This window comes from Urtica dioica, chromosome 2 (assembly GCF_054948205.1).
Source record: "Urtica dioica subsp. dioica isolate 48M chromosome 2, U.dioica_male_clone48M_v1_H2, whole genome shotgun sequence".
NCBI classification, from domain to species: domain Eukaryota; kingdom Viridiplantae; phylum Streptophyta; class Magnoliopsida; order Rosales; family Urticaceae; genus Urtica; species Urtica dioica.
The window spans coordinates 46,046,012-46,117,918 of NC_142757.1; the positions used below are offsets into that span (position 1 = coordinate 46,046,012).

At 36.3% G+C, this 71,907-nt stretch overlaps 5 protein-coding genes, 1 long non-coding RNA gene and 3 pseudogenes across 6 annotated transcripts; 2 read left to right on the top strand and 7 right to left on the bottom strand.

Moving 5' to 3' along the window:
- Positions 1-6,203: 6,203 nt before the first annotated feature.
- LOC149405002 (uncharacterized) lies at positions 6,204-10,155 on the top strand. Its single transcript, XM_089607745.1, has 14 exons — positions 6,204-6,452; positions 6,546-6,848; positions 6,951-6,971; positions 7,081-7,370; positions 7,473-7,581; positions 7,669-8,262; positions 8,387-8,521; positions 8,610-8,771; positions 8,898-8,918; positions 9,019-9,226; positions 9,327-9,408; positions 9,514-9,622; positions 9,731-9,844; positions 9,931-10,155. Exons 1-14 carry the CDS (start codon positions 6,204-6,206, stop codon positions 10,153-10,155), a joined length of 2,622 nt encoding a protein of 873 aa, XP_089463871.1.
- Positions 10,156-10,914: 759 nt separating this feature from the next.
- LOC149405003 (NAD(P)-binding Rossmann-fold superfamily protein) lies at positions 10,915-13,868 on the bottom strand. Its single transcript, XM_089601968.1, has 7 exons — positions 13,626-13,868; positions 13,093-13,186; positions 12,909-12,997; positions 12,726-12,781; positions 12,107-12,253; positions 11,446-11,571; positions 10,915-11,361 (listed from the first exon to the last, which is right to left on the bottom strand). Exons 1-7 carry the CDS (start codon positions 13,757-13,759, stop codon positions 11,081-11,083), a joined length of 927 nt encoding a protein of 308 aa, XP_089458094.1. The 5' UTR covers positions 13,760-13,868; the 3' UTR covers positions 10,915-11,080.
- A 3,079-nt stretch (positions 13,869-16,947) lies between these two features.
- ATDAD1 (Defender against death (DAD family) protein) lies at positions 16,948-18,904 on the top strand. Its single transcript, XM_089607298.1, has 5 exons — positions 16,948-17,132; positions 17,217-17,264; positions 17,858-17,945; positions 18,046-18,089; positions 18,613-18,904. Exons 1-5 carry the CDS (start codon positions 17,049-17,051, stop codon positions 18,694-18,696), a joined length of 348 nt encoding a protein of 115 aa, XP_089463424.1. The 5' UTR covers positions 16,948-17,048; the 3' UTR covers positions 18,697-18,904.
- Positions 18,905-19,546: 642 nt separating this feature from the next.
- LOC149405005 (ATG8-interacting protein 2-like) lies at positions 19,547-22,626 on the bottom strand. Its single transcript, XM_089606745.1, has 3 exons — positions 22,461-22,626; positions 20,763-21,553; positions 19,547-20,178 (listed from the first exon to the last, which is right to left on the bottom strand). The coding sequence occupies exons 2-3, from the start codon at positions 21,516-21,518 to the stop codon at positions 20,074-20,076; spliced, it is 861 nt and encodes a 286-aa protein (XP_089462871.1). The 5' UTR covers positions 21,519-21,553; positions 22,461-22,626; the 3' UTR covers positions 19,547-20,073.
- Positions 22,627-27,811: 5,185 nt separating this feature from the next.
- On the bottom strand, positions 27,812-28,900 carry LOC149405006 (uncharacterized). Its single transcript, XM_089607746.1, has 3 exons — positions 28,889-28,900; positions 28,200-28,847; positions 27,812-28,114 (listed from the first exon to the last, which is right to left on the bottom strand). The coding sequence occupies exons 1-3, from the start codon at positions 28,898-28,900 to the stop codon at positions 27,812-27,814; spliced, it is 963 nt and encodes a 320-aa protein (XP_089463872.1).
- Positions 28,901-28,989: 89 nt separating this feature from the next.
- On the bottom strand, positions 28,990-29,713 carry LOC149405007 (uncharacterized). Its single transcript, XR_016294092.1, has 3 exons — positions 29,603-29,713; positions 29,116-29,196; positions 28,990-29,036 (listed from the first exon to the last, which is right to left on the bottom strand). It is a non-coding gene; the product is annotated as an uncharacterized LOC149405007 (long non-coding RNA).
- A 6,421-nt stretch (positions 29,714-36,134) lies between these two features.
- Positions 36,135-37,050, bottom strand: LOC149405008 (germin-like protein pseudogene; annotated as a pseudogene).
- Positions 37,051-41,466: 4,416 nt separating this feature from the next.
- LOC149405009 (germin-like protein pseudogene) lies at positions 41,467-43,607 on the bottom strand (annotated as a pseudogene).
- A 1,344-nt stretch (positions 43,608-44,951) lies between these two features.
- Positions 44,952-45,865, bottom strand: LOC149405010 (germin-like protein pseudogene; annotated as a pseudogene).
- Positions 45,866-71,907: the final 26,042 nt, after the last annotated feature.

A 71,907-nucleotide genomic window follows, 5' to 3' on the forward strand; every position in this document is an offset into this window, starting at 1 on the left:
CTAGTTTGATAGTTAGAGTCCTTACAGTGTATTTTATCGTCGATGTAAATGTTCATCACACAATTAATGAGAATCAATTAGAGAAAGGATTTCTTTTCCTAAATCCAAACCGAATCTAAAATCTTATGTAGGTAAAGTTGTTACATAAACTCGCAATACTTCACCGTCTGAAGATCTGGCCGGATAAAATAAATATCATTGAACTATACTCTAGTGTATGATTGCAGACAGTTGAGTCATTTGCATCTAATCCTAGTCATAAATAAAGCTAGATGCTGGAAAACTTTACTGCTCTCTCAGGCCGGCCAAACCATCTTTTTTCAAGCTCAGATTCGAGCTATTAGTATCTATGCCATGAGTCTCTTAATTGGGCCATCAAAAGTAAAGATTATAGTAAATAGTATGCTGTATAATATCAAGAGTTTGGTGGAGATCAAGATAACATAGGCAAAAAATATCCATTGTACTATTGCCAATATGGCCACAAAGAACTCTTAGAAAAAGTAGCACGATTAAGACTCTTCTCTTCTATGCATGTCAATCACGAGACAAAGTATAATCTTTTTCAAACTATTTAACTAAACGTCTTGATACAAATTTCATTATAAACCTGTTATTTGTTTTTTATGGTTAGCTAATCTCTCAAACTTTTGCTTTGCTTTAATAATATTTCCTTCATATTCGTACCACATTATTGACATTCATTAGTGTAATATTTAGTGTTTATATATGCGTGTGCGCATGTGTATTTAGTGATATAATTCTTAATTTTATACATTAATATAAAATAAATCAAAAATATAAATTACGATATTTTATTTATAACAAGTGATATTCTATATTACGTGCTTGATATTGCTCAAAAAAAAAAATATATATATATATTATGTGCTTGATAATTGCAGTTATAATATGTAAGGGTACAGTAATCAGGACTTATAAAAGTTTATGCAAAAAAGATACAATATTATATCCCGGAGTGCAACTTTTAAGATAAAGAAGTTTAAATGAAAATAAATCAATTTAAATGTAAAGTTTGCGAAAAAAAAGTTTTCTATGTTAAAGCTTAAAGGTTATTTTTGTAATTTTTTTATTTAATGTCAATTAGTGTAATTGATAATGTGTTGTATAATTCAATATTCAGAGTACTGAAAAAAAAAAAAAAAAAAAAACGCATGTTTGTAGCTTTATTATGTAAAAAAAAAACTAAAAAATAAATAAAAAATTCAAGATATACAACCTTAAAAACAAACGCGTTAACGGCAACTGATTTAGAATAATATTAATACGTAAAGGTAAATCTGTTTGCATATACACGAGGCACCTAGAGAAACCAAACAATTGAAACTTCATATAAGTGTGATTTAGTAAGTCATAGAATACCAAAATGCAGTACTATAGAACTTTAGCAACTGCAGTTAGGCTGGTTACCATAAATAATACTAAGACTAAGGTATACATATATGTGTCACATTCTAGCTTTCGGAAATTACGAACTAGTCAGTGTCAGATTTTCATTGAGTATAGGGTTGGTAAAGGAATTTTTTTATGTATTATGATAAAGAAGAAAATTAAAGTAGTACGTTGGTCATTTAAGAGCATCTCACTTAAGATCTTCATGCGCTCTCTCTATATATAGACTATCTTTCACGATTTCAACAATATACTTTCAAATCTTACCTGTAAAAGAGTAAAGAGAATTACTGGCACAAAAGTGTATTTTCACAATGGGTTCTAAGAAGGCTAGTCATCAGAGTCTGGTTCTTGTATTGCTCATTCTCTTAATCAATTTCAGTTGCAATGCTAGAAAGCTTGGGGTTTTATCCGGATCAGGATTCCTGAATTCTGGGCTTGTAGGACCCGTCCCTGGTTCTACCACTGGTTCTGTTGGTGTCTCTACTCCTCTAATCAGTGTTGGTGGGAATGTTGAAGGTAGCTTGGGAGGCGCCGTATCTGGAGTTGTTCCCCAACCAGGAGGAGTTGTATCAAGACTTAATCCTCTAGCTGAAGGAGTCGTGTTTGGGCCTGTTTCCCCGATCGGAGGAACAGTTTCTAAGCTTTTTCCTCCGCTTAGAGGAGTCGTATATGGGTCAGGAGGGGTTTCTATTCCCGGAGTTAGTGCTAGTGGTAGTGTTGGAGGCATGTTGGGAGGAGCCGCATCAAGAGTTGTTCCTCTTGTTGAAGGAGTCGTACCCAGGCTTGCTCCACCAGCTAGAGGAGTCATAATTGGATTTGTTCCATCAATAAGCTTACAAGACCGTGTTCCCCCAATTTCTGTGATCGGGACCGCGAGTGGATCGGGCGGAGTTTCTACACTTGGTCTTAATGCTGGTACTAATGTTGGAGGTGGCTTGGGAGGAGTCGTGAATGGGCTTGTTCCCCCAGCTGGAAGAGTCGTAGCGGGGATTGCTCCCCCAGTTGGAGGAGTTGTAGCTGGTCTCGTTCCTCCAAATGGAGGAGCCTTACCTGGTCTTGTTTCACCAGTGGGTTTACAGGACCGTGTTCCCCCAATTTCTGCGACTGGGACAGCGAGTGGATCGGGAGGGATTTCTACTCCGGGGCTCAATGCTGGTACTAATGTTGGAGGTGGCTTGGGAGGAGTCGTGAATGGGCTTGTTCCCCCAGCTGGAAGAGTCGTAGCGGGGATTGCTCCCCCAGTTGGAGGAGTTGTAGCTGGTCTCGTTCCTCCAAATGGAGGAGCCTTACCTGGTCTTGTTTCACCAGTGGGTTTACAGGACCGTGTTCCCCCAATTTCTGCGATCGGGACCGCGAGTGGATCGGGCGGAGTTTCTACTCCGGGGCTCAATGCTGGTACTAATGTTGGAGGTAGCTTGGGAGGAGTCGTGAATGGGCTTGTTCCCCCAGCTGGAAGAGTCGTAGCGGGGATTGCTCCCCCAGTTGGAGGAGTTGTAGCTGGTCTCGTTCCTCCAAATGGAGGAGCCTTACCTGGTCTTGTTTCACCAGTGGGTTTACAGGACCGTGTTCCCCCAATTTCTGCGACTGGGACAGCGAGTGGATCGGGAGGGATTTCTACTCCGGGGCTCAATGCTGGTACTAATGTTGGAGGTGGCTTGGGAGGAGTCGTGAATGGGCTTGTTCCCCCAGCTGGAAGAGTCGTAGCGGGGATTGCTCCCCCAGTTGGAGGAGTTGTAGCTGGTCTCGTTCCTCCAAATGGAGGAGCCTTACCTGGTCTTGTTTCACCAGTGGGTTTACAGGACCGTGTTCCCCCAATTTCTGCGACTGGGACAGCGAGTGGATCGGGAGGGATTTCTACTCCGGGGCTCAATGCTGGTACTAATGTTGGAGGTGGCTTGGGAGGAGTCGTGAATGGACTTGTTCCCCCAGCTGGAAGAGTCGTAGCGGGGATTGCTCCCCCAGTTGGAGGAGTTGTAGCTGGTCTCGTTCCTCCAAATGGAGGAGCCTTACCTGGTCTTGTTTCACCAGTGGGTTTACAGGACCGTGTTCCCCCAATTTCTGCGATCGGGACCGCGAGTGGATCGGGCGGAGTTTCTACTCCGGGGCTCAATGCTGGTACTAATGTTGGAGGTAGCTTGGGAGGAGTCGTGAATGGGCTTGTTCCCCCAGCTGGAAGAGTCGTAGCGGGGATTGCTCCCCCAGTTGGAGGAGTTGTAGCTGGTCTCGTTCCTCCAAATGGAGGAGCCTTACCTGGTCTTGTTTCACCAGTGGGTTTACAGGACCGTGTTCCCCCAATTTCTGCGACTGGGACAGCGAGTGGATCGGGAGGGATTTCTACTCCGGGGCTCAATGCTGGTACTAATGTTGGAGGTGGCTTGGGAGGAGTCGTGAATGGGCTTGTTCCCCCAGCTGGAAGAGTCGTAGCGGGGATTGCTCCCCCAGTTGGAGGAGTTGTAGCTGGTCTCGTTCCTCCAAATGGAGGAGCCTTACCTGGTCTTGTTTCACCAGTGGGTTTACAGGACCGTGTTCCCCCAATTTCTGCGACTGGGACAGCGAGTGGATCGGGAGGGATTTCTACTCCGGGGCTCAATGCTGATATTAATGCTGGGGGTGGCTTGGGAGGAGTTGTGAATGGACTTGTTCCCCCAATAGGAAGAGTCGGAGCAGGGATTGCTCCCCCAATTGGAGATGGAGGAGGGATCTCTACTCCGAAATTCGATACTTGTGATAAAATTGGAAATAGCGTGAGTGGTAACAATTAAAGTTCAAGTATGTTGGCACGCTGATCATGGAGCTGGAGTACCTTTGGCACGCTATATATATACTACTTTAATGATACTCCGGCTTTAACTATATACTTATATTAATATATATATATATATATATATATATAATAAGATAAATACGGCATGATTGGTCAAAGTTAATTACATCGCATTTGTGGACGTACTTTTGTATTGCTACGCATGATGTTCCTCACTTGGTCGCTAGTCCAAGTGGTCATGAATCTATATATATTCTGATATTCATATTATATATATATATATATGATACATGTATTAGTGTACTATCTATTGTAAGTCTCCGTTGAATATTATATACCTGAATATGTTGCAGTTGCCTAAAGTATATACGCTTATGTGGTATAACAGCACGACTGAGACGAGCCAGGCTTTTCATCACTCCCAATCATCATTTCTTTTACTCTGTCAAGGGATGCCTACGACTGTTTTTAATAAAATAATAAGTAAAAATATCAATATTTTTCCCATTTCAAAATCTCTTTAAGAGATTATAAAGAGGAAAGAATTTTCACAAAACAAACATTTAAAATAGGATGATCTATTGTATGTTCGATGTTGTGTTTTAAAAACTTATTACAAGAATATGTTTAACATTTTTATCACAGAAAAAAAAAAAAAAAAAAAAAAAAAAAAAAAACTTTTTCAAGTCGTAAATAATCATTTTTCTTAACGTTTAGTCTTAAAAATTTAAATATATAAGAATTGAAATACCACTACTGATGCCGTACCGGTACTCAAATTTTACTTGTATCCCGAGAGATATCAATGATTTACCGGAGTATCCAGTAAGGATAAGAGTAAACTGTACCGATGAAGTTACCGTTACCGATGTGGCAAACCGACAAATACCGGATTTACCGAGAGGTATCCAGTGAACAAACAAATACAAATATATATATATATATATATATATATATATATTACTAATAATATTAAGATAAACTAAAAAATATTAACACTAAATTAAATTTTTCATTCATTATTATTTGTTAGTGTTAAATGTTAGACTATAGAGATGATGCTTCTACTTGTGACCGGAATGACCATGAGAGGTTATGATGTCTCGTACTAGAACAAAAAAGAGCTTTAGATGAAAAAAATTCGCGCCTATTTTTCGTATTAGACACGATATGAGTTGCGTCTAAAAGTCCGTTCCTAAAAAATATCTATTAGGTACACATCTGCCATATTATCGAGTACCACCAAGATATTGAAATCGGATCATAATTGTACATTATATTCTAAAGCAATAGATCGTAGTCATGCAACAACAAGTACATCAAGGGTTAAAACATTCACCACTTTTACATATATATATATATATATATATATATATATATATGTATATATATATATATATATGTATATATATACCTGTATACGTAAATATATATATATATGTTAAAATGATAATTCAGGATATTACACGAGTAAATAATATAAATAAATGGGTGAAACTGATCTTCTTCTTTTATCTTGTGTTTTTTAATTACGTAACGAATATTTCTTCCAATATATTTGTGAATAAATAGATAAATAAGTCATAGACATAGCGAGACTTTTTGAATATTGAATGAGAATGTGGCATGGACGTAATTTACCCTACATATATATATTTTTTTATAAACTGATCAAAATTATTGAATCAGCGCGTTACATATGTCGTATGTTATGTAGTCATATAAATCCTACTTGAAGTCACAATATAAATGGATCGCTATTATCCGATATCTGGGTTCCGCACTTGTGTAGTGAATATATATATTATAATACTCGAACTCGTAGAATCCTACTTCAAGTGGGAAATCTAATGGAAAACTCGACCTCCCCAAGGAATTGCTTAATATTCGAAGTCGTACAATCCTACTTCTTCTTTTCTCGTAGCGCTATATATATGAGTAACACAACGAGCTAATTTTAGGGTTTATTAATTCAAGCTATCAATACTAAGTATTCTCTTTCAATCGGCTACGTACGATCACGATGGCTTATTTCAGTGGATTCTTGGCGATTTTCTTGGTGGCTCTTCTGGCTTTGGCTAACATTAGTCAAGGTGGTTACGATCATCACCCCGATGATCATGTTCGCAGCAATTACTTCCAAGATCGCTTCTTGGCTAGGGCTTTCGGTTTCAAGAGAAGTCTGAAACAGAACGATGCGAGCTTGAGTAGTCCTAAGATCGTAAGCGTTGACGATTTCGGGGCTAAAGGAAACGGCACAGATGGAACTCAGGTACGTCGTACTTGCATTAATCGCACGTGTTTAATTATTAACTGGCTTGTAAAGAGAAAGTCGTAGTAACTACGTATTCATACACATACATAGGGTTTTGCGAGAGCGTGGGACGAGGCGTGTTCGTCGCAGGGTTCGGTGAGCTTGGTGGTGCCGAGAAACACGTATCTCCTCAAGCCCATCACTTTCAAGGGTCCTTGCAAGTCCGATCGAATTAGGGTTGAGATCAACGGAGTGGTGAGAGCTCACGGGGACATGTCCGGTTACATCGATGATAATCAACGGCGTTGGATTGTGTTTGACGGAGTTCAACATCTCACCGTCGAAGGCGGCGGAACAATCAACGGCTGGGGTAGCGCTTGGTGGAATCGCTCATGCAAAGTTCACAAGACTCGAGTACGTATAAATTATATTTATTTATAGTAATTTCAATGACTACATGCATGTATTCTTCAATAATAATGATTAATATGTTTTCTGTATGCTTGTTTATTGCAGCCTTGCCCGCGTGCACCTACGGTACGTTTATCATACCAACTATATATTAAGAGCAATTAATTAATGTCATATTATAATTGGTTAACTATATAGTTATTGATCACCTCGCTTTACATATATATGTTATTAGGCTATGACATTCCACAAGTGTGAGGATTTGGTGGTGAGGAATGTGAGGTCAGTGAATCCGCAAGGAGTGCATATGTCAATCCACAGCTGCAACAACGTGACTGTCTCCGGCGTCACAGTCACCGCTCCGGGGAACAGCCCCAACACCGACGGAATCAATGTCAGAGGAACCACCAATCTCGTCATCTCCGATTCCGTCATCGCAACCGGAGACGATTGCATTGCTCTCAACCACGGCACAAGCAACGTAAGAATTTCCGGCATCACTTGTGGGCCCGGCCACGGAATCAGGTAATAATTAATTTGATCATAGCATTGGATACATATAATAGGGGACTCAAACCATTAATTAATTAATTGAACTCAAATAAAAATAATGTATGTTTTTGTTAGTATTGGGAGCTTGGGCAAACAGAACTCGGAAGAGCATGTATCGGATGTCGTCGTGGACGGAGCCACCCTTTCCGGGACAACTAACGGACTCAGAATCAAGACTTGGCAGGTACGTAACAAATTATCTAACACAGTATGAAATTAATTAGTCAATTGACAATCAACAATAAGTTAATTAAAAGTTAACAATGCGCAGGGAGGGTCAGGAAGCGCGAGTGGGATAAAGTTCATGAACATCAGAATGGAGAATGTGCAAAACCCAATGTTGATTGACCAATTCTACTTCTGCGAAACTCATAAGTGTCAAACACAGAGCTCTGCGGTGCAAGTTGAGGATGTGTTATACCAAAACATCACAGGCACCAGCGCTTCTCCGGTGGCCGTCAACTTCGACTGCAGCGATGCCCTCAAATGCCGACGAATCGTTCTTCAAGACGTCAATCTCCGATACCATCACACTCACACTCACAGCCACAAAGACGACAATGACAATGTCCGAGCTTCCTGCAGAAACATACAGCTCACCGAAATCGGACCCGTAACTCCTCTTTGCCCTAACAATCCCGACGTCACAAGGTCAACCACCACCACTACCAATTATACCAATTCCACTCCTCCGATTCAAACTCCGTCTCCGGCGACTCCGACTCCAAATCCGTCTCCGGCAGCTTCTCATAGAACTCCATCTCCGGCGAATCCTCGCCCAGCTGCTCCGGAGCCTCCTCGCCGGAATGTTATCAACGTCGACGATTTTGGAGCGAAAGGGAACGGAAACAACGATGATACTGATGTAAGAACACGCAAACCCTAGATCTTAGAAATTAATAGTAGGCTATATTGACTACTTACAGTAGAATAATAAGCTCTTGACACGTCATTCTTAAGTCTCCTCTCATGCGTTATTCTTTGATCAGGCATTTAACAAGGCTTGGAAGCAAGCTTGTTCATCCAATAATCAAGAAGAGACCATCCTAGTGGTGCCTCACAAGACTTATCTCGTTAAGCCTATCAGATTTAACGGTCCGTGCAAATCCAAAATTACAATTCAGGTATAATATCACAATATAGACATGAAACCTTTTTTTTTCATACTATATTATAAAATGTAAAATAATTTTAATTAATTAATATTTTCAGATTCTTGGGAGAATAGAAGCATCGGAGAAGCGGTTAGACTATCCAGATAGACATTGGCTGTGGTTCGACGGAGTCAACGATCTGGTGGTCGAAGGCGACGGAACCATCGACGGCAACGGAGAAGTTTGGTGGAGAGAGACTTGCAAATGGAACAAATCACGGGTAAATAACTAATTAGCTTCTAATGAAAAAAAAAAATCAATTTTTACCAATTTTGTAACTATATTTGTACACAACAAACTTGATAAGTACTAACTAAGTCTCTCTTTTGTTTTTGGTTGTTTGCAGCCTTGCACAGAAGCTCCAACAGTAAGTATTTATGTAATTTCTAATTGAAAATCAGATATTAGTTGCAATGAAAATACATGTAATTAACGTATTAGTTATATTGATATATTTTTTTTACTAGGCTCTAAGTTTTCAAAGATGCCAGCGCTTGGAAGTGAAAGATCTGACCATAAAGAACTCACAACAAATTCAAGTCCTTTTTGTGAAGTGTGTTGACGTCAAAGCTCACAATCTAACCGTGAGCGCTCCCGGAAATAGCCCAAACACCGACGGAATTCATATCACTCACTCCCAAAATGTCGACATCTCAAACAGCAACATAGCAACAGGTTAAATATATATTCTATTTCTACATATTTTTAGTGCTTGTTTGCTTAAAAAATTCTCCATCTAAATTGGTTCATATTGATGTTACATTGTTTTATGTAGGCGATGATTGCATTTCCATTGTGAGTGGATCTAGAGGAATAAGTGCTTCGGATATTAGATGCGGACCGGGTCATGGCATCAGGTAAATTTTATTTACTTATTATGATACCAATTTTAATAGATACAATAAAAAATAAAAATGGATTTTTTATTTTAATGATATTCTTAAAAAATATTTGTTCAACAGTATTGGTAGCTTAGGAGGTGGGAACGCGGAAGCACACGTGTCTGATGTGACCGTTACAAGAGCCAGATTCTTCGGAAGCACGAATGGAGTTAGAATCAAGACTTGGCAGGTACGTAACACAAATACTAATGATTTTTTAAATTAAAAAAAAAAAATTAATTTCAATATTCTCATATGTTTTTTTTTCTTCTTCTACTACTCTGGTGACATTATTCAGGGAGGTTCCGGCAATGTGAGCAACGTCAGATTCATGGATCTGGAAATGCATAACGTTCGCAACCCGATCATCATTGATCAGAATTACTGCATTGAAAAAGCTTGCCACCAAGAGGTGATTATTTAATAATTAATAAACATCTTTATCATTTTTTCTTCCTTTCAAAGTAAAAACTTCTTTCTAACATATTTATATTTTAGGAATCGGCGGTTCAAGTGAAGAACGTTGTGTACCGGAATATAAGAGGCACCGTGGACAGAGAGGCAGCCATAATTTTGGACTGTAGCGAGAGACACAGATGCGAAGGGATTGTGTTGCAAGACATCGATTTGAGGACGAAACAAAACGGACATCACACACGGGCCCTCTGTAACAACGTCGATTTCGCCGATGTTCGAAATGTTTCCCCGGCGTGTCCTAATTAGCTTATACATTTTATATTGATCTTATTATAGGATATATATATACATTATAGGTTAAACTCGTACATGTAGTTCTTTTTCTTTGCTATTTTATGAAAACGATTATCTTAGTTCAGATTGTGGATTAATGAATGAAAGTATGAAACTAGAAGTGTGAATCAATGCATAAAAAAAATAATTTCTCATCTCACTGGCGAATGTTTTAGTTTATGCTGGTAATAGTGATATTTCATATTTCTTAAAAATTTATTTTTATGTATATATATCACTTGTGAGCTGAGAGTGAAGCTTTGATTCGACAGATATGGCTATGTTTGGTAAGCAACTCAAAAACTGTTTTTTAGTTTTTGAGTTGAAAAAATTGAAAACAAAAATTGAAAACATGTTTGGTAAAGTGTTTTTGGAAAAAAATTTCAAAAAATTTTGAAGTTGTTTTGGAAAAAAGTAAAGAAAACTGAAAACAAATAAAAGGTGTTTTTGAAAATGTTTTTCTTCTCTTCTCTCCTCTTTCTCCTCATCTTCTCTTTTTCATTCTTTCAAAAACAAAAATGAAAACTATACCAAACACTTTTTTCACTTTTTTCACTTTCTCAAAAACAAAAATGAAAACTGTACCAAACAACTTTTTGAAAACAACTACAAAACAGTTTTTCAATACAACTACAAAAATTAGAAAACAAAAAACAAAAAACTTTTTGAGTTAACTACCAAACACAACCAAAAGGTTTAAGTTCTTTATTTATTCTTCAGTGGCTAATTTTGTCCAACCTTTTCGTGTCAATGGTTTTATAAATGGATCCAAATTCTAATGAATGAAAAAAAAAATAATAATAATAAGGTGATAAGGTCCATATTTTATACCCAACGTTTATTCACAAATATCCATATGATATTTATTTGTATGTATATATATATCATATTTCCTATTCTACACCCTTACTCTGTCTGCAGCTTCCTTGATTTGGTCGATGGTGTAAACTCCGAAGAAATCGTCGTCGGCGACGGCGTTGATGACGGCGAGTGCCACGTCATCGACACTGACCGGAGGAGCGAGAAGAAGGTCTGATGCCGGGAGAGAGCTGAGAGGCTTCGTGAAGCTCTCGGCTGCTCGGAGAACTCTCTCCAACGGCTGTCCCACCAAATCCAATGGAATCTCAAACCCTTCCACTTTCCTTTTCCCGTATATGAATCCCGGCCTCAGCACAACACCTGTTTCGGTTCACTTGTATGTAAGCGATATTACGGATTGGGACATTTGAAGAGAGGGGAAAAGAAATGCGAGTGCAAATTTACCCGAGTTGGGATATTTGGAGAGGACTTCTGATTCTGCTTTCCTCTTCCCGGTGAAGTATCCGGATGAAAGTAAGAACGATGGAAGATTGTAGTCGTGCACCGATATCAATATGAATTTTGGAATCCCTGTTGAAATATGACATAAAAAAATTAAATAAATAGAATCGCTGTGAAGTGTTTCTGGTGAATATCGCTTATAAGCATTTCGTGAAAATAGATAACTGATAAATATGGCTCTCTTTTATACTTTTATGCATTCTGGGGATCGAATATGTAAACGGCACTGAATGAAGCTCCACCGTTCATTTTTGTTTAAAAAAAGAAAAAAAAAAAAAATATATATATATATATATATATATATATATATATTTGTTTCGAGACAAAAACACAATGTATTCTTGAGACACAATGTCCGAATATTTTACATTCACCTTCGACCTTTGGAGGGTCGACGTGTTACAAGGTCAACTGAGAGAGAACATCTTGTAATACTAAAGTGCGCGCATACACACAAACATGCATATATATATATATATATATATATATATATATATATATATATATATATATATATATATATATTTTTTTAAGGCAGTTTTGCTGCAGTGGGGATTGAACCCACGACCTCCACACTGAATAATTATATATTATAGAGACTAACCATAATCCTTGGCGGCGTTGACAGCAACAACATTGGCTTCACCGTTGATTCTTTGCATTTGTTCATCGTTGCCGAAACCACCAATAGTTGAAACCACGGTGGTCGCCCCAGGAAGTACTTCGTCCCAGTTTAAGTAGAAAACATCTCCTGTATAAAATTATGTTATTGTAGGAACAATCATTTGTATGCAAACACAGCCTAGAGCATTCATACCCCAAAAAAAAAAAGAAAAAAAAAAAGAAAAAAAAAAAGAAGATATACTCTGTTCGGCGATGGAGTTAAGAAGCCAATAAGACCGAGAGTCCATTGCTCTTGTCAAACTTTTAATTCGTGTTCACATGAAGAAGAAAAAGATATTCTTTTGTGCGACTTCCCTATTTTATTAAAGCCAGTGACAAAAACATGTTTATACTTTTGTGGCACAGATTGCACTAGTATTCTCGAGATGGTCTAACCAATTAATTTCAAGCCAATTAAAAAAAAAATACTAATTTCATTTCGCATAAAGAAAAAACTAATGAGAAATAAAACTAAATTAGCATCCACGCGGATAGTATGTTAATAATAGAGTTCTCGAATAAATACATAACTTATTTGACCACACACAGAACAAACATACCTGGAACCCAAGTGACTTGATCAACCCACGAATCTTGATACGTTGGACGACCCGACCTGCGAATCAAAAGAACCTTTTTTTTAACATTTCAGACACTAAAATCTTATAGTAATTAATAAGATACGAGACTAAGCCAATTCTCAACTATTAATAAACAATAAAATAAAATGAAATTCGATTCACCTGCTAACGCTAACGACCTCAATGCCTTTGGATACCGCAGCCTTGCAAATAGCAGAGCCAACGAACCCAGTGCCTCCTAAAACCACAATCTACTCGAAAAAAAGAAACAAGTTTGTAAATCGCATAAACACGAACAGAGCTTTTCATTTTCGTCCATAGTAGAATGCAATAAAGTCTCACATACCCTTTCTGATCTAACATTGGCTACAACATCTATTGTGGTGGAATTAGAGTCAGTTTTTACTCCTCCTTCTGAATAACTACATTTAATCCCCAACCTGCTTGAGGAAATGCTAAAACTGGGTCAAAATTCAGTTTTAACCTTAGAATTGAACCGCAAACACTAATTGATAGGATAAGCAAAATTCATAACAGAATCTTAAATAGTTTTTTATTTATTATTTTTTATTAGATTTAGCGACTCAAATGAAGAGCAACTTATATCTAGCAACAACACTCAAGAACAGAAAACCAATTAAACCAAATAAAATCAAATAAATAGCTATGCTATGAATTCCTGACATATTTTAATATCAGAGATGCTTAAACGTTAGTGATACTGAAGCAAGCTTCGGAATGTAAACACTATCCAAGCAAAAGGAAGAGAAACCATTTACCTAGATTCTCCATACCGAAAAAAAAAATAGAAAAGTATACGAGAAAATAAAAGGCTAGAAACCAAATCCGACATATTAAAATAATGTAAAAAGTTTGGACCTGTGAGGGTGAGAGAGAAAGATAGAAGAAGAGCGATTGTGAAGAATTGAAGGGACGCGAGAAGGAAAGGAAGCTCTGTGGAGAGATGAAGACTGTACGGAAATGGTGGCAGGGACGGCCAACAAAGACGCCATTTTTGGGACCAAAATCGAGAGCTGAGAATCTGAATTTTGGAGAACCCACTTCTCTCGTTGTCGCTGTGGCTGAGAATTCTATTTGTTTTTCCGGTGCCTAAATATTTTTTTTTTTAGATAGACGGGGTTTTAAAACAACAAAAACAAATAATAATTCAAAACTAATTTACATTTTATAAGTTATAACTAGTCATTTTAATATAAAATAAAATAAAAATAGCTAAAACAATTAAAAAAAAAAAGAAAAAAAAATTGTACAAAATAGCCATTTGAAACTTATTGATTACCAAAATAGCTAAAGTTTCAACTTTTTGGCAAAGTAGCCAAATTTACGTCTTTCAAAAAAATTAATCTTGGGGTAAAAAAAAATTTAAAACTAAATTACTGCACATTTTTTATATTTCACTAAATTAAGACAAGGGCAGTGTAGCAAAATAGCCAAAATGAAACTATGAAATTTGTTTTTAGCTAACGTTTTACAACTTTTAGGGAAATAACCAACAGGTTTATGTGGCAATAATTAAGGTCTGATTTGCCCTTATTTATTAACAAATTCGTCATTTTCTCTCTCCTACTTTTTTCCTACATTTTTTTTTACATAAAACTTCAAAAAACCATATCTATTTCATATGAACTCGAAATTGAGTTATTCCAAATCCTAAAGATTCGTGACGCCGAGATCTTCAAAAATAGATCCATTGTATTTGATGAAAAATCATGTTTAATATCATAGATGTAGAAAAATCACATTACTACCTTAAATATGGAAATAACTTAAATTTTTTGAAATTGTCAAAAAATAAATGAAAACGTAAATATGATATATTAAACATAATTTTTCATCAAACACAATGGGTCTATTTTTGAAGATCTTGATGCCACAAATTTGTAGGATCTGAAATAACTCAATTTTCGAGTTCGTATGAGAAAGATACGGATTTTTAAAATTTTGATGCAAAAAAAATTATTTGAAAAAAATAGGAGAGAGAAAGTGACGAATTTGTTAATAAATAAGGACAAATCAGACCTTAATTATTGTCACATAAGTCATTTGGCTATATCCCTAAAAATTATCAAACGTAGGCTAGATCCAAAATCACATGTTTAAAGTGGCCTACTTAGTTACAAATCGCTTAAGACAAACCTTAGCTATTTTGCAAATTCATAACTTTAAATTGTCTATTTAGCTACATCACCCTTAAAAAAAAGTAAATTCTTATCTTGTTTTGAAAAAGAGAATTTAAAAATATATAAATATAAAAACAAAATCAGGCAACTAGTAAAATATTGGGCGTGATAACTATTTAGTTATTACAAAACTATAGTCAACATTTGATTTATATTGGATTAAATAAACAGTTCACAATTATAAACTAATTAACAAAAATTAAAGAGATAAAAAATAAATATAATAAAACACAACAAGAAATAACTCTTCATGTTAAATATTATGAAAATTCCTAAAAATTTGGAAATATATATTGAGATCTTCATTGACGATCTGACTGACCAATAGTGTTTCATTGTGGCGATCAAATTCCGCGTCATAATCTCACAAATTTATTCAGGATGCGTTTCTGTAACAAATCTACCAACATTTACATAATACAAATATACTGACATTAACACAAATTTACATAGATGTTAACACAAAGTAAACACAATACTTTTCTTAACATTTTGAAGCGAGGGCAGAGGGCCGTAGGACGTTGACAAAGGGTCGTTGGACGCTGGCAGAGTTCGACGACTGCTGAGAATGTCTCGATGATGATGGAGTCAGAGTGAGTGAGTGAGAGAAAAAAAACGAGTCAGTGATAGAGAGAGACTTAGTGTTCTTAATTGGATCTGACTTTGTGGTCGAGGGAGAGCGACATCGAGCCGTGGATATGACTTTGTGATCGAGGACGAGCGACGACGAGTCATCCACGAGCATGAACTCGACGATGGCGACGAATTGTACGAGGAGTATGGCGGCTGAGAGGAGTACGGCGTCAAGTCATGGACCAAGAGTAAGAGGTGAAACCTAGGTGCAGAGAGAGAGAGAGAGAGAGAGAGAGAGAGAGAGAGAGAGAGAGATCTATAGATATAATTATTTTATTAAACGTAATCAGAATTTGATCTACAGATATACCAATAATTTTTTTTTCTTATTTCATAAATAGATATAATTATTCAAATAAACGTTTAAAAAATGATAAAATCGGAAGTAAATATTTGATTTAACTGCCACATCATCGTATATGACTATTTAAACAAAAACTCAAAACGTTAACTATTTAGCAATTTTAATGTTTCACATGACTTAATCCATGTAACTTAATATTAAAATTTAGAGTTATTAAACACATTATTATTCGATATCTTCACCGTATCATTGTTTTTTATACATTTGATCTTCGTATCATTTTCTCCAAAATTTACAACAACAACACGTCTAATCTTCCATTAAAATAAATAAATATTGGTGCTAAGCAAATAAATAATAAAATATTTAAAATAATTAAATAATTACTCTCTATAAAATCATCGTTCAATTATTATTCATATTAAAATTATTGTATAGTTTATGTTTAGGTATTCGGTGCATAGGTCTCATCTTAATTTAAGTTTATTCATTAGATAAGTTACTTATACTAGAGTTTAAAGGGACCAGGCTCATCTCTCTCCAAATTAAATTAGAAAAATTATAAAAATAGTATTTTTAAATTGAATTTTTTGTAAAATAGTAGTTGTTTTAAATTTTTTAAGAAAATAGTATTATTTTTAAATCTACAAATAACTATATGAGCTTATTTGTCTTCCTACTTAAAAGTAGAAACATAAGCAATAAATAAATTAAATATGATCTAAAACAATAAACAATTTTTAATTTGCTTTCAATAAAAAATTATTTATAACTTAAAAAATGTTATTTTACAAGAAAAATATATACGATATCCACCCATAAAGAAGGAACAATTAAGTTAGTGGACCAATAATCTTCTATTTTTTTTAAATAGAAAAAATTTTATTTTGTTAAAAAAATAGTTCATCAAATCAAAATTAATTTAATTAACTTCGGATTTGATAGATCATATTTTTAATACATTTTTAAAAAAATAAAAATTAGCTAATGTTAACAAATTCTTCAATAAAAAAAAAAAAAATAGAAGTTGGAAGGGGAAAGACACTACAATGACAATATTGTCCCCTGAAACTATATGAAGCGAAGACCGACTAAAAAAAGGGTCTCTGTGTAGTGTGCTGAGCTTTCTTCAATTTTCGATCTCGAAGAAGAAGAAGAACCACCATGGCCAGATCAACGAGCAAGGACGCTCAAGCTCTCTTCCAATCTCTCCGCTCGGCCTACGCTGCCACGCCTACTAATCTTAAGGTCTGTCTCTGTTTCTCTTCCTCTTTCTCTGATGGTCAATGTCCTGTTTCCTGGCTGACATTTCCTTTTTTAATTTCCATTCAGATCATCGATCTCTACGTGTTGTTCGCTGTTCTCACAGCTTGTATTCAGGTATTCTTCGATTTCTCTTATTTTACTCTGCGTTCGCAGGTCAAAATCTTGGATTTGATTCTTCGAAAGAAATGGGACCAATTGTGTTAATTTAAGCTCGGTATATGAGTCCACGGGATTCGAATTTTAGTTTGGTGTGGCTGATCTGCGATGAGACTGACTATTTCTAAGATATAGAGATTCCTGGATCTTGTTTTCCTTTATTTTTTTGGCCTAGCGTGTCTGTGGGACTGTTTGATACAGTCTTTGATTGGATTTTCAACTTAGGGTTTCGAATTATCTGGCATTACCGAAATTTGTGTCTGATTATGAAAATGCTGAAATTCTATTACGTTATTTGTGCTAGTTGAAGAATTTAATTGTTGGGTGTTTTATTTTTGTGTTATTCTGATTTCTATATATGTGCTATAATTTCATTTCTCGGTTGAAAGATGTTAATCTAGCTCCGTTTTAAACATCCCTATTGTTATTTCTAATCGATCATATTTCCTCAAGGATCGTTAGAAAGAGTTGAATTTTCAGAAGTGTTGGGTTTCTAACTTGATATGGGCATTGACAATCATTGTTCTCGGTGAAAATTTGGCTTTAAACAGGTTGTTTATATGGCTCTTGTCGGGTCCTTCCCATTCAACTCCTTTCTTTCTGGTGTGCTCTCGTGCATCGGGACGGCTGTCCTTGCTGGTAAGCAGATTTTGTGTCTGTTTAATGTAATATTCTATTACATTTTCTGGTAGAATGGAGCGCAGAAATGACTTTGAGTGGTTGTTTTATTTGTTTGTAGTTTGTCTTCGCATCCAAGTGAATAAAGAGAACAAGGATTTCAAGGTAAATTGTGATTACTCTTTTAACTGTAATTTTTTTTTTATCCGTGAATAGTAGGATCTACAAATTACACGCAGGCTTGTTTTTGTTTTATAATGTATTGCATTTTTTTTACTTGTGCGTGATGTTGGTTTTTAGTTCTTTAGTTGATGATTCTTGGATTTTTTTATTTCTCGGCATTGTTGTAGAAATGGTATATTTTCTTTAGAAAACTAGTGTAAGAAGTGACCGAATAAAGAAAACGGGATTTTCCATCAAGCCTGACTCTATCTACTGATTTTGGTATGTACCAAATAGTTTAGTGACAACCCTAGTCCGGATTATAGTCCCACTTATAGTTTGTTCATTTGTATAAAGATAAACTGAAAATGAAAATAGTCCACACTCTTTTTAGTTAGTCCTAGCATCTATGTTTTATGTTATTAGTTTGAAAATAGGGAAGATAGTATTTAGCTTTAAATTGTGTGTTTCACTGCACCACATCAAAAGGTTTGATAGCTCGTGTTTTGCTCCGTATGTTGTGCAGGATTTAGCACCAGAAAGAGCTTTTGCAGATTTTGTTCTCTGCAACTTGGTGCTTCATTTGGTTATAATCAATTTCCTTGGTTAAGATGCTTCATTAGCAATTACTATTTTCTGCTCTAGAATTATGAAAATTAGACAACTATTATGTTATACTCCTTCAATGCACCGAACCCAACATTACACCTTGTGGTGCTCGGTTTTCAGATGGAAACTAAATTTTTGCTTGGCACTTTTGCGTTGATGCATTTAATTTTAAATATATTACAAGAGCTAAACACTTAGTTAACTTATTACTGACTGTAAAATGTAAACTCATTATCAACTACGGAACCATTTACTTCAGTAGATTTAATCGCTAAACTTCATGTTGGAAGTTTCCAATTTGATTATAGTTATTAGTTTAATTTAATTGAATCCACCGTGGAAAGGCAAACTCCATAAATCTTAGTGGAAATCACTGTTTTTTTTTTGTTTTTTTTTTTTTTTATAACTTAGTGTAAGTATAGTGTCTAAAGTTTTTATCATGAAAAATACTGTTAAGTTGTAAACAAGTTTACACTTTTTTTTTTGACAATTTATTTATTGTTTTGGGTTATATTAAAATTTGTTTATTGTTCATAGTTTCAAAATCATCTCAAAAAATTATTTACAACTTAAGAAAATACTATTTTTTGGAAAAAAAATTAAAACTGACATTAGTTTGTAAATATTACACTTTAAAAACATTATTCCTATAATTTTGTCAACCTGCAGAATAGGTTTTTGGGACACTTAATTGTTCTGACAAATCTGGATTTTAGTCGAACTTAAAATTTTAAATAATCTAAATAACTGAAAAATTGCTCTACATTGCAAACAAAGGTTATGAAAGAATATGTATACACAAGCCCGCGGGCGCATATATATATATATATATATATATACACACACACGTATAACAAAACTACAGACGAGACCAAAACAAACCATCAAACAAATATGGTACACAGTGCCCTTGAAAGAGACGTATTAGAACCCTGTAGCAAAAGATGCTAATACAATACAAGTGAACCAGAGTCCCTAGAACTGAATATTTCAGTTTTGGTTCATACTTCATAGAGCACGACTCTGTAGTGGTAACGTAACCATGGACCTTGTTCCAAATTCCAGTACATTTCCTCAAATGCCCATTAATTTTTTACATGTAAAAAGACACAAGTAGCAAAGAAATCTATACATACGACCAAGTTCATGGAAAAGTAACCAAACCAGATGACAGATCACAGTGTCAAGCTTTAAATATGTTTTTTTTAAGGCGACAGAGGAAAATAGAGAGGCAATACAACCACAACCACACTTCAGCAAATCACCACCTTAATATCTCTCTTCTTCCCTCTATCCTCTTCACATTTTTCGTCATTATCTCAAGTTTCTCTTGCAAAACAGGGCCTCCGCCGAAAACGGGACCCTGTTGTCATTTTTCTTAGTTGTCCCTCGCTGTACCGACTCCAATGAAAGACCCGCGACGCTGACCTCCCACGATAACATCCTTCAGCCGAGATATGGGACCGAATATCCTGCCCGTCTTCTGCCAATTATGGAAAAAAAAATGAGAGTTTAGTGAACCATAACGCGATTAAAGCATCCTAATATAGAAGAAAAGGGTACGGACAATCTTCATCTCCTTGAACCATAATATCAGGGCAAGTGTTGATGTTGATCAAGTTTTGATTTGTGATTATCTGGCTAACAAACACTCTTGAATGCCTTGTACTTGACTGGTAAAATACGTTTTATCTATTCCAAATCTGGCAGCAACATATAGAGATTGAGCAGTGTAGATAAATCATCTTCAAATGATAGCAAGAACAAAACTGGTGATGACTTTGACAAAGCGGCGATAGAGAGACCAGACTACAGTTCTAACTAGCAAAAAAATTGCAAATCAACGATCCATTTTGTTTACCAGTACATAAACAAGTCTACCAAATCTTGTACTAGTTTTTTCCTTAAAAAAAAAAAAAAAATATCACGTCCTAACTCATTTCCGATTCCATAAAAACATATAGGGCTATCCAATGACACCTTACCAACAAACACAACTAGAAAAGCAAACGTTACGCCACCAATTCCTTTGCATCTACAAAAAGGAGAAAAATACCAAAAACCCACCTCGTTACCAAGCTTCATCTGCCATTTGAGGTGCAGGGTTTGCCATCTTTCTTGCTGCCATTGATGCCCGAGAATTACAAGGCCCATAACAGCTGCTGCGACGATCACAGACCAAAAAGCATTCGCTTCTCTGGCGTGAGAATACAGCGACACAGCTCGTCGTTTCCACCACGCTCCACATGGAAGTCCATGCTCGTTGTCCTTAGAAGCTCTCGGAGATCCCGTGATTTCCCCGTCATCGAAATCTTGCTCCGATGGTCCGATAAATTCACGAAGAGCGGTCTCCTCTTCGTATGGTGTTGAACTACCAAGGCTTGCCCTGTCAGGGAAAGAGGTATACTTGGCTGCGCTATACACATTTTGATCTTCGATCAAATCCTGCAAATTTGTTCTACCCTTCTCGCCCGAAAACTGAATATCCGGGAAATCATCCGAGACGTTCAGTCCTTTTAAGTTCAAATTTTCATCATCCTTTCCGCTAGATCGACCCTCTTCTTCGGCAGCGAATTCAGTGGCTGCATTTTCAGATTCCAAAGGCAGATTCTCGTGCTGGCTTGGGGGAAAGGCAAAGTGGCTTGACATGAACAAGGCACGGGAAGTTTCACCTTCTTCAGGAACTATGTTGGTCTTGCCATCATCGGTCAATTCAGCCTCTCTTGGACCAGGCGCGGCAACGTACGCTGATTCCGTTAGTGACACAACTTCCCATTCGTTTCCACGAGAATTGCTTTCCCCTCCTTCACCATTGTCTGTCATTCTTCGGGACTTCCAAGCTCTCTAAATTTTGCAAACTGTCAAGTGAAATAAAAAAGAGAGAATATCAATTAAACATAAATCTTGAGCACCAACGTGCACATACTAGTCTGCGATAATATGATATACAGTGTATTTTTACAAGATACATGAATGTAAGAATTCATATGCACACACGCATCGCAACGTGTTGTCGGGTTCTAAGTCAAAGAAATTAGCAAGTCCTGATTTAGAAGATTGTTAATTCGTTTGTTTTATTGCTTATTCATCCTAAACTAATAACAGTATCTTGTTAATCTTATTACCGAATAGAACTTATTATTCTAGCAGTGTGATCGATGCGTTCTTTCTATTTTGCTATATAATTTACAATGGAAATTATTTAAAAATTAAATAATAGAGCCTCTACAATTAAACAGATCGGAATCCTCCACTTCAAAAATCATGTAAGAACATATCAACCACTCACTCCACAGAGCCAACAATATGATTTGTTTGTAACTAAAAGTGTAATTTAAGGACAATCAACATCTAACCTCAAATATAAATTTCGAAACGTAAAGAAGCTAATTTTCATATTGGTGTTTTGTTTTGTCAAACATACTATAAAATATATAACAAGCAAATTGGGAATATAAAAACAAATTATGACAAAAAAGCGATAATTAAAACATTCAACCCCAAAATAAAATAAAAAATAAAAAAAACAAAAACTAGGACCGCGAGCTTTGATCCTAAATTCCCAAGTAATCTCATATACCAGGAAGAAATATAAAAATCAAAGCGAATCGAAAACAAGAAAAAAGAAGAACATCAAATCCATCACAGTTATATGTAAAAGCGCTGACTTAAAAACCGCCATGTAATCCAATCATAAGCCGGTCAAGAAAAAAAGAAAAAAAAAACTCAACAAGCAAGGAATCAACAACGAATAAAATCACTCACAGGTTATGGAAACGCGCGAGATCTACGGGATCGCTTCGAGATCGAAGATTGAAAAGAAAAGAAAAGAAGAAGAAGAAGAAGAAGAAAACGTAACAAATAAACCTGTAAATAGAGGAAATGAAATTCGTCGAAGAAATTTTGTGAAGGATGACAAAACTGCCTATAACCGGTGAAACAAAACTTGTGCGAAGCTTTATTACCGGCTAATGTTTTTTTGGCGGTTTGTAGATGAACTCGTTTATCTGCGTGCGCGGAGTCGAAGAGGGAATAACTCACTGCGACGGGGTGCATCGCTGTTTTCGTAGACACGTGAGTCTCTGGTGTTTTTCTTCTCTTTTGTGAAGTAATCATTTTGAACCTTTTTTATTTTCCAAAATAGAAGGGAAATTATGACGACGAATTATTAACACTAAAATGATTGTATTATCATGGGATTTAGACACGGTATGTTTTCAATTAATATCATATTTTCATGTTTTTAAAATATGATTTTGTTTGTTTGTTTTTGTTTTAGAATTGTACAAGCATTTCACTAGAATAAGGGCAAATTTTCATTGATACACGTGAATAAATTTTTTTTAAACACAAGACAGATCAAGATTGGAATGATTCTAACGTCAGTGTAGGTATTTGCTCGTTTTGTACATAATTCTAACATCGCGAATGACATAGAACACATTAAGAGTCGAGCATTATTTGACTTTTTCGAAAAGTTCAATATGTTATAAAAAGTTGACTTTTTACAATTGGACAAAAGAGTTGTAAAAAGTGGAGATTTTATAACGATTTTTTTATCTCGTTGTAGAATCTCCAATTTGTAGTAGTGTGTTGTCTTTGTTCTGCTTTGAATAGTAGACATATTAGCAACATTCACTATCTCGATTTAAATTTTAAGTTAAATTTTGTCTATACAAGTCAAAGATTAAAAGACCGTTATCGATCATATATCGTTGGTTTGGTTTTACTGAGATATCTATTATCGATAGAGATATCAACATATATTTTATAGATATTTCAAATACAAGTACTGGCGTACCAATAAAAAATTTACGGAGATAACAGTTATCGACGGAGATACCGACGGATATCCTATAAAATGATATATATATATATATACATATTTTTTTTCAAAATAAAAATCATAACATATTAATTCTATTCTTTAAATGATATTAATGTTCTTCGTATTTAAGTTCTTACAAATTTTTTCTTCTTTATGAGAATGAGACTTGATCTGGAACTATTATGCATAATGACATGTGTACTAAAATTAGTAGACATATTCTGTAATAATTTAAATTTTTTTTATTAAAAATGTAAAATTCATAAAAATTGAACGAAATTTTACCTAATTTTAACTATTCGACTCACGAATTTTGTATAAATAATTGGACGATATTTTAAAACTCTAAGATATACTACATATATTATACTGAGACTCTTCAAAAACTTAGATATCGACTAAATATAGCTAGATGTCGTTTATATTTAAAACCTTACAAGCTGAGGAATAATCTTTTTACAATCATCAAACCGCGGTTGCTGAATCTATCCATCTATCTTTTTGGGCTTTTCGAAAGAGCCAAACCAGTACTCGAATCTTAGTGTGCTCTATATCATTTCTTATGTCAAGATTATCTCTTTGTCCCGTTAGAAAATAGGAATTTTTACAGCAATTTTTCTATCCATGATTTTGTTTTTACTGATTTTTTACAATGATACGACTGTTGCAGAAAGTCCATATTCTACGGAGGATTCTACAACGACACGGAATAGTTGTAGAAATCCTTCTACAATTATTTTTTTCGGTTGTAAAATTCAATTTTTGTAGTAGTGACTCAATTGCAACAAGAAGTACCAATAAGCAAAATCAACTTGAAAGCACAAAAGGGTAGACATAGATAAAAATAGAGACCGTTGGTTAAGAGATGGAGATACGGTAGCCACGAGAGTATCGACGGCGAATCTCACTGCAGTACCATCAATGACGACCAAGATCCCAATACTCTCGCCAACGGCTGTCACAATAATACCACCTCTAGTTGTCCATCGCCGCAGATCCCTTGAACCTCGTCGGTCATGAACAGGAACGACAAATAAACTATTATACATTATATTTTGACGAAGTCTAAGCAGCTTGTTAAGAGCTCAATTAAAAAATATCTCAAAAGATACGTTGAAATTATTAATTGAAAAATAAGGGCTCCGTAGCTATTTAGTCAATTTCAAACTTGATTTTAATGAACTAGTCAATTGTTCGTTTATTTTGTAAATTACGAATTTATCAAAATTAACATATAAAAATGCGAAGGACAATCATATATAAATTAACATATAAAAATGCTAAGGACAATCATATATAATGCAATCTGATTAACGAGGACACGTCACATCGGTTAGATTTTTAACATGCTTGAAACGTTGGTTGAATTGCAAATCTAACGTTTTAAATGATCTAGTCGTCCGTGAGAGTTTTCGAAAATAATAATAATAAATTGAAGAGTTTTCTAAGTAACTAGGCCACCTAAAACGTTTGATTTGGGATCTAGCCCATGTTTGGAGATTTTTAGGAAAATAGCCAAACGTAATAGGTGGCAAAATATATTTTACTTTTTTATCCTTCAATATTTTAAGGTAGTTTTTTTAATTATCCTTATATATATAGGAAGTAGTTATTGCTGAAATCTCTCTCTCTCACACACACGTAGTTATTGCTGAAATCTCTCTCTCTCACACACACACGATTTGAACTCTCTCTCTCTCTCACACACACACACAATTTGAAATCTCTCTCTCTCGCAAGCGGCAGGCGTCGAAGTCCCTCTGGGAGGAGACGGACTTGGCGACGCGGAGGACGCGGGAGACGCGGGCGCGGCGGCGGTCGGCGTCGAGGAGGGCGAGGGGCTTCTTGTCGGCGGCGGCGCGCTTCTGGTGGATGGCGGCGCGCACGCGCTCCTTGTACTTGGTCTCGCGGGCGGCCTTGCACAGGAGCGTCTGGGACGACCGTTCCCCGAGGGAGGCGCGCCGCTGCCGGTGGGCCCGCAGCACCGCCGTGCGGTTCTCCTCCGCCTGCCAGATGCGCGACTCCACCCGCTGCATCTCTCTTTCTCTCTCCTCGAAACCAGATCTGGGTTTTTTTTAACCCAGATCTCAGATCTGGTTTTAAAAAAAAATAGTACAGACTGTGTTGTTTACAGATGATTTATTTACAGTTATTTCCATTTATTTCCATTCAAATTACTTAAATGTGGAGAATGAGTCGAAACCAGATCTGGGTTTTTTTTAACCCAGATCTCAGATCTGGTTTTTAAAAAAATAGTACAGACTGTGTCGTTTACAGATGATTTATTTACAGTTATTTCCATTCAAATTACTTAAATGTTGAGAATGATATAATTTCCAGTAATTTACGTTTATTATCTGTGTTGACAGGTTCCCAACAGTAACGTCAATCTTGGTGAGCCGTTCTAGATTAGCGCGCCACGTATAACAATTTTGAAATTGTCTGTTATTTTATATTATTATTACCTATTATTTAATATAATTATATTCATTATTTCCATTTGATTAAGTAAAATGGTAAATTAGTCTATTAATTATTGACACCTAAGCACGTTGGCTATTTCCCTAAAAATTATGAAACATAAGCTAAAAACAAAATCTATAGTTTCAAAGTGACTATTTTGCTACAATGCCCTAAATTGAATAGCAATAAAATAACAATGAATAAAAACATGTAATTGATATTTAATGTGATTTCTGTAAAACATTTTGTTTAATTGTAACTTTGTATGTTTAATTTTAATCGTAAATTAAAATTAATAACCAATATGTTTAACATTTTATAATCAGTAATATGCATGGCATGAAGCGAAAGGTGGATTGTGGACTACTATTTACCAAACATAATAAATACGTCAAAAGTGACTCGTCGTGGTAGCTACTTTCCCACCATACTCTTGGCACTAACAATTTAGCATTTTATATTTGTGTTTGTTACCGGATAAGATAAGACATAAGAGTCATAAGACATAGAATGACAAACTGGTCAACTTTTGTGGTTAGCTACTTAGATTTTTGCTTAAATTGCATATTTTATTTCCCTTTTCTAAAAGCTTGCTTGATTTGGGGTGTTATCTAGCAATTCATAATTAAAGTCCTTACGGAGATAATGTTTGACATTTTCTTTTTCTTTTCTTGTTTTGCTTTTGCTTGTTATATGATCGGTATTCAGTACCATATGAATGAAAAAAGAAAGAAAAAAAAAAATCAACGGTGGTTCTATCTTCTATGCACAAGAGAGTAGATTTTCATTGGAAAAGGGACGTGTGAAAGTCAGGGCATAAGATTCTATTCCCTATTCTAAATAATAAAGCTATATCGGAGTCATCTCATAAATCTACGTGTACAGAAAGATCGTACAGCCTGGCAAGCCCACTTGCGCAGCTCGATAATATATATATATATATATATATATATATATATATATATATATATATATATATATTTAATGAAATAATCAATTTAAACTTATTCTTTAGCAAAATAATCAAGATTTCATAAGCTATTACATAGCAACCAATTATAATTTAAAAATATTAATATAAACCTGGGCATGTGGAAGGAAATACATTTCCATTTCCATGAGGCATGAAATTCCAGGTTTGACTGGAAGGAATTATTCCTTCCAATGTTTACCGGAATTCCACTGGATTTGGAAATAGAATTTTCATTCCATGTATATGGAAATAAATTTCCTTCCGGTCATAATATATTCATTTTTGGCACAATTTAGAGCCGTTGGATTTGCAACTGCCTCAAATCCAACGGTTCATAATTTTTTTTTTTAAAAAAACATAAAAAATAAAGCTTAATTATAGGTACGGAAGAAACCATTTCCACTGGTGGAAGTCAACTTCTGCTCATCCACTGGAAGGAAATCCTTCCACTCACACTTTCCTACGGAAGGAATCCTTCCGCTCGAATATCAAGATCGGAAGGAATAAATTTTCATACCTCTTCCATACCATAAGCCCTGATTTACTGTTTGGATTTAAATATATGTATCATTTCATTTTAAAAAAAATCTTATGTGATTTTGATTAATTTTTTTAGTTCCCAAATCCAAGTTCGATCCATCAATCATTTTTTAAAATTGTTTACTTTCATCCGAATTTCTTAACTTTTAGATTCTTTGTTCTTACGTTCGTGAACCAATTTTCTTAGGATATCAAAATAATTAATTTAGGTGCTCAAAATTTTAATCCACTTTTTTTTTATATGAATTATTTGAATTATTTCATTTTGAAATAGGAATATTACGTCAATTTTTTTAGCTCACAAACCCAATTTCAGTCCATCAATCGATTTTGAAATTGTCTGTTTTGATTTTTATCAGAATTGAGTTTGGTGTCGAGTCTGTCTAATCTCTTCTCCAATCTCATCTCCATTGCTTTCATAGCAGTGAGTATGACATCTTCACGCACTGAAGGCATCGGTGTTGATGGTGCTTGTTGTTGTGGTGTACGCACCGAGTCCTCATCGCGACTCTCATGTTGTTGTCTTTCGGGTGCTGGCTGCATCGTGGTTTGAAATGGCTCCATGTACTCCGTATTCAATTCAGCCCTTGTGCACTCGATTTCGATCAGCGATAGCTACATTTAACAATATAATCCACCATATATTAAATATAATCCTAGTTTAAAACATATTTTCTAACAACAAAACATGAAAACGTACCGCTGGGTTGTCGAAAACCTCCTCTGACAGGTTGAAGAAGCTGGGCGTGAGGTTGAAGTTCCACCGTAAAATTCGGGGCAGCTTTATTGTTTGCAACTTTGTTGCGAATCCCTTCTCCAACAGCAGTGGAATTGTTTCATAAGCCCATACTACTAGGGCATGAACAAAACCACCAGCATCGTATGCTTGGAGCTTTCCCGTCTTCAATGTTCGATGCTTCTTCATCGTCTCGAGGAGTTTTTTGAAACTCTCTAACCCCCATGGATATTTCGCAAATCTGTCGGGATAGTCGGCAAGCTCCAAGTATTTTGGGTCGCAACTCACTGAATGTTGGCAAGGCAAAATCTGTGTGTACAGAATACACAGATTTGCGAGCTTGACCTTCTCTTCACTTGTTGCCATCAACGAAGAATTGAACACCGTCAGAAGGTTGTTTACGGATGAAGTCTTGTTGTTGAAGAACTTCTCGACGATTGTTACTTGTGGTGTAGCCTCTATGTCATCTGTATCGTCGTTGTGTTTGCAGTGCTGCCCAGAACAGATTGCGAACTCCCTTATACCAAACTTTGCAATCTGTCCGTTGAAGTTGAATGCCAGCTCATTTGTTTTTGCAGCATGGCATTGCCGCAGGAGCAGCTGGTGCACAATCTTCCCCGGAAATGCGCTGTTTTCGATCTCTAGCAAGTGACCGAAGACCCCATTTTTCACTGAGTTGATCTCTTCGTCACTCAGCTTTGACAGGATTCCTTTAATCCCATCGAGTCGTGTGTGTGTATTTATTTTGGCTTGGCTATTCCATGCTTCTCTCGCAATCACGAAATCGCTCAGGTCGCGCGACTGCACAAAAGAGACCAGATTAAAATTAGACTAGCCTGGATTAAAATTTTATTTATTAAAGATTCAAACAATTACTTACTTCTGTAGCCTCTTCTTGGCTTGTCAATGCAGCTCTCGCTTCTTCATTTCTTGCCGTTGATTGCCTTGTTTGCCTCATTATCTGCTTCAACGTTGCCAAAGAAAATATTAATCCATGCTAAATCCAGGTTACTTTAATAGGATTTGTTCTTGATCTCTAGCAAGAAATCATACAATCAACACCTACAAAAATCACACAAGCTTAAGGCCACGATTAATCATCCAAGTTTAACCCAGCCTACTTTAATATTAATCTAGGGTTACAAAAACCGCAATCAACACCTTCAAACTCACACAAGCTTAAGGCCACGATTAATCATCCAAGTTTAATCCAGCCTACTTTAATATTAATCTAGGGTTACAAAAACCGCAATCAACACCTTCAAACTCACACAAGCTTAAGGCCACGATTAATCATCCAAGTTTAATCCAGCATCCTTTAATATTAATCTAGGGTTACAAAACTAAAACGAACGAAATTTACTTACAGCTAATTTGGTTTGGTGAATATTGAAGACCGGAGATGGATTGAAGATTATAGGCGGCTCACGGCGACGTCTCTTCTTCCTCGGCCGTCGCACACACAGGTGTCAGGATTCGCGAACTAATCGAGAACAGCGAAGGCAGACGTGCGAGAGAAAGACTGACGACGGCGACGCTGGTCATTTCTAGGGTTTCGTCGAGAGAATTCGCTACGACGGCGACGCTGGTGATTTCTAGGGTTTTGTCGAGAGCTAGAGAGACAGAGTCGGGGAATATCGTTCAAAATCGCCAGACAGAACGAGAGAATTAGGAAAAGAATCGAGAGAATTCAATAATTGGGCCGAGGGGCATATTTGGGCTTTTAAAAAACTTGGGCTAGTTTGCTTAGACTTGGCAAACTGTGGCTATTTTGCAAAATGTTAAGTTCTATCGGGCTATATAGCCGCTTGACCCTTTTTTAATCTAGTATTTTTTTTTTGTAGAGTTGTTTGAAACCTTCGATTTTGTGACTCAAGGTAAGAGGTTGAATAGAACTCTCATGAGCGAAATGAAACGAATGCCTCAGACAAGTCAATACACATAAAAACACTGGACTAAAATTTTGGACACCTGGATTAATTATTTTGAAATTGTAAGAAAACTGGTTCACAAGCGTTGAACACGAAGATAAAGGCCGACTAACTGAAATTTACCTTAACTAACCTAGTTCGACATCAATGGCGATGGAGATCAACGACGATGACCGGAAATCGATGGAGATGGCATTGGAGATCGACGACAATGGGTCGGAAATCGATGGAGATGGCATTGGAGATCGACGACAATGGGTCGAAAATCGACGGAGATGGCGAAAGAGATCGAAGTTGATAGCGACAGAGATATACAGAGATGAGTCGGAGATCGACGGAGATGGAGACAGAGATTGACGGCGATGATGGCGGAGATCATGATGTTGGCAGCGATGGTGCGGAGATCGAAGGCGATGGCACTGAAGATCGAAAAAAATAGCAACAGAGATCGACAATGATGGCGACGGAGATAAAGGGCGATATCAGTATTGGAGAGTGAGTGAAAATGTATTTTGGTTATTTTTTAGATTTTAGGCTAGATAGCCGCATAACCTTCAATAGAATTAGTGTGTATATGTGTGCGCGCGCGTGTGCGTGTACTAAGAATTAATAGAATTAGTCAGGTAGTTACTTATTTACTCTGGATTGTAAACTGATAATTTCTTCAAGCAATAATACATATGAGCGGTTTTCTCTCTATAGCTTTTTCTCTCAAATCTAACTTTGTAACAAACTATCTTTAATGGCGTTTGTTGATGTTACATTTTGTCATACCTTAGTGCTTATTGATTGGGCCCAGATTAATTTAATTTGCTCCAATCTAGGCCAAGAGAGCAATCTCAAAATCCAAATTATAGGCCCACAGAAGGTATTGAGATGGACCACAATTCAGATCCAGCTCGATATTGCGAAACACTATATGGTCGAGCTCTCCCTTGAACAAGGCCCTATCCCGCGAGCATGCCTTCACAAAGGCCAACTCGCTAACAACGACCTCTCAACCGTCTCCCCGAAGACTCGAACACCAACGAACTGACTCGAAAACGTCTTGAGTAGCTATCGTCCGCACCTTCGAAACGAATGGCGCCAATAGTGAAGCGGACGCTCGAGTCAACCGGTGGGCCTCCTCAAAGTCGCAGTGCTTGGACTGTTTCTCAAATCGTTCCAGAAACGTCAAAGCTTGTTCGATGTGGGGCTGGTCTGCATCAAGGTTCAACTTGAAAACCTAGGGCTCGATGATGATTCGGAAGGAAAATAATATGTCTGAATCTCTGCACCTTTTAGAAAACAAAAGATTCTAAAGAAGGTCAACAATGCGATCATCTTGGGTCTCAATGATCAAATTCTAAGAAAGGTGATTGAACAAGAAACTGCCGCGGGGATGAACTCAAGCTCGAGTAATTTTTCACGATAATGTCCCTACTTACTTGTATCTACTTGAAGCAAAAGTTCTACAGCTTCAACATAAATGATTATAAATCTATAGATGAAAATATTGGTGAGTTCACAAAACTCGACAGTCAATGATCTTGAAATTTTTGATGTTGAGATTGAAGATAAGGATCAGACTATCTTCTTACTCAACTGTCTCCCTAAACCTTCAGAATAACTACGTGATACTTTGAAATATAGCAAAGAAGCACTAATCCTTGATGCACAACATTCCAAAGAATAAGATCCCAAGGCTAATCCTAAGAGCACAAGATCAGAATGATTAAATGTATGAGAAATGCCTAAGAGAATAGACAAAGGAAATGTCAAAGTTAAGATCCACAGATGTCAGTATTGCAACAAAAAGAGTCACTAAATATGTTAGCATTGCAAAAAAAAGTCAGTGGAGACCTATGAGAAGGAAGGAAGACCAAAACTCAAAAGACTGAGAAAATGTCTCTTGTGGCCTTGATAAAGCAAAAGTATTGACTGTGTCAAATGAAGAACCTAAGGATCAATGGATCCTTAGCTCAAGGTGTAGCTTCTATGTACATGACACGAAGACTGAAATAACTATTTGCCTATCGGCTAAGTGAAGGTTTCAAAGTGCTAATGGGAAATAATCATTTTACAGCTAGGGATTGGCTGTGAAGATAAGACTCAAAGATAGCTCTTACAAAGTCCTGAAAGATGTGAGGATATCTATGATCTCAAAAGAAATCTTATTTCATTAGGCCTCTGATTCCAAGCAAGAGCTCATCAAAGTAATAGATCTCAAAAATCTTGTCTTCAGTAAGAACTGTATTTTGCGAAATACTCACATGCTAAAATTTCCCACGAGTGTATATATCACTTTGAAAATCTTAGAACTTCATTACTTTTGTAGATTATTTATCTGGAAAGACATGGATTTTTTTTTTCTAAAAACAAAAGGCGAAGCTTTTCAGGTTAGTTTGCATCGAAAATTAGGACGAGTTCCTCGTGAGATCGATATCCGTTCTTTTAGCGAATCTACAACTTGACGCACTAGTGCGCTTGCATCGTGTGAGTTTTTATTTTGAATAAAAAATCTCCATCAATATCCGGCTTGAAGTTTTCCATTGTTGAATCTTGATAAAAGATTCTCCAATTCGAAGAAAACATCCGAAATGAGATCGAGAGGTGGTGAGACTTGATTGAAGACCTACATTAATAAAAGAAGGATGACTCTTATACAAATTTAGACAATTTTGGCAGAATTCAAATTGGAAAATTAGATCAAACACAAAACTAGAAATAACTTGTCCATGGAGATTATCCCACAGCTGAAGTTTTGCTTCAACGTGGTTCCCCTCTTGCGTGGCAGTATATGGACGTGTCTAATGGAAATTATAGGTGAAGTGCCGCTGAAAGCACTCTACAAATAGATAGATGACACATTCTAATTGGACTGAAAAGATTTTGGGGCGCTTTTTCAGAGGGCGCATAGTACCAGCGCTTATGTTGACGTGACGTGGTGCGTTTTAACTAGCCTATTCTAGTTCAATCAATTATTATAATAAAATGTCATTAGGCACTTTTTTAAGCGATCGTCGTTTAAATAGCACAACAAAAACTATTTTTGAAGTAGTGTAACAATTTACCAATATGTATAATCATTTAATATAACTAAACAAACTCTTTCCAATTTACCAATATGTATAATCATTTAATATAATCATTCAAATGAAAAATAGAAAAGAAAAAGTTTTAAATGAAAATGACAATCATCCAATTAAAATTACAAGGGATCAAGTTTTAAGTTTCCTTATTCAAATTGACATCCACATTTAAAAATTGTTTGATGAATTTGGCAATCTCAAATTCTTCTTGTATTCGCTTCTTGGTTTAATACCAATCTTTTCCAATTGTGAGTGCCTCGACCATTTCGAGAGATAAGCTTGCATGTCAATCTTCAAGAATTTGTCCCGCCCTACTAAAAGCAGCGTCGTAAGACACAGTGGAGACAGAGATGGTTAGGATGTCGCAGACCATCTTGGACAATATCGGAAACACAATTTCATTTTCTTTCCACCACTTCAAGAGTTATATGTTATCATAGTCCATTGCCGCCCATCGGGTTGAGTTGTAGAGGTTGATCTTGGCATTCGAGGATGAGCATCTTGCATTCGAGGATGATTGTGCAGAAAATTGACCGCTAAATTGTCACATTAGTCGGAAAGCAGTGGCTCCTCTAGGAGATGAGCTTATTTATCGAGGAAAAAAGATTCGTGGTTTTAACACCATACTTCACTTCGTAATTTCTGAAAAGATAAAAAAAAACACATCGACAACTATGGTGTGATCATGTGTAACGTAATATTCGCTTTGTTAACATGTCTATAAACTTTCTAAAATTCCTCTCAACCCTTCAAGTTTACTATGAGGGTCTAGAATAGAATCATATCCATACAACAATAGAATTTTTTTTTGGAACCTCAATATTTTAAAAACTTTGATTTAATATGGCCTACACAGTCACTAAACATGTTGAACTTGCTATATTGATCAAGATGAGATGCTATTTGTAACAACGAATGGATACCTATATGGGATGTTGGTATATAAACGGCCGACAATGAGCAAGTTTTGATGCTAAAAATATTTAGAAAAGTACTCCAAATTTGTGTCAAATTAATATTATCGGCGCTTATGGCATCTAACCCATGAATTGAGTTGATGTAAGCAATCGTAATATCACTACTACATAATGGGGTATCCACGTCGTCCCAAAAGCGTCGCTTCGACTTTTGAGTGACGTCCAATGGTATAAGTTGCCATATTATTTTTGTTGCCCGCTCATCTCTGTTTCCATATTGTTTCTCTCTCAATTTTTTCTTTACTCTCTCAAACTCAACGGCTCAATGGATCTTGCACACACGCCAACAAAATCACCCGCGCCGCTATGATACTAGATTTGATTCCAATCATTTTTTTAACAAGCAACGCTCATACTTTCATCTAGCGCCAAATATGATGTGGCGCCACGTGGAACGTCGCTTTTTAATACGCGACATCCTAGACCTATAGCGGTAACGCATATTGCTCGTTCAAAAAGCGGTGCAAATTACCAATTGCGTCATTCTTTGAGCGACGCAAATAGCCTATTTTGTAGTAGTGTATCAACATAAATTTCCTCTAAGAAATAAGTGAGCATTAAAAAAGTGGAATTCCAGCGCGTGTTGTTGTCTAATTGAAAATTTCGTTTTTGGAGGCCATTATGCAGCTGTCTTTCTTTTTTTAGTTCCTTGACGAGCATTTGAAATAATTATCCACCCAATATATCCTCTAAATTTTAAGTTCTTTGGTAGATTTTCACAACATTCAATTTTTTGGTTAGTAGATGAATCATCCTAGTATTTGACGTGACATTATCTAATGTGACGAAAATAATCATTCTAGTTTTTTTTTCCCATTATTGTATAGCATCAAAAATAATTTTCAAAATATTTTCGGCATTATGATTTCAATCAATACACTTGAAAGCAATAATTATTTTGTTCAAAAAACCAATAATCGGTATGAACAACAACACTAACATAGTCAACTTTAAACCTCCCTGTCCATATATCGGATGTAGTCGAACTTCATCCTCTTCTTGTGTGTGTTGAGTGTTGGTTGTGAATTTTTGTCGCGGTATGTTGATGGGAGGTTGCTCTTCTTCATCCACGCCATTCTCCTCTTCATCCACCTCTTTTTGTTGTTGGATGGAGATTGAGTTCTGTCATCGTCGTCTTCATCTTCATCTCGATAAGTTTGTGGATCTTCAAATTGGTGTATCATTTGTGGTACATAACCTTCATGTGAAAAATACGCGAGTGGTGGTGGGATTTGGATGTGCGGAAAATGGTGTGGGAAAATATTATATGGTGATAGAGCTTGAAAAGTGGGAGGTTCATAAGGAAATTGAGATTGAGGAGTTGGGTCAAATTTCGTGAAACCTTCGGTGTTTTGATAAGAAAGTTGGTTAATTAGTGTCAAATTTAACCAATTTTGGGATAACCTTGATTTGGTCCGGGTGTTGAGCGTTGTTGAGGTTTTGAATTTGAGAGAGAATGAGAGAGGTGTGAAGAAATAAGTGTTGGTGTGTATTTAGAAGAGAAAATTATTTGAGTTAATTTTTTTTGTGGCAAAAAACGATGAATCCAATGGCCCAGAATTTTTGAAAAATGACAATGCTCCAACGGTCAAAAACGATTCAAAAATTTGTGGCCGTTGGATTTTCAACGGCGATAAATCCAATGGCCCAGAATTTTTGAAAAATAAAAAATAAAAACATTTATTATTTTGGAAAATGGACATTCAAATTAATATGGGGTGTAACTAATTTTTTTCAATTTAATATGGAGTCCATTAATCTTTTCCATATTAATTATTTAGGAATTTAGACTGTCCAAATTCCTAAAAAAAAAAAAAAAAAAAAAAAAATTGGACACTGTCCGTGCAACTTTTATTGTCCATATGCGCATGAGTGTATATAGATTGTATAGAATAATGATTACATGCTATAGAACAAAAGTCATAAACTCGTCATTTTATTATTCTTGAATAGAAATAGTAGAAACAAAAACTCTACGACGGAGTTTTGTTTCAATTTATTTTATCATTACATCAGAAAGAGCTAAATAGTGATTGAAAGCATAGACAACAGATACAACTAAAGGCACACAAAAGCAGAAGAACCAAACTTAACGTATCATCCAACATCAACGAGTCATCATGGGACAGAGTTTTTTCTAAGCACTTCCACCGAATATAGCCTTGAGCCTCTTGATCTCATCAGGGTCAATGAAGGTGTTGGCGTGCATGAGCTCAGTAGGGAAATCATTTCCAAATAAATTGATGGGAATGAATTGGATTCCAGGGTTGTCGCTGTTGAACCCTACGAAGAACGTGGCCGGGTTTGACTTGGGAGAGTTGTATTGAAAGTGCAAAAGGCCGTGAGGGTAGACCATAACATCACCTTTCTTAAGGGTCGTGAGGTAGACTTGGTTTTCGGAAGTGATGATGCCCGAGATTAGGGTTCCTTCGAGGAGAATGAGGATCTCAGAGCCCCTCGGGTGGGTGTGGAGGGAAATGACACCCCCGGGCTCAAGGTCTGCCCTGGCCAAGGAAAGCCCTAGGCCATTGACACCCGGGAATTGATTGTAGAACGCACTTGAAACGCCTGCTTTGAGGATATTGGAAGTGTTGGTTCGAGCGGCCAAGCCCGAATACACAAAGTCATAGGGCGTAACTTTGGACGGGTCTTTGCAGGCGAATCCCGCTGCGGTCTCTTGAGATGTGTAGTCCGCGATACAGAAATCCTGGACGGCCCCGAGGGACGGTGATAGTGATAGGAGGAGGGAAAATAGGAAGAGAGAAGAGAGTAGTGCCATGATATTCTTCATGGTTTTTGAAGTGTAATTTGTATTTCTAGCTTACTTTTTTTTTTTGGGTGTGGTATATGGGGTTGTATGTATGGGGTTTTTATAGCGGGTTCATAACTTAGTCCTTACGTATAAACTCTATCATCATACATACTTTAGCCTCTACATGTTTACAAAAGTCTTAAAATGCTTGAATAAATATTATTTTGTCCAAGGTAAACATTACAAAATATGTTTTATATTGTCTTTATGAATCTACATTAGTTAATATTATCCTATAATGCATAAGAACTGAAATCAGGATTTAAAAACCAAATGCTCCCACGGCAAGGTACGAGACTATAACACATTTTTCTAATAGCTTATTAAAATTATTTTGACTTTGCTTCTTCTTCAATTTTTTTTCTTCAAAAAATTAACAAAATAGCCGAATTTAACATTGGATTTAGACACTGCATTTTATTTACAAGTGTATTTTTACAAAAATACCCATAAATAAATTCAATTTTTTTTTGGTATTTATGGGTATTTTGGTAAATATACGCTTGTGAATAAGCGTAAATAAAATGCAGTAGCCATTTACCTAATATTTACGAAACGTTGGTTATTTTGCAAAAGAAAACGTTTAAATTGGTTATATTAGGGTTTTTTTTTTTTTTTTTTTTTTTTTTTTTTTTTGAGCAAGGCTTTGCTAATTTATGATCGAATCGCAAGATTACGTTTCCTTCTTTTTCCTATGAATTAGTATCAAATCTCACAAATGCCAAAGCGCGCCTAATATGAAGCTCCAACAAAGTTGACATAATACACTTGTTTGAGAATATAAACGAGTTTAGAAGAAGTTTCTTGGATTCACAATAATTAGGAATAAAATACTGATTCTCTTTTGATGATATCTGAAGTTTTGTGGATTTAATTACGCTGAAATAAATTATATACTTTCTTAATTTAAAAAATTATATGTTTTCATCTAAAAGCGTTGATGGTACATGAGTTTCAAGCAGTATTTCTATTTCACCCTCCATGCGATTACAAATGTCAAAATTAAGAAATGAAATGCATTTGGTCTAACGTTTACTATTTTTCTCTGTGAAACTACAGTAGTTTAGCATTTTCGGATATTGAGTACATTATTCTAATTAAATACTTAAAATAAAACATTAGTATCTTTGTTTTATTTATGATCGAAAGACTGTAAGGTCTTGAATCCACCTATATTTTTCCACATCATCTAGAAACCGATTTCGGCCAAAAATAAGTTCTGGGTAATTTTAACACGTACTTGATTACCTAACGTTTTATATATTCAAGAAATTTTTACACAGCGAAATTGCAAATTATGCAAATATAGTTGAGGGATGGTCCTAAAAGAACTGGGTTCTTGATGTGGAGTGTTTAAGTTAATTAATACAGTGATGTATCTCCGAGTTTGAATAAAAAATATTGACCTGGTCGTTGTTGACTTTCTTGTATATAACAATCCCAAGTTTAATCTAGTGTCAAGACCTTCAATATATATAACCAGATTTGAATTTACTTGTATATATATTTTTTTTTGTTCATGATGTTGGTGTATGCCCATACGTGTGTGTCTAAGACTTCTACATAATCTCATGACTTCATGCATTTTAAAAAATATACTTGGGACACAAGGCTTAAACTGAAAGGAGGCAATATAATAATACTGTTTAATTGTATATTTTCGTATTGATTAGTTCACTCGTCGAATGTGTTGGCCAGATTTATCCGTATTCTTAATTTTTTTATTTTTTATTTTTTAATGAGTGATATAAGATTGATTACTTAATTACCAATGCTAAAGCTAAGTTAAAAGAGTAATTGATACTGAGAGCTTGTTAAAAAAAAAGACAATAAAATTGTGAACGAAATGAATGTGTTGTGAAAAAAAATTAAGGAAAAAGTGCAGCATAGATGGAAAATTCAACCATATAGAGTTTATATAGTATTACATTACATAAGTGTTTGGACAATGCTCAATTTTGTAGATGGGTTAGGATGCACTTATTCATTCCTACTACACGCGTGCCGTCTGATCGGACATGTGTTGGGTCGGGTGAGATAGATTACACCCTTGATCCGACGCCCGCCCGAAGTCTAATTTTTTCTCCACCACACCTAAAGTCTAAAGTTTTCTCATTCATAACTGTAGAAAAAAAAAATTATCATGTTTGGAATTAATCGTGCATTTGAAATCCTTCACAGTTGTGTAACCTTCGAGTTTTAACACACTTAATTGATGATGCCATGCTGCGCATTCGCTTGGCGTGTATTAACATGCCTTTCCTTGTCATTAAAAAACAATACACAATCATAATTATTCAAAAGCTCTAGAAATTGTTCTATTTCTGTATATAGTCCGGTGATATATTTATATTCGTCGGAGTCGAGCTCGTTAGTGCGAGTGGTCAACTCTTTTGGAAGTGATTGCTCGTGTCGTGTAGTCTAACACTCGTGAGAGATCAATATCACTACAAGTTTTGACTACCCTAGACAAAGGTAATTTTGACACCATAGAAGTTTTGATTTGCTAATTTTTAGTACATACTTAAGCTAAGTACAAACAATTATATCATAAATTTTGTAATCAAATAGGACATTGATGGTAAGGTTTTCAAATTTATTTTTTATTATTTATATTTTTTTAAAGGTAGACAAACAAAATACTTACACACGTTTTTAAAATATTGTGAGAAGTATATTGAGGGGCAAACATTCATATATTGATTTTCCAATAAAATATTTTGATGGTAAAATTATATCAAATATTGTTCTACTTTACATTTTTCTACTTAAAATATGTATACGCCTAATTTCGTACGTCTTTCAAATAACTATGCATGCAGCATGGATTTTCCAATATTATACTATAAATAAACACGCGGAACGAGCAAGAGCCTATGTTTAAAATCCCATACGTGCTACGCAGTACTATACTCACAAAACAATTAAAAGACCACAAAAGAAAATACATAACAAAATATATATATTTTGGAGCCATGAAGAACACGACACTTCTTTCCGCTATCTTCGTCGTTTCCCTCAGACTTTCACCGTCCTTTAATTTTGGGATAACCTTGATTTGGTCCGGGTGTTGAGTGTTGTTGAGGTTGTGAATTTGAGAGAGAATGAGAGAGGTGTGAAGAAATAAGTGTTGGTGGGGGTGTGTATTTAGAAGAGAAAATTATTTGAGTTATAAATATATTTTTTTTGTTGTAATTTTGGACGCTCCAACAGTAAAAAATGATTAAAAAATTTGTGACCATTGGATCTTCAATGCTGATAAATCCAATGGCCCAGAATTTTTGAAAAATAAAAAAATAAAAACATTTATTATTTTGGAAAATTGGACATTCAAATTAATATGGGGTGTAACTAATTTTTTCAATTTAATATGGAGTCCATTAATCTTTTCCATATTAATTATTTAGGAATTTAGACCGTCCAAATTCCTAAAAAAAAAAAAAAAAAAAAAAAAAATTGGACACTGTCCGTGCAACTTTTATTGTCCATATGCGCATGAGTGTATATAGATTGTATAGAATAATGATTACATGCTATAGAACAAAAGTCATAAACTCATCATTTTATTACGGGAAAATAACACATTTATACCCTGTGTTTTAGTGAAATGTCGAGTTTAACCATCGGTTTTCAAAAATGTCGAGTTCATACCCTCTGTTTAACTAAAATGACGAAATTATACCCTGAAATAGACAACAGTGTCACAAATATTCTTTTTATTGACTTTTCATTGACGTTGACTATAATATTTATAATATAAACACCAATTATCTTTATTCATTCGCGCCATATATGTAATTTATTTAAAAACTAAAAAATAAACAACAGTCTCTTAATCGTGAAGAACACAAAAAGAGGCAAATGGGTAAACATCGATAGTTGATAGTCATCAAAATCGCATATTCGAACAGAGAATCCAAGATTTAGAGTTACAATTCGAACACGGAATGAAGTCATTTATTAGGCGGTATGAGTTTTATTATTTAAATTTAATTTAAGGCTATTTTTTTTTCAAAATTGAGAATTTGAAAATTAGGGTACTGATTTAGATTTGATTCGGTTTTTCTTATATAAGAGTTAATATCAATGAAAGGGAGATTTGTGACGCTGTTATTCATTTCAGGGTATAATTTCGTCATTTTAGTTAAACAGAGGGTATGAACTCGACATTTTTGAAAACTGAGGGTTAAACTCGACATTTCACTAAAACACAGGGTATAAATGTGTTATTTTCCCTTTTATTATTCTTGAATAGAAATAGTAGAAACAAAAACTCTACGACGGAGTTTTGTTTCAATTTATTTTATCATTACATCAGAAAGAGCTAAATAGTGATTGAAAGCATAGACAACAGATACAACTAAAGGCACACAAAAGCAGAAGAACCAAACTTAACGTATCATCCAACATCAACGAGTCATCATTGGGACAGAGTTTTTTCTAAGCACTTCCACCGAATACAGCCTTGAGCCTCTTAATCTCATCAGGGTCAATGAAGGTGTTGGCGTGCATGAGCTCAGTAGGGAAATCATTTCCAAATAAATTGAAGGGAATGAATTGGATTCCAGGGTTGTCGCTGTTGAACCCTACGAAGAACGTGGCCGGGTTTGACTTGGGAGTGTTGTATTGAAAGTGCAAAAGGCCGTGAGGGTAGACCATAACATCACCTTTCTTAAGGGTCGTGAGGTAGACTTGGTTTTCGGAAGTGATGATGCCCGAGATTAGGGTTCCTTCGAGGAGAATGAGGATCTCAAAGCCCCTCGGGTGGGTGAGGAGGGAAATGACACCCCCGGGCTCAAGGTCTGCCCTGGCCAAGGAAAGCCCTAGGCCATTGACACCCGGGAATTGATTGTAGAACGCACTTGAAACGCCTACTTTGAGGATGTTGGAAGTGTTGGTTTGAGCGGCCAAGCCCGAATACACAAAGTCATAAGGCGTAACTTTTGACGGATCTTTCACTACTGCAAAATACCCCTTTAGAGTCGCTCAAAAAGCGACACGTTATATTTTGGGCGTCACTTTTTGAGCGACGTGTATGCTAGTGACGTCCAAAGTATGGGCGTCGCTTATGATCGAGCGATGCTCCACGTAAGTGTCATGTCGGATTTGACGGTTGATGTTACCTGGAGTCGCTCATATAAAGAGCGATGCCAGACTAGCGTCGCTCGCTGACAAAGCGACACTAGACAGGCGGGCGTCGCTCGGTCAACGAGCAACCCTAATATATATATATATATATATATACATATTTTAATATTTAAAATGGGGAGTCGCTTGTTTAATGAGCGACTCCAATATATTATTATTTTTTTTTTATTTTAAAAATACGTATTCCACTATATTTTTCCTGCAACAAAACATATGAAATATTACGTACGCTCAATATAATGTGTACAAAAAAATATGAAATATTAAAAAAAAAAACTTACTTGGAAACTAAAACGGGCGGCGGCGACGAGTGACAACCGGATTAAAGGCGACCACAAGTTAATGAGGGGCTGAGAATATATAACAACAAATTTAATATATTAAAAAAAAACATATAAAAAAACCCCTCTACCTAAAGCCGACGGCGACCGGATGGAGAAGGGGCGGCGGCGACTAGGGGCGCCTGGGGCGGTGGCAAATAACAACAAATCTACGTCTTTCACACCGGCTATGAACAAAACCAATACAAAAAACTAAGATTTTCACTCATAACATTTTGAAATCAAAACCCAAAAAAAAAAAACCTAAAGAAACCCTAGAAATAATCTCTTACCCGTGAGCCACGATTGAAAACGTTCACCATGGAAGAACACGACGCCGGGTGGAGTAAACTCGGTGGAGATGTGTGGAAGCCGGTCCCTCGGTCGGTGGATATGTGTGGTGGTGGTGGAGGTAGGTTTCAATGGAGTTTTTTGCTTTTTTGGAGAGAATATCGAAGAAGATGAAGATGTAAACTGCTGTGAGATTTCGGGACTTATGCGATTTAACATAATAAAAACGCCTAGCGTCGCTCGCTTTTTAAGCGACGTCAATATATATATATTTTTTAATATTTAAAATGGGAAGCCGCTTGTTCAATGAGCGACTCCAATATTATTTTTTAAAAAATTTTAAAAATAGTATTCCACTATATTTTTCCCGCAGCAAAACAGATGAAATAATATTCAAATCCAACAGAAAAAAAGTAAAAATGCCTAGCGTCGCTCGCTATTTGAGCGACGCCATGCCACGTGTGTTGCGCGTCGCTCAAACACTTGGCGTCGCTCAAAAAGCGAGCGACGCCCCACTACACATGGCGTCGTTCGCTTTTTGAGCGACGCGAGGCCACGTGACTAGTTCTGGTTGAATGACCTTTATTTTACTCTTCTCCACGTCAACCGAACTCAAAAATATTATTTTGTGCGTCACTTTAAAATGTACCCGACGTAAATATAGCGACTTCTAATATGTATTTTTGTAGTAGTGTTTGTAGGCAAATCCCGCTGCGGTCTCTTGAGATGTGTAGTCCGCGATACAAAAATCCTGGACACCCCGAGGGACGGTGATAGTGATAGGAGGAGGGAAAATAGGAAGAGAGAAGAGAGTATTGCCATGATATTCTTCATGGGTTTTGAAGTTTAATTTGTATTTCTAGCTGTCTTTTTTTTTTTAGTTCCTTGACGAGCATTTCAAATAATTATCCACCCAATATATCCTCTACATTTTAAGTTATTTGGTAGATTTTCACGACATTCAATCTTTTTTGGTTAGTAGATAAATCATCCTAGTATTTGACGTGACATTATCTAATGTGACGGAAATAATTATTCTAGTTTTTTTTTTTTTCCATTATTGTATAACATCAAAAATAATTTTCAAAATGTTTTCGGCATTATGATTTCAATCAATACACTTGAAAGCAATAATTATTTTGTTCAAAAACCAATAATCGGTATGAACAACAACACTAACATAGTCAACTTTAAACCTCCCCGTCCATATATCGGATGTAGTCGGACTTCATCCTCTTCTTGTGTGTGTTGAGTGTTGGTGGTGAATTTTCGTCGCGGTTGGATTACGTTGATGGGAGGTTGCTCTTCTTCATCCACGCCATTCTCCTCTTCATCCACCTCTTTTTGTTGTTGGATGGAGATTGGGTTGCGTCATCGTCGTCTTCATCTTCATCTCAATAATTTGGGATCTTCAAATTGGTGTATCATTTGTGGTACATAACCTTCATGTGAAAAATACGCAAGTGGTGGGGGGATTTGGATGGGTGCGGAAAATGGTGTGGGAAACATTATATGGTGATAAAGCTTGAAAAGTGGGAGGTTCATAAGGAAATTGAGATTGAGGAGTTGGGTCAAATTTCGTGAAACCTTCGGTGTTTTGATAAGAAAGTTGGTTAATTAGTGTCAAATTTAAGCAATTTTGGGATAACCTTGATTCGGTCCGGGTGTTGAGCGTTGTTGAGGTTTTGAATTTGAGAGAGAATGAGAGAGGTGTGAAGAAATAAGTGTTGGTGTGTATTTAGAAGAGAAAATTATTTGAGTTAATTTTTTTTGTGGCCAAAAACGATGAATCCAATGGCGCAGAATTTTCGAAAAATGACAATGCTCCAACGGTCAAAAACGATTCAAAAATTTGTGGCCGTTGGATTTTCAACGGCGATAAATCCAATGGCCCAGAATTTTTGAAAAATAAAAAATAAAAACATTTATTATTTTGGAAAATGGACATTCAAATTAATATGGGGTGTAACTAATTTTTTTCAATTTAATATGGAGTCCATTAATCTTTTCCATATTAATTATTTAGGAATTTAGACTGTCCCAATTCCTAAAAAAAAAAAAAAAAAAAAAAAAAATTGGACACTGTCCGTGCAACTTTTATTGTCCATATGCGCATGAGTGTATATAGATTGTATAGAATAATGATTACATGCTATAGAACAAAAGTCATAAACTCGTCATTTTATTATTCTTGAATAGAAATAGTAGAAACAAAAACTCTACGACGGAGTTTTGTTTCAATTTATTTTATCATTACATCAGAAAGAGCTAAATAGTGATTGAAAGCATAGACAACAGATACAACTAAAGGCACACAAAAGCAGAAGAACCAAACTTAACGTATCATCCAACATCAACGAGTCATCATGGGACAGAGTTTTTTCTAAGCACTTCCACCGAATATAGCCTTGAGCCTCTTGATCTCATCAGGGTCAATGAAGGTGTTGGCGTGCATGAGCTCAGTAGGGAAATCATTTCCAAATAAATTGATGGGAATGAATTGGATTCCAGGGTTGTCGCTGTTGAACCCTACGAAGAACGTGGCCGGGTTTGACTTGGGAGAGTTGTATTGAAAGTGCAAAAGGCCGTGAGGGTAGACCATAACATCACCTTTCTTAAGGGTCGTGAGGTAGACTTGGTTTTCGGAAGTGATGATGCCCGAGATTAGGGTTCCTTCGAGGAGAATGAGGATCTCAGAGCCCCTCGGGTGGGTGTGGAGGGAAATGACACCCCCGGGCTCAAGGTCTGCCCTGGCCAAGGAAAGCCCTAGGCCATTGACACCCGGGAATTGATTGTAGAACGCACTTGAAACGCCTGCTTTGAGGATATTGGAAGTGTTGGTTCGAGCGGCCAAGCCCGAATACACAAAGTCATAGGGCGTAACTTTGGACGGGTCTTTGCAGGCGAATCCCGCTGCGGTCTCTTGAGATGTGTAATCCGCGATACAGAAATCCTGGACGGCCCCGAGGGACGGTGATAGTGATAGGAGAAGGGAAAATAGGAAGAGAGAAGAGAGTAGTGCCATGATATTCTTCATGGTTTTTGAAGTGTAATTTGTATTTCTAGCTTACTTTCTTTTTTTGGGTGTGGTATAAGGGTTTGTGTGTATGGGGTTTTTATAGCGGGTTCATAACTTAGTCCTTACGTATAAACTCTATCATCATACATACTTTAGCCTCTACATGTTTAGAAAAGTCTTAAAATGCTTGAATAAATTTTATTTTGTCCAAGGTAAACATTACAGAATATGTTTTATATTGTCTTTATGACTACATTAGTTAATATTATCCTATAATGCATAAGAACTGAAATCAGGATTTAAAAACCAAATGCTCCCACGGCAAGGCACGAGACTATAACACATTTTTCTAATAGCTTATTAAAATGATTTTGACTTTGCTTCTTCTTCAATTTTTTTTTTCTTCAAAAAATTAGCAAAATAGCCGAATTAAACGTTGGATTTAGCCACTGCATTTTATTTACAAGTGTATTTTTACAAAAATACCCATAGATAAATTCTTTTTTTTTTGTATTTATGGGTATTTTGGTAATTAATATACGCTTGTGAATAAACGTAAATAAAATGCAGTAGCCATTTACCTAAGATTTACGAAACGTTAGTTATTTTGCAAAAGCAAACGTTTAAGTTGGTTATATTAGGTCTTTTTTTTTTTTTTTTTTTTTTGAGGAAGGCTTTGCTAATTTATGATCGAATCGCAAGATTACGTTTCCTTCTTTTTCCTATGAATTAGTATCAAATCTCACAAATTAATGCCAAAGCGCGCCTAATATGAAGCTCCAACAAAGTTGACATAATATTACACTTGTTTGAGAATATAAACGAGTTTAGAAGAAGTTTCTTGGATTCACAATAATTAGGAATAAAATCCTGATTCTCTTGTGATGATATCTGAAGTTTTGTGGATTTAATTACGCTGAAATAAATTATGTACTTTCTTAATTTAAAAAAGTTATATGTTTTCATCTAAAAGGGTTGATGCTACATGAGTTTCAAGCAGTATTTGTATTTCCCCCTCCATGTGATTACAAATGTCAAAATTACGAAATGAAATACATTTGGTCTAACGTTTACTATTTTTCTCTGTGAAACTACAGTAGTTTAGCATTTTCGGATATTGAGTACATTATTCTAATTAATTACTTAAAATAAAACATTAGTATCTTTGTTTTATTTATGATCGAAAGACTGTAAGGTATTGAATCCACCTATATTTTTCTACATCATCTAGCAACCGATTTCGGCCAAAAATAAGTTCTAGGTAATTTTAACACGTACTTGATTACCTAACGTTTTATATATTCAAGAAATTTTTACACAGCGAAATTGCAAATTATGCAAATATAGTTGAGGGATGGTCCTAAAAGAACTGGGTTCTTGATGTGGAGTGTTTAAGTTAATTAATACAGTGATGTATCTCCGAGTTTGAATAAAAAATATTGACCTGGTAATTGTTGACTTTCTTGTATATAACAATCCCAAGTTTAATCTAGTGTCAAGACCTTCAATATATCTAACCAGATTTGAATTTACTTGTATATATATATATTTTTTGTTCATGATGTTGGTGTATGCCCATACGTGTGTGTCTAAGACTTCTACATAATCTCATGACTTCATGCATTTAAAAAAATATACTTGGGACACAAGGCTTAAACTGAAAGGAGGCAATATAATAATGCTGTTTAATTGTATATTTTCGTATTGATTAGTTCACTCGTCGAAATGGCTGGCCAGATTTATCCGTATTCTTAATTTTTATTTTTTATTTTTTAATGAGTGATATAAGATTGATTACTTAATTACCAATGCTAAAGCTAAGTTAAAAGAGTAATTGATACTGAGAACTTGCTAAAAAAAAAGACAATAAAATTGGGAACGAAATAAATGTGTTGTGAAAAAAAATTAAGGAAAAAGTGCAGCATAGATGGAAAATTCAACTATATAGAGTTTATATAGTATTACATTACATAAGTGTTTGGACAATGCTCAATTTCGTAGATGGGTTAGTATGCACTTATTCATTCCGACTACACGCGTGCCGTCTGATCGGACATGTGTCGGGTCGGGTTAGATAGATTACACCCTTGATCCGACGCCCGCCCGAAGTTTAACTCCACCACAACTAAAGTCTAAAATTTTCTCATTCATAACTCTAGAAAAAAAAAATTTATCATGTTTGGAATTAATCGTGCATTTGAAATCCTTCAAAGTTGTGTAACCTTCGAGTTTTAACACACTTAATTGATGATGCCATGCTGCGCATTCGCTTGGCGTGTATTAACATGCCTTTCCTTGTCATTAAAAAACAATACACAATCATAATTATTCAAAAGCTCTAGAAATTGTTCTATTTCTGTATATAGTCCGGTGATATATTTATATGTGTTCGTCGGAGTCGAGCTCGTTAGTGCGAGTGGTCAACTCTTTTGGAAGTGATTGCTCGTGTCGTGTAGTCTAACACTCATGAGAGATCAATATCACTACAAGTTTTGACTACCCTAGACAAAGGTAATTTTGACACCCTACAAGTTTTGATTTAATTGCTAATTTTTAGTACATACTTAAGCTAAGTACAAAAAATTATATCATAAATTTTGTAATCAAATACGACATTGATGGTAAGGTTTTCAAATTTATTTTTTATTATTTATATTTTTTTAAAAGTAGACAAACAAAATACTTACACACGTTTTTAAAATATTGTGAGAAGTATATTGAGGGGCAAACATTCATATATTGGTTTTCCAATAAAATATTTTGATGGTAAAATTATATCAAATATTGTTCTACTTTACATTTTTCTACTCAAAATATGTATACGCCTAATTTCGTACGTCTTTCAAATAACTATGCATGCAGCATGGATTTTCCAATAACTATGCATGCAGCATGGATTTTCCAATAGGAAGAGAGAAGAGAGTAGTGCCATGATATTCTTCATGGTTTTTGAAGTGTAATTTGTATTTCTAGCTTACTTTTTTTTTTGGTGTGGTATAAGGGGTTGTATGTATGGGGTTTTTATAGCGGGTTCATAACTTAGTCCTTACGTATAAACTCTATCATCATACATACTTTAGCCTCTACATGTTTACAAAAGTCTTAAAATGCTTGAATAAATATTATTTTGTCCAAGGTAAACATTACAAAATATGTTTTATATTGTCTTTATGAATCTACATTAGTTAATATTATCCTATAATGCATAAGAACTGAAATCATGATTTAAAAACCAAATGCTCCCACGGCAAGGTACGAGACTATAATACATTTTTCTAATAGCTTATTAAAATGATTTTGACTTTGCTTCGACGAATTTTAACATTGGATTTAGACATTGCATTTTATTTACAAGTGTATTTTTACAAAAATACCCATAAATAAATTCAATTTTTTTTTGGTATTTATGGGTATTTTGGTAAATATACGCTTGTGAATAAGCGTAAATAAAATGCAGTAGCCATTTACCTAAGATTTACGAAACGTTGGTTATTTTGCAAAAGCAAACATTTAAATTGGTTACATTAGGTCTCTTTTTTTTTTTTTTTTTTTTTTTTTTTTTTTTTCTGATTAAGGCTTTGCTAATTTATGATCGAATCGCAAGATTACGTTTCCTTCTTTTTCCTATGAATTAGTATCAAATCTCACAAATGCCAAAGCGCGCCTAATATGAAGCTTCAACAAAGTTGACATAATTCACTTGTTTGAGAATATAAACGAGTTTAGAAGAAGTTTCTTGGATTCACAATAATTAGGAATAAAATACTGATTCTCTTGTGATGATATCTGAAGTTTTGTGGAATTAATTACGCTGAAATAAATTATATACTTTCTTAATTTAAAAAATTATATGTTTTCATCTAAAAGCGTTGATGGTACATGAGTTTCAAGCAGTATTTGTATTTCACCCTCCATGCGATTACGAATGTCAAAATTAAGAAATGAAATGCATTTGGTCTAACGTTTACTATTTTTCTCTGTGAAACTACAGTAGTTTAGCATTTTCGGATATTGAGTACATTATTCTAATTAATTACTTAAAATAAAACATTAGTATCTTTGTTTTATTTATGATCGAAAGACTGTAAGGTCTTGAATCCACCTATATTTTTCCACATCATCTAGCAACCGATTTCGGCCAAAAATAAGTTCTAGGTAATTTTAACACATACTTGATTACCTAACGTTTTATATATTCAAGAAATTTTTACACAGCGAAATTGCAAATTATGCAAATATAGTTGAGGGATGGTCCTAAAAGAACTGGGTTCTTGATGTGGAGTGTTTAAGTTAATTAATACAGTGATGTATCTCCGAGTTTGAATAAAAAATATTGACCTGGTCGTTGTTGACTTTCTTGTATATAACAATCCCAAGTTTAATCTGTCAAGACCTTCAATATATAACCAGAATTGAATTTACTTGTATATTTTTTTATTTTGTTCATGATGTTGGTGTATGCCCTTACGTGTGTGTCAAAGACTTCTACATAATCTCATGACTTCATGCATTTTAAAAAATATACTTGGGACACAAGGCTTAAACTGAAAGGAGGCAATATAATATTGCTGTTTAATTGTATATTTTCGTATTGATTAGTTCACTCGTCGAAATGGCTGGCCAGATTTATCCGTATTCTTAATTTTTTTTATTTTTTTATTTTTTAATGACTGATATAAGATTGATTACTTAATTACCAATGCTAAAGCTAAGTTAAAAGAGTAATTGATACTGAGAGCTTGTTAAAAAAAAAAGATAATAAAATTGTGAACGAAATGAATGTGTTGTGAAAAAAAATTAAGGAAAGAGTGCAGCATAGATGGAAAATTCAAATATATAGAGTTTATATAGTATTACATTACATAAGTGTTTGGACAATGCTCAATTTTGTGGATGTGTTAGGATGCACTTATTCATTCCGACTACACGCGTGCCGTCTGATCGGACATGTGTCGGGTCGGGTTAGATAGATTACACACTTGATCCGACGCCCGCCCGAAGTCTAATTTTTTCTTCACCACACCTAAAGTCTAAAATTTTCTCATTCATAACTCTAGAAAAAAAAATTATCATGTTTGGAATTAATCGTGCATTTGAAATCTTTCACAGTTGTGTAACCTTCGAGTTTTAACACACTTAATTGATGATGCCATGCTGAGCATTCGCTTGGCGTGTATTAACATGCCTTTCCTTGTCATTAAAAAACAATACACAATCATAATTATTCAAAAGCTCTAGAAATTGTTCTATTTCTGTATATAGTCCGGTGATATATTTATATGTGTTCGTCGGAGTCGAGCTCGTTAGTGCGAGTGGTCAACTCTTTTGGAAGTGATTGCTCGTGTCGTGTAGTCTAACACTCGTGAGAGATCAATATCACTACAAGTTTTGACTACCCTAGACAAGGTAATTTTGACACCCTACAAGTTTTGATTTGCTAATTTTTAGTACATACTTAAGCTAAGTACAAACAATTATATCATAAATTTTGTAATCAAATAGGACATTGATGGTAAGGTTTTCAAATTTTATTCTATTATTTATATTTTTTTTAAAGGTAGACAAACAAAAGACTTACCCACGTTTTCAAAATATTGTGAGAAGTATATTGAGGGGCAAACATTCATATATTGATTTTCCAATAAAATATTTTGATGGTAAAATTATATCAAATATTGTTCTACTTTACATTTTTCTACTCAAAATATGTATACGCCTAATTTCGTACGTCTTTCAAATAACTATGCATGCATGCATGGATTTTCCAATATTATACTATAAATAAACACGCGGAACGAGCAAGAGCCTATATTTGAAATCCCATACGTGCTATGCAGTACTATACTCACAAAACAATTCAAAGACCACAAAAGAAAATACATAACAATATATATATATATATATATATATATATATATATATATATTTATATATATATATATATATATATATATATATTTTGGAGCCATGAAGAACACGACACTTCTTTCCGCTATCTTCGTCGTTTCCCTCAGACTTTCACCGTCCTTTCATTTTGGGATAACCTTGATTTGGTCCGGGTGTTGAGTGTTGTTGAGGTTGTGAATTTGAGAGAGAATGAGAGAAGTGTGAAGAAATAAGTGTTGGTGGGGGTGTATTTAGAAGAGAAAATTATTTGAGTTAAAAAGTTAATTTTTTTGTTGTTGTAATTTTGGACGCTCCAACGGTAAAAAATGATTAAAAAATTTGTGGCCATTGGATCTTCAACGGTGATAAATTCAATGGCCCAGAATTTTTGAAAAATAAAAAAAATAATTTTTTTTATTATTTTGGAAAATTGGACATTCAAATTAGGGTGTAACTAATTTTTTCAATTTTATATGGAGTCCATTAATCTTTTCCATATTAATTATTTAGGAATTTAGACTGTCCAACGAATATAGCCTTGAGCCTCTTGATCTCATCAGGGTCAATGCACTACTACAAAATTGGTTTTCTGATGCGCAAGACTATTAGATGCGACTAGTCGCATCTAAACTAAATAACTTTTAGATGCGATTAGTCGCATCGGATAGTCAATCAGAAGCCGAAAAAATTTGCTCAAATTATCTTTTGATTTTGACAATCCGATGCGATTAGTCGCACCTGAAAATATGTTGAAACTTTCAGGTGCGACTTTGTCGCATCAGAAAGTTTTAAATTTTTAGGCGGGCCTCATCTCCCCCTCTTTTATTTCATTAATATGACGTGGCGAATGAAATTTTTATTTTTTTAAATTATAATCCGGTGCGACTAGTCGCATCGGTAGAGGTATCAGGAGAGTTATCAGGTGCGATTAAGTCGCACCTGATTATTAGGGTTTGTTTAAATACGCAGGTCGACCCTTTCTTCTCCAGCCGTTCAAACCCAGATTTTTTTCTCTCTCCCTCTCTGCTAACTTCCCTTCTCCGGTCTCAAAGCCGACTCCGACCACCCTCTCCTCCGTCCCTCTCTTCTCGGCCTCTTCCTTCGCCGACCACCACAAGCTACCACGCGTCTCTGGTCCTCCGCCGGACCTCCGCCTCATCCGGCCACCAGACCTCGCCTCAGGTCCGACATCCTCAGTCACCACTGCCACCGTCCCTGCTCCGGCCACCAGGTTATCTCTCTATCTCTCTCTCTCACTCTATCTCTGGCTCTCTCTTTCTCTCACTGCTATTTTTCTCTGTTTCGTCCAGCTCCGCCACCGGACCTCACCATCTCCGCCGTCCCTGATCCATCTCCGACAGCGCCTCAACCACCGGACCTCACTGTCTCCTCCGTCCCTGCTGAATCTCCGATGCAAGGTTAGTGTTTTTAATTTTTTTTCCTGTTTCAGTATATATATATGTATATATGTTACTAATATATGTATATACGTGTAATAATATATGTATATATATATATATATATATGTGTGTGTGTGTGTTTGTATATTGCATATATGTTTAGTTTATATGTGTTACTAATTATAGTATTGTATATTGTGTTAAGTAATTTTAATTGGATTAGTTTAATTTAATGTGTAACTTAATTAGTATTAATTTGATAATTAATTTAACATGTTTAGTAATTTGGTTAAGTTTAATAATTCTATTAGTTTAGGTTAAAAGTTTAAATTGGTTGTAAATTACCATTTCCAAATAAATTGATGGGAATGAATTGGATTCCAGGGTTGTCGCTGTTGAACCCTACGAAGAACGTGGCCGGGTTTGACTTGGGAGAGTTGTATTGAAAGTGCAAAAGGTCGTGAGGGTAGACCATAACATCACCTTTCTTAAGGGTCGTGAGGTAGACTTTATTTTCGGAAGTGATGATGCCCGAGATTAGGGTTCCTTCGAGGAGAATGAGGATCTCAGAGCCCCTCGGGTGGGTGTGGAGGGAAATGACACCCCCGGGCTCAAGGTCTGCCCTGGCCAAGGAAAGCCCTAGGCCATTGACAACCGGGAATTGATTGTAGAACGCACTTGAAACGCCTGCTTTGAGGATATTGGAAGTGTTGGTTCGAGCGGCCAAGCCCGAATACACAAAGTCATAAGGCCGGTGTAACTTTGGATGGGTCTTTCACTACTGCGAAATACCTCTTTAGAGTCGCTCAAAAAGCGACAAGTTATATTTTGGGCGTCACTTTTTGAGCGACGTGTATGCTAGTGACGTCCAAAGTATGGGCGTCGCTTATGATCGAGCGATGCTCCACGTAAGTGTCACGTCGGATTTGACGGTTGATGTTACCTGGCGTCGCTCATATAAAGAGCGACGTCAGACTAGCGTCGCTCGCTGACAAAGCGACGCTAGACTGGCGGGCGTCGCTCGATCAACGAGAAACGCTAATATATATATATATATATATATATATATATACATATTTTAATATTTAAAATGGGGAGTCTCTTGTTTAATGAGCGACTCCAATATATTATATTTTTTTTAATTTTAAAAATACGTATTCCACTATATTTTTCCTGCAGAAAAACATATGAAATATTACGTACGCTTAATATAATGTGTACAAAAAAATATGAAATATTATAAAAAAAAACTTACTTGGAAGCTAAAACAGGCGGCGGCGACGAGTGACAACCGGATTAAAGGTGACCACAAGTTAATGAGGGGCTGGGAATATAGAACAACAAATTTAATATATAACAAAAAAAAACATATAAAAAAAACCCTTTACCTAAAGCCGACGGCGACCGGATGGAGAAGGGGCGGCGGCGACTAGGGGCGCCTGGGGCGGTGGCAAATAACAACAAATCTACGTCTTTCACAAAAAACCTAAAGAACCCCTAGAAATAATCTCTTACCCGTGAGCCATGATTGAAAACGTTCACCATGGAAGAACACGACGCCGGGTCGAGTAAAGTCCGTGGAGATGTGTGGAAGCCGGTCCCTCGGTCGGTGGAGATGTGTGGTGGTGGTGGAGGTAGGTTTCAATGGAGCTTTTTGGTTTTTTGGAGAGAATATCGAAGAAGATGAAGGTGTAAACTGCTGTGAGATTTCGGGACTTATGCGATTTAACATAATAAAAACGCCTAGCGTCACTCGCTTTTTGAGCGACGCCAATATATATATATATATATATATATATATATTAATATTTAAAATGGGAAGTCGCTTGTTTAATGAGCGACTCCAATATTATTTTTTAAAAAATTTTAAAAATAGTATTCCACTATAATTTTCCGCAGCAAAACAGATGAAATAATATTCAAATCCATCCGAAAAAAGTAAAAATGCCTAGCGTCGCTCGCTAATTTGAGCGACACCATGCCACGTGTCTTGCGCGTCGCTCAGACATCTGGCGTTGCTCAGAAAGCGAGCGACGCCACACGACACGTGGCCTGGCGTCGCTCAAAAAGCGAGCGACGCCCCACTACACATGGCGTCGTTCGCTTTTTGAGCGACGCGAGGTCACGTGACTAGTTCTGGTTGAATGACCTTTATTTTACTCTTCTCCACGTCAACCGAGCTCCAAAATATTATTTTGTGCGTCACTTTAAAATGTACCCGACGTAAATATAGCGACTTCTAATAGGTATTTTTGTAGTAGTGTTTGTAGGCAAATCCCGCTGCGGTCTCTTGAGATGTGTAGTCCGCGATACAAAAATCCTGGACACCCGGAGGGACGGTGATAGTGATAGGAAGAGGGAAAATAGGAAGAGAGAAGACAGTAGTGCCATGATATTCTTCATGGTTTTTGAAGTGTAATTTGTATTTCTAGCTTACTTTTTTTTTTTTTTGGGTGTGGTATATGGGGTTGTATGTATGGGGTTTTTATAGCGGGTTCATAACTTAGTCCTTAAGTATAAACTCTATCATCATACAGACTTTAGCCTCTACATGTTTGCAAAAGTCTTAAAATGCTTTAATAAATATTATTTTGTCCAAGGTAAATCAATATCTAACTATGAAGACTTAATATTCTATATTTTATACAAAAGAATTTTAAACGAGAAACAAACATTACAAAATATGTTTTATATTGTCTCGATGAATCTACATTAGTTAATATTATCCTATAATACATAAGAACTGAAGTCATGATTTGAAAAGCAAATGCTCCCACGGCTAGATACGAGACTATAATTAAACACATTTTTCTAAAGTTCTTTTAGTTATATAGTCATTTGACTTATAGTATTTTGTATAATAGCAAATTTTTTGTAAATAACTATTTCAATTTATTTACACCACTAAAAAAAAACAAAAAACAAAAACTCAAAATAGACGGGAATGTTTTTGAGTATTTTTGCATTTTTTAGTACCGTAAATAAGTTGAGGTGATTATTTACAAAAAATTTACAAAAAGTTAGTTATCTAGCAATTCTTCGACTTTCGGTGGTTTATTTGACTAATTTTTTATTTTTCTAATAGCTTATTAAAATTATTTTGACTTTGCTTCTTCTTCATTTTTTTTTAGGAAGGCTTTACTCATTTATGATCGAATGAAAGATTACGTTTCCTTATTTTTTCCTATGAATTAGTATCAAATCTCACACATGCGAAAGAGCGCCTAATATTAAGCTCCATCAAAGTTGACATATATTATACTTGTATGAGAATATAACGAGTTTTTAGTCCAGAATTTGGAAATAGAGGAAGTTTCTTCGATTCACAATAATTATGAATAAAATCCTGATTCTCTTGTGATGATATCTGAAGTTTTGTGGATTTAATTACGCTGAAATAAATTATATACTTTTCATCAAAAATCGTTGATGGTACATGAATTTCAAGCAGTATTTGAATTTCACCCTCCATGCGATAACAATAATGTCAAAATTAAGAAAAGAAATGTATCTGGTAGGGCTGAAACTGGATCGGTTCGGTTCGGTTTCTTACATTTTTTTATATCCGAATCCGAATATTCGGTTTTTAAAAATTCGGTCCAATATCCGGTCCAGTTTAGTCTAAAACCGAAATTCGGTTATCCAAATATTCGGTTATCCGGTTTCTTAAATCCAATATCCAGTCCAGTATCCGTTTTTCAAAATTCGATTATCCGATTCTTTAAATTTCGGATACAGTTTTATATCCGGTTTAAACAAACCGGCTATCCAGTTTTTATAATACATATCTAGTTCTAAAATTATTACAATGATTTAAATACGAGTACAAAACGAGTCATATAAAGCTCTAATTATTCATTTTGGGCGGTCTTTTTTCAATTTTTTTCATTTTTGAACGGTCATTATTCAATTTTTTCATTTTTTCTTTTAAGCGCCTCACCTGCAAGAATAAAGAGGAAAAAAATCATTACTCTTTTTTTACAAATGAACAAAGGGGATCTAGGGTTCAAGAATTCCCAGAGGAGGCAAATGGGGCTTTTCCGCTCCGTCTCGTGGTCGTGGACTCCATCGCGGCGCTGTTCCGCTCCGAGTTCGACAACACCGCCGTCGACCTCCGGCGCCGGTCGTCCCTCTTCTTCAGGATCTCCGCGGAGCTCCGGCGGGTCGCGAGGCGGTTCCGGCTCGCGGTCGTGGTGACCAACCAGGTGGTTGATTTCGTTGGCGAGGCGGGGGGGTCGAACGGGAACGGGCTCAAGATCGGGAACTTGAGGTCTCTGCGCTCGTCGGGCCGGCGGGTTTGTCCGGCGCTGGGCTTGGGTTGGTCCAACTGCGTGAACTCGAGGCTCTTCTTGTCCCGCGAAGAACAGGCCGACGGATCCACGACGAGGAGACTTCACGTGCTTTTCGCGCCCCATTTGCCTGAATCCTCGGCCGAGTTTGTGATCACCAGAGATGGGGTTCTCGGAGTTGAGAGGACTCGTACATGATCTTTGTATACGGAGGACTGTCAGATCATGTTTCATTTTTGATGGCATTGTAAATTTAACTAGATTGTTTTTACTAAATATTCCTTTCTATGTTCTAATAGTTAAGAGTATCATGGGTGGGACGAGACCCCGACGCTGGGCCGGGATGGCGACCCCGACCCCGAAGCGGCAGCGACGGAGGTCTATTATCCTCTGGGACTTCTCTTTTTCATTGCCGAAGCGGCAGCGACGGAGGCCGGAACCATCCCGGTACGAGTCGCCATTTTTTTTTATTTTTGGGGACTTTTTTAGGTGCGACTTTAGGTGCGAAAATTCGCACCTAAATGTCGCACCCGAAAGTCTGGACTTTTGGGTGCGAATTTTCGCACCCACAACTTTTAGGTGCGGACTTTCGGGTGCGGAAAAGTCGCACCCAAAGTCGCACCTAAAGGTATCATTGGGTGCGAAAATTGACTTTCAGGTGCGAAAAAAGTCGCACCTGTTGCTATTTTTTGTACTAGTGTAAAATAATAATCCATAGTCTAAAAAATAAAAAATAAAAAATAAAAGTTAGGTAAAAAATGTTGTGAATTTTTTTTTCTTTTTAAAATCATGGTCTAGGTGGTTGTGAAAGACCTATGTTTAATTATTTTTAATTTAATTTTTTAAATAAAAAAAATTCGGTTATATAACCGATATCCAAATTTGTCTAAAATCAAATCCGATATCCGGTCCAGTTTTTGAAACCGGATCGGTTATCCGAATCCGAATTTCGGTTATCTGACGTGGCTCCAAATTTCGGTTTCGGTTCGGTTTGGATATCGGTTTTATCGGATTTTCGGTTCGATTTTGTAAGCCCTAGTATCTGGTCTAACGTTTACTATTTTTCTCTGTGAAACTACAGTAGTTTAGCATTATCGGATATTGAGTACATTATTCTAATTAATTACTTACAATAAAACATTAGTATCTTTGTTTTATTTATGATCGAAAGACCGGTCTCGAATCCACCTATATTTTTCCACATCATCTAGGAACCGATTTCGGCCAAAAATAAGTTCTAGGTAATTTTAACACGTACTTGATTATCTAACGTTTTCTATATTTAAGAATTTTTTACACAGCGAAATTGCAAATTATGCGAATATAGCTGAGGATTATTAAGATGGTCCTAAAAGAACTGGGATCTTGATGTGGAATGTTTACAACTACTTTTATTATTGGTAGAAGCTCAATTTTTTTTTGTCTGGTTGGCAAATCTATATGTGAACAAAAAAAAAATATAATAATACTATATATGTGTGTGATGATAATAATAGTAATAATAATATATATATATATATTTTTAACCATATACTGTGACAAAAGAATCCTTATTTTATTAATGAAAAGCGAAAAAACTAGGGTCAAATCTATGTTATTATATCTTAGCTCTAGATGCTACTTATAAGTATAAATTCATACATGAGTATCTTCTTGTAATTGACTAATATGAGATTAATTAGGTTATGCATAAAAAGAGTCGTTAATCATATTATATTAGTTTGTAGCAATCTATACGTAAGAGTTCATTATAATATATAGAATGTCAACAATAGATGTCAATTGCTGACATCTAGATGTCAACAATAGATGTCAATTGCTGACATCTAGATGTCAACAATAGATGTCAATTGTTGACATCTAGATGTCAATAATAGATGTTAACAGTTGACATCAATGTCAACAATAGATGTCAATTGTTGACATCTATGCAGCAAAACCGAGAGCTAGTTTTTTTCAGAGGTCAACAATAGCTGTCAACTGTTGACATCTATTGTCAACAGACATCAATCTTATTACATGAAAAGTAAATAGATAGTAGTAGTCATACCTGATCGCACATCCATTCTTCTTCGGTCCAAAGGGTGTTAAAGAAAGTCTTTGACCTGACTTCTAGCTCTGTGAAATCCCATCTCCATGGTAAATGATCTTCCCTTTTAACATACCATAAGCCTTCCTCGTCCTTATTCTTCTTCAAGCCGATCTTAAGCCAAGTCTCCATTACGAGTACGTCCACAAGAGATGTTGAATCGAACTGAGCAGTGCGAGGGTTCTTCATCGGGCGATCGATGTTTTTTGTGAACTTCAAGTACGGCCTTGGGATAGGAGTCGGAGTGTATTTCTCCGGAGATCTCGTGATTCGGACTGGTCTTCTCGGTGAATCGTCTATGTTTATAGGAACGATCTCCCATGATTCCCGATTATCCTTGTCCGTTGCAGCGTTGATCTCCTCATCCATATTCCCCAAGGTTTTGGCCTCAGGAACTGAGCCAATGTAAATCAGTTGGCTGTACATCTCTCTCTCTCTCTCTCTCTCTCAAACTGCTCGCAATCCAGTCGTAGAAGGTGGGATCTGGCTTGTGATTTAGTTAGATTTTGGGATGAATCTAACTGTCTGTCTTCAATCTCGATCGGTCTTGAATTAACAAGAAATTTCAGTTAACAACAATGTCAACAGTTATAGTCAACGGTTGACATCAATGTCAACAATTCCTGTCAATTGTTGACTTTAGATGTCAACAAGTTTTACATTACATTCTCGTAAATAACTGCAGTTATTGACATAATGTACATACCATCTATTTCTTTTTCTTTTTCTTTTTCTTTCTCGTTTTCTTCTTCTTCTTCTTCTTCTTCTTGGTCTTCTTCATCGTCGTTGTCCTCTGGTTGATTATCTTTAGAATTCTTGTTGGACAGCTCCAACAATTGATCCTTCAGACTCTTGGTGAATTCATGGAAACTTTGTCTCATCTCCATCCGGAATAAGCTCCATTCACCCTTCATGTGGTTGACTGTGTCTTCCACATTTTTCAACCGAGCCTGTGTTAAAAAGATGTTAGAAATGTTATTCATACTTGAAGGAAATCAGCAAATAGTACTATAGATAACAACCGAGCCAGTGTTCAATTGACATACCTTAGAATCTTGGCTCGGCCCTGAATGAGCTGTTATCGACAGATGGGATGTTTGTCCACATGACTCAACCTGTGCCTATAACAAAATTTCAAAAATTGTTACGAATAATGGAAACAAATGATGTTAAATGTCAACAATAGATGTCTATTATTAAACTCTATGCTGCAATAGAAGTCAACAATTGACATCTATTGTTGACTTCAGATGTCAACACTTCAGATGTCAACAATAGACGTCAATTGTTGACTTCTGAAGTCAAAAATTGATGTCTATTGTTGACATTGATAGCAGACACAGATGTCAACTGTTGACGTCTATTGTTGACATCATCTATTGTTAACATCTGTGTCTACAATCAATGTCAATAATAGATGTCAATTGTTGACATCTATAGTTGACAAATATGATGAAATTGATTAAAAAAGATGAGAAATTAGCACCTTTGGCAGTGGCTTGTTCGTCGTGTTCTTCCTCACGATGTACTCCTCGTCACCTAGGGGTTTGAATTCCAAATCCTCGGATTGGAAATCGATGTGTTGAAATTTTTTGTCAACAGCATGTGTCACCGATTTTCACCGACGCAACAGTGGAGATGCCGTCTCTGAAACTTTCTCGTAATACGAGAGAGACGTGAGCACGGGCATTGTTTCAAACGCCCATATCTGTAATGGATACAGAAATGAAGGGAAGTTGATCTTTCTCTTAGAGGCTGACTTGGAGGAGACGTTCTTTATGTACTTTCTGGCACATTCCAAGAAGAACTTCCAGACCACGCTACCCCACGAAATACCATTTTGACAAAAAATGACCATGTCAAAAAATTTATTGACATTCATTTCATCCTATGTCTCAAAAGACAAAAATACCATTTTGACAATTTTCATAAAACTTGTCTCGTTCTTGTTTTGACTTAGCTTCTAGTTTAACTATTCCTACTCGATGTGATTTGTGACAGTGACCTCATGGATCCAAATGAACAAAGCTTGAGCTAAACACTTGGACTCAAAAGTTCACAAACCTTTTCCAAGTTTAGCTTAATGTCAACTAACTCCACTAAAGAGTTGACACTGAAAATCTCTCGGTTCAAATGAATTTATTTTCTACTCAAGAATTCAACCAAATTATGATGAGCGGATCCACTGAATATTATCTATGTTTACCCTTCATGAATATCATTAGCTAGTCGGGATTTACAAAATTACCATTTTACCCTTCTAGCTGTTATTTCCTCAACTCCTTTGTCGCTTGTGAATAAGTTAGAAACAATGTATTGACGAGGAGCTAACAAGTCACATTGTTTCATCCAAAAGAGTAAGGACTCAATTTGGACACTGGCCAGTTCATTTATTCACATTCCAAGGAACAAAGCATGATGTGATATACATTGCATTTCAGCAATCTTGTACATGAATTCCATATCTATGAGAACTTCACAAAGTTACTCATGACATTCTCACAACTTAGTACTTCACCAATAGGCCCTGTTCAGAATCACATAGTGAGTCCGAACTCTGACTTTCCCAAATGAAAATACGTAAGCTGTGAAATGGCATGTCTCATTTCAGGATTAAGGTAAGCACGATGCAATTCATACGTAGTGACTTTGAGACATAAGAGGTTAAATGGTTTGTCCTTATTTTGTCTGTAGAAGTGCACTGGTCAATTCAGTACCTTCTGAAGATACCTAGAAGAACTATAGAGTCTCCAACTCTCAATGCATCATAACCAGACATCATAGATTCTTCTAACAATCATACTGAGGTCAATAGTCCTTTGATCCTTAGATTGCGAATATATCGTTTTAAGCAAATTACGAAGAGTTTGTTCATGCAAATCTACAGGTGTCTCTTCGTAAGTTGTTTAGTTTGTTTATGGACTAAAGACTAATGTTTTATCATAAAGCTTCAGACAAGGATGAATGAATGAACGTTTCAACTTTTTATTAATGAATAAACAATTACAAGCAAGAGTCTTCGTGAGACTTTATTACATCAAATGTATAATATAAAGACTACAACTCTTCTTGTGGGCACCATTGACAATAAACTCCCATTTGACTCAAAGAAGATGTGTGTAGTCCTTCATGCCTAATCCCTCTCGATGTTGGTCGAAGACCTTGTTCGCTAGGGCCTTGGTGAATGGATCTACTAGGTTGTCCACCGTTGAGATCTTCTTCACTTCCACGTCTCCCCGCTGCACGATCTCTCGAATCAAATGGTATTTCCTCTCAATATGTTTAGAGCGCTTATGGCTTCGAGGTTCCTATGAGTTAGCGACAACCCCACTATTATCACAAAAAAGGGTCATGGGCTCGTCGATGTTTGGAACAACTTCCAAATACTTAAGGAATTTTTTAAGCCATACAGCCTCTTTGGATGCTTCACAAGCAGCCACATATTCTGCTTCCATCGTGGAGTCAGCAATGCAAGATTGCTTAATACTCATCCACACAACAGCTCCACCATTAAGGATGAATACATATCCCGAAGTGGATTTCCTGGAATCCTTATCCGCTTGGAAATCGGAGGCGATATATTTCGTCATAGTCAGGTCAGTACCTGAGTATGTAAGCATCAAGTTCCTAGTTCTTCGAAGATACTTGAGAACATGCTTAACAGCAATCCAGTGCTCGGGTCCAGGGTTGGATTGAAAACGGCTAACTACGTCAACGGCGAAACATATATCAGGTCTAGTGCAAAGCATAGCATACATGAGGCTTCCTACGACAGAGGTGTAAGGAATTTTCCTTATGTCTTCAATCTCTTGTGCAGTCTTGGGAGACTGGTCCTTAGAGAGTGAGACTCCATGCCTAAAGGGTGTTTGGCCCTTCTTGGAGTCTTGCATCGAGAAGCGATCCATCACCTTATCAATATAAGATGCTTGAGAGAGCGACAGGGTCCGGTTGTTCCGATCTCGAAAGATTTGGATCCCCAGAATGTATGCGGCTTCTCCTAGATCCTTCATATCGAATTGCTTTGCTAACCAGACCTTAACCTCAGATAATTTACCCACATCGTTACCTATGAGTAATATATCATCAACATATAATACCATAAACACAAATTTGCCTTCGTGTATTAACTTGTAAACACAAGGCTCATCTATTGACTGTTCAAAGCCGAAGCTTTTCACAGTTTCATCGAATCTAATATTCTATGACCTAGATGCTTGCTTTAGTCCATAAATGGACTTAAGTAATTCACAAACCTTGGTCTCTTGACCTTTTTCCACAAAACCGTCTGGTTGAGCCATGTAAATGCGTTCGTCAAGATTGCCATTCAGGAAGGCTATCTTGACATCCATTTGCCAGATCTCATAGTCGAGAGTTGCAGCTATGGATAGGAGTATGCGGATGGATTTAAGCATCGCGACTTGCGAGAAGGTTTCTTCATAGTTAATCTCTTCTTGTTGGGTATAACCCTTCGCCACAAGTCGTGCTTTGAACGTCTCGACGTTCCCATCCGGACCCCTTTTCTTCTTGTATATCCACTTACACCCTACGGGTTTAATCCCTTCAGGAAGGTCTACAAGTTTCCAGACTTTGTTGACATACATCGAGTGCATTTCAACTTTCATGGCGTCAAGCCAAAGGTTTGATTCAGAACAAGCCATTGCTTGGCTATAGGAAACAGGGTCATCCATGTCAGAGACGGCTACGAGAGAGTCTCCATATGACATGTACCTGTCAGGCTTTTGAGTAGCCCTCCCACTACGTCGAAATACTACTTGACGAGATTCTGATGAGTTATGTTGTGTTTCAGTTGGGGTAAGAACAGTTCTTACAGATGAGGTAGAAGCTTCCTCACCCAACTTTTCTTCAAGCACAATTTTGCTTCTAGGTTTCACGTCTTTCATAAAGTCCTCCTTAAGGAAACGAGCATTCGTGCTAACGAAATTCTTGTCATCCTCGGGAATATAGAAAGTAAAACCTTTGGTTTCCTTTGGATATCCAACGAACAGACACAATTCTGACCTACTAGCCAACTTGCTAGTCTTTTGCCTCAGCACGTGTACGGGGCATCCCCAAATTTTGATGCGGCCAAGATTTACTTTACGGCCAGTCCATCGTTCATAAGGAGTACCATGAACCGTTTTGGACGGAACTTGGTTCAGAATGTAAGCGGCTGTTTCGAGGGAATATCCCCAAAAGGAAAGAGGGAGTGATGAGTAACTCATCATTGATCTAACCATCTCCATAAGAGTTCGGTTTCTTCTCTCTGACACTCCGTTTTGTTAAGGTGCGCCAGGTGCGGTAAGCTGAGAAGCGATACCTTCTTCTTTAAGAAAGTCATTGAACTCTCCAGACATATACTCACCACCTCGATCAGATCGAAGGGTTTTGATCACTTTGCCAGTTTGTTTTTCCACTAAAGCCCTAAAGACCTTAAATACGTTACAGGTCTCGGATTTGTGTTTATGCAAATAGACAAAACCATATCGCGAGTAATCATCAGTGAAGCTAACGAAGTATTCGTATCCTCCACGTGTCTGTTGGTTGAGTGGACCACATACATCAGAATGTACTAGTTTCAGCAACTCAGTGGCTCTTCGACCCTTATCGGAGAAAGGTCGCTTAGTCATTTTTCCTTCTATGCAAGATTCACAAGTAGGTAGTGAACCTATTGCAGAGGCTTGGAGTGGAGTGTCCCTTACAAGTCTCTTAATCCTATCTAGACTGATATGACCAAGTCTTAAGTGCCCTAGGTATGTTGATTTTGTTAGATCGGAGGATTCAGAAAGTTTGATCCTCTTTGGCTCCCTAATTATATCATTATCTATTTCGGTGTCTAAAAGAGAAGGTTGAGTGGGATAGATGTAGAATAGAGCATTCTTCATACATGCATTAGTGACAAAAGAATTATCAGGAAACGAAATACGAATTTCATTCTTAATGAACTTTAAACAATAATTTTGCTCAAGAAGACGAACAACAGATATTAAGTTCTTCCCAAAGGTAGGAACAAAATAAAAATTATTCAAGTTTAAAGTGCGGTCTTCAAAAGACAGCGTCACGAATCCCACAGCCTTTGCAGACACCAGGCTCTCATCACCCCATTTGAAACAAAAGTCGCCTTCCTCTGAGCTCTTAGTTTTCTTGAAACCAGTCAAGGAACAACAAATATGGTTAGTAGCAGCAGAGTCAATAATCCACGTTGATACATTATCAGGTACTAAGCATGCTTCGGTAATTAGTACAATACTATGTTCCTTTGCTTTGAGATAGGCAGGACAGTTTTTCTTCTCGGCCTTGTAAGGTCTCTTCTTAGATCCAAAGGCGAAGGCTTTGTGCTCAGTATCATGTGCCTCTCCTTGATTCCTTTTTCTCTTAGTGAGACCTAAAGCAGTGTGAAGTTCCTTCATAAGCTTTGTAACAATGTACTCTAGCTTGTTTATAGAGTAGTTCATCTTGGAGGTATCAAGAGATGCGGGGAGAGTTTTTAAGATCATATCTATGACATTCTTCCCATCAATATCCGATCCTAGGATTTCAATTTTACTCAGAAAACTAATGATCAGTATCATAAAGTCTCCAACAGGAGTCCTAGCCGTCATATGACAGTTCATAAACTGTCAGACTGCTTGTTGTCTTGCTTGACGCCTTTGCCCTCCAAACATCTCATGGAGATTGTTGAGCATGTCGGCGGCAGTCTCAATATCACGATGTTGTTTGCAACACATTGTTCATTGATGCTAAGATATAGCACCTCACAATCTCATCGGAGCAGAGCCAGGCCGCCAAGGCGTCTTTGTCCTCTTGAGTCGAATCATCATTCGTCAGAGGAGGACACGGGGTGGTGAGTACCCATTTGTGCTTGTTAAAGGTAGGTATTATTTCGAGGTTATGTTTCCAATTAATGTAGTTTTTGGTTTCGAGTTTGTTCGAGGAAAGGATTTGAGAGATGTTTGAGAGACATGTTGCTTAATTAAGTTGAAACAAGTTTATGATTAGTCTTTGGTTTAGGATTTAAGTTTGTTTAAGACTTGATAAAATCCAAAAGTGTTATAAACTAAACGATAATTTACTCCCTCAAGAGAAGGCCGCAAAAAATCTCCATTCATAAGTAAATGACACATCATTAATGCTTAGCCAAGATGTCAATACACCAATTTTGACTAGCCACCTTTTAAATTGGTTTGATCACTCACATCCTTTCGCAGAGCCTCAGGGAGGATTACTAGGGATTGAGCCTAAGTGTGCAACCAACCACTTAGTCCAAAAGATCAACTTTGAAAAACAATCGCCCAAGGGGAGGCCTTGCCTTCATCGTTTCACTCTCGGACATAGCTCATTGAGCAATGATCGAAGCAAAAACGCCTTGGAGTACTCCCATTTAAGAGAGGGTCACAAGAGCGGCTCTTAGTCCCACGTTAGTTGCTTCTTTCATTAGTGTTGGGGATCATGGGTTACAAACAACAAATATAACCCTTCCACTTAATTTTTGGAGTTGGTACATCGACTCTTATAAGTTCGAAAACGGATTTCCTAGTTAGAAAGCGACAGAGCGGACAACTAGAAGAGAATCCTAGATTTTCAGGTTCAGAGCAGTGTTAGTGCATAAAGGCACAAGGGACATACTCGGATCTTTTCCTATTTTCTATTCGGGGAAAGTGCATGAGGGAAGTGTGAACTTCAACTCATTCGAACACTTGGAAGTTTGAGATTACACATCTTTTTATTTTTCGGCTTGTCTACAAGGAGAGACCTCCCACTCAAATTTTCAAGAGCATATAGATTTTGAACATATGTGATATAGATATAGTTTTGAAAATATTTTGAAAACTTATTTGATTTGGATGCCAAAACATTTTCAAGTTTGAAAACGAAAACGGTTTTTCAAAATTCAAGCTAGTTTTGTAAAAATTCAATTTCAATTAAACTTTCAAAAATCAAAACACTTTAATCTTTCACATTATGTTTAAAATCTTAAAAAAATAAAAAAATTTACTCAAGAAAATTTTCTCATTAGAGTTCTATAACTCATGGTAGTGGGGCTGAAAATCCGGATTTCTAAAAAAACTGGACTTTCGGAACAGCCGCGCACCTCGGAGTAAAATCACCATAATTGGCGGCTCCAATGTCCTTTTTCCCCAAAACCAGTGGCATTGTAAAGAGGACAGACAGTCCTTTAATTTGATTCAAGAATCATTAAATTTCGATTTCGGAGCAGAGAGTTATGCCACTTTTACTGCGGGTTTTACTCCAGCTCGAAGAAAAAGAAATAATTAAAGTTCGGTCTTTTTAGGTGCGAAAAAAAATCTAGTATAACGGAACGTTTTAGGAAGTTGTTAAAGCTTTTATTTGTGTTTTATTAGCAAGGTAATAACATGATATAAAAGAAATAACAACAAGCATAAAATGATTCAAGTAAATAAAAAAAACTAGTAAGACAAGAAAACTAGTCACAAAATTTACTCGAAATTTTCTCAAACTTTTAAAACACGTTTTTCAATATAAAAAATTAAAAACTTTTAGAACTGATTCTAATGTGTTTTAATAACATCCCAAACTCACAGAAAATCAACATGATTTGTAATTTAAAGGCAAGAGCAATAAATTAAAAAAAACTAAGATAACAATTCTAACTTGTCACAAAAATAGTAAACTTTCGAAAACGATTTTCAAGCTCATAATTTTAAATACATGTACATGCATATCTTTGACCATAGCTCTGATACCATTTGTTGGAATTGACCTAGGGTTTAAGAAAAAGTTTAACGCTTCGGTAAGCGACGGAATTTTAAAAATTTTCTTTTTCAAGTAAAACGTTTTTACTAACCTAGACAAAGAGCAAGCACATGTAAATAAAAACTAATATGAGCATTAAAGATTACTAACCTTTCTTGAAGCTTGAACGTTGAGAAGCTTTTGGAAAGTTGCAACGTTCGTCTCCCTCGCAGCATGTCTCTCTTCCTTTCCTCGGCAACTCGAGCAACCACGAATGTTTCTATCACTAAATCACTCAAGATAAAAGGAATTAGTGTGTGGGTACTTTTAAACACTACGACTTAAGAACGAGTCTTGAAGTCGAAGAGCTAAAACACTAGGTCAATTGAGGACCTAGGTGCCAAAACAAAAACCGAAAATAATTAAAGAGAGAGAGAGAGAGAGAGAGGATCGGCCAAGCTAGAGAGAGAAGCTCTCAAATCTCTAGAACTTGGGATGAATGAAATGTGAAGAATGAGGCTCCTATTTATAGGAGAGGCTTTACCTTCAATAAGGTAGTTTCCTCTTCTATAGAATATCACATATTCATGAGCCAATTTCCTCTTTTCTTTCATGAGGCACACAGCCAAGAGGATCCAAGTGTATCCTTGGATTTGTTTCCTCTTTTATTTGCTTATCCCTTGACCCATTTGGCCGCCCCCTATACTTTCCTCTTGGAGGAAATTTATTTCCTCTTTTTCTTTTGGCAAGTATCTAGATACATTTATGCACAAAATATTCTCTATTTCTCTTGGGTAGTAGGCGCCCAACATCATTCTAGAAAGGCCTTCTAGAAGCTTCTTCATTTGTTCATGACAACATGAAAAAGACCCATTAAGAATTTTCAATAAAATTCTTATGAAATGAAATTAATCCACAAGGCCCAATAAGACTAATATTGGCCGAGTGATACTAAGTCATCAAATGACCTTGTCAAAAAATTTATTGACATTCATTTCATCCTATGTCCAAAAAGACAAAAATACCCTTTTGACAGTTTTCGTAAAACTTGTCTCGTTTTTGTTTTGACTTAGCTTCTAGTTTAACTATTCCTACTCGATGTGATTCGTAACAGTGACCTCATGGATCCAAATAAACAAAGCTTGAGCTAAACACCTGGGCTCAAAAGTTCACAAACCTTTTCCAAGTTTAGCTTAATGTCAACTGACTCCACTAAAGAGTTGACACTGAAAATCTCTCGGTTCAAATGAATTTATTTTCTACTCAAGAATTCAACCAAATTATGATGAGCGGATCCACTGAATATTATCTGTGTTTACCCTTCATGAATATCATCAGCTAGTCGGGATTTACGAAATTACCATTTTACCCTTCTAGATGTTATTTCCTCAACTCCTTTGTCGCTTGTGAATAAGTTAGAAACAATGTATTGAGGAGGAGCTAACAAGTCACATTGTTTCATCCAAAAGAGTCAGGACTCAATTTAGACACTGACCAGTTCATTTATTCACATTCCAAGGAACAAAACATGAGGTGATATACATTGCATTTCAACAATCTTGTACATGAATTCCATATCTATGAGAACTTCACAAAGTTACTCATGACATTCTCACAACTTAGTTTTTCACCAATAGGCCCTGTTCAGAATCACATAGTGAGTCCGAACTCTGACTTTCTCAAATGAAAAGGCATGTCTCATTTCAGGATTAAGGTAAGCATGATGCAATTCATACGTAGTGACTTCGAGACATAAGAGGTTAAATGGTTTGTTCTTATTTTGTCTGTAGAAGTGCACTGGTCAATTCAGTACCTTCTGAAGATACCTAGAAGAACTATAGAGTCTCCAACTCTCAATGCATCATAACAAGACATCATAAATTCTTCTAACAATCATATTGAGATCAATAGTCCTTTGACCCATAGATTGCGAATATATCGTTTTAAGCAAACTACGAAGAGTTTGTTCATGCAAATCTACATTTGTCTCTTCGTAAGTTGTTTAGTTTGTTTATGGACTAAAGACTAATGTTTTATCATAAAGCTTCAGACAAGGAGGAATGAATGAACGTTTCAACATTTTATAAATGAATAAGCAATTACAAGCAAGAGTCTTCGTGAGACTTTATTACATCAAATGTATAATATAAAGACTACAACTCTTCTTGTGGGCCCCATTGACAACATGGCCGCCCCTATCTCCTTCTCTCTCTAAGTTGTTTTCGTTTTTGTTTTGGCACCTAGGTCCTCATTTGACCTAGCAAGTTTAGCTCTTCTACTTTAAGACTTGTTCTTGAGTCGTAGTGTTTAAAAGTGCCCACACACTAATTCCTATTTTTCTCGAGTGATTATAGTGATAGAAACTTTCGTGGTTGCTCGAGTTGGCGAGGAAAGAAGAGAGACGTGCTGCGAGGGAGACGAACGTTGCAATTTTCCAAAAGCTTCTCAACGTTCAAGCTTCTAAAAGGTTAGTAATCTTTAATGCTCATAATCGTCTTTATTTACATGTGATTGCTCTTTGTCTAGGTTTGTAAAATTGTTTTACTTGTAAAAAGAAAATTTTTAAAATTCCACCGCTTACCGAAGCGTTAAACTTTTTCTTAAACCCTAGATCAATTCCAACAATGTAGGCGTCTGAGCATCTTTGTTCCCGTTTGTGTTCGGGTTGAGACTTAAATTTTTTTTTTGGTGGAGCGTACTTTCTTGGTGATTTCCTTACCGTTGCCTATTTCACCAGCCCCCGAAGCTTTTGGGTTTATAAGCGTTATCTTGATGACTGAAAAACTTTGATAAAGCGTATTTTGAAAGAAAAACCTCGAACTTTATTAATATTGTAAAAATTTAAAATCCTAAAACATTGGCTTGTAGGCCTTATTGAATGTTGGAAAGCAAATCAATAAAATGGGGGAAGCGCTAGCTACTGGTAGTACTTTCTCAAGTGTTCCCCATTGCACGGGTGATAGATCGGGGTCTCGTCCGTGTAGTAGGTCCCGTCAGGCATGACTTGGCGGACGCTGTAGGGTCCCTCCCTGTTTGGGATGAGGACACCGGCACCTTGTACTTGGGTGTCATGCAGATGTCTTCGTGGATTTCGCAGAGGACCTTGGTCGACTTGATGCTATTTCTCAGTTGGGAGATCGTGTTGACCGTCTGTCTAGTGGGTTTTCCACCGATTCCTTGGATGTAGCATATTCTGGCCTGGGATTGATCTCCAGCCATGATGCCGAGTCCCTCTTCAGTAGGGAACTTCACCAGTAAATGATATGTTGAGGTAATGGCCATCAGTCGGTTCAGCGTGGGTCGCTCAATGATTATATTGTAGGGCGAATCTTGATCAACCACTAGGTATGAGACCATATGAACGACTTCAACGCCTTTGGGAGTTCCAAAGGTGATCGGCAGATCGATGATGCCTTCGGTCATGACTCTCTCCCCAGTGAACCCAAATAGGGGCGTTTGGGTCGGAGTTGGGCGTAGCCCGCCGAGCTTCACATGCGCTCTAGGGTGGTCTTGAAGATTATATTGGCAGCACTGCCGTTGTCGATGAGAACCCTTTTCATTAGATTATTTGCCACTTGGGCCTTAAGCACTATCGCGTCATAGTGCGGATGCACAACTCGCTTGGCCTCTTCATTGGTGGAATACATCGTCTCGTGGGGCACGGACGGAGGTTCCTTATAGGTAAAGTTGATGTGCACAGCGGCGTCCTCTTAGGACGCGACCCTTA

Coding starts and splice junctions, on each gene's coding strand:
- LOC149405005 (XM_089606745.1), bottom strand. CDS start 21,518: ATGACAGACAATGGTGAAGGAGGGGAAAGCAATTCTCGTGGAAACGAA. Junction 20,179..20,762: donor AGATGAAGCTTGGTAACGAG/GTGGGTTTTTGG, acceptor CATAATTGGCAG/AAGACGGGCAGGATATTCGG.
- LOC149405006 (XM_089607746.1), bottom strand. Junction 28,115..28,199: donor AGGTTTTCGACAACCCAGCG/GTACGTTTTCAT, acceptor TGTTAAATGTAG/CTATCGCTGATCGAAATCGA.
- LOC149405002 (XM_089607745.1), top strand. CDS start 6,204: ATGGCTTATTTCAGTGGATTCTTGGCGATTTTCTTGGTGGCTCTTCTG. Junction 8,263..8,386: donor GAAACAACGATGATACTGAT/GTAAGAACACGC, acceptor TTCTTTGATCAG/GCATTTAACAAGGCTTGGAA. Junction 8,919..9,018: donor CTTGCACAGAAGCTCCAACA/GTAAGTATTTAT, acceptor TTTTTTTACTAG/GCTCTAAGTTTTCAAAGATG.
- ATDAD1 (XM_089607298.1), top strand. CDS start 17,049: ATGGCCAGATCAACGAGCAAGGACGCTCAAGCTCTCTTCCAATCTCTC. Junction 17,265..17,857: donor TTCTCACAGCTTGTATTCAG/GTATTCTTCGAT, acceptor GGCTTTAAACAG/GTTGTTTATATGGCTCTTGT. Junction 17,946..18,045: donor CGGGACGGCTGTCCTTGCTG/GTAAGCAGATTT, acceptor ATTTGTTTGTAG/TTTGTCTTCGCATCCAAGTG.
- LOC149405003 (XM_089601968.1), bottom strand. CDS start 13,759: ATGGCGTCTTTGTTGGCCGTCCCTGCCACCATTTCCGTACAGTCTTCA. Junction 12,782..12,908: donor GAGGTCGTTAGCGTTAGCAG/GTGAATCGAATT, acceptor TTTGATTCGCAG/GTCGGGTCGTCCAACGTATC. Junction 11,362..11,445: donor CTCCAAATATCCCAACTCGG/GTAAATTTGCAC, acceptor GAACCGAAACAG/GTGTTGTGCTGAGGCCGGGA.